Source organism: Moschus berezovskii, chromosome 2, assembly GCF_049115385.1.
Source record: "Moschus berezovskii isolate FMDL1 chromosome 2, NW_MosBer_1.0, whole genome shotgun sequence".
Classification (NCBI taxonomy): domain Eukaryota; kingdom Metazoa; phylum Chordata; class Mammalia; order Artiodactyla; family Moschidae; genus Moschus; species Moschus berezovskii.
In genome coordinates this window covers 6,945,372-7,015,787 of record NC_142461.1, presented here as the reverse complement: position 1 = coordinate 7,015,787, position 70,416 = coordinate 6,945,372, and the positions used below count along the sequence as shown (strand labels likewise).

The 70,416-nt window shown below is 49.7% G+C and overlaps 2 protein-coding genes across 3 annotated transcripts; both read left to right on the top strand.

Moving 5' to 3' along the window:
• The first annotated feature begins 17,405 nt into the window (after positions 1-17,405).
• ID3 (inhibitor of DNA binding 3) lies at positions 17,406-19,008 on the top strand. The gene is made up of 3 exons (XM_088843472.1): positions 17,406-17,744; positions 17,865-17,948; positions 18,509-19,008. Exons 1-2 carry the CDS (start codon positions 17,445-17,447, stop codon positions 17,922-17,924), a joined length of 360 nt encoding a protein of 119 aa, XP_088699598.1. The 5' UTR covers positions 17,406-17,444; the 3' UTR covers positions 17,925-17,948; positions 18,509-19,008.
• Positions 19,009-42,018: 23,010 nt separating this feature from the next.
• Positions 42,019-64,909, top strand: E2F2 (E2F transcription factor 2). 2 transcript variants are annotated; one of them, XR_016039042.1, is made up of 8 exons: positions 42,019-42,682; positions 48,259-48,364; positions 50,165-50,384; positions 51,204-51,363; positions 52,719-52,832; positions 54,671-54,863; positions 61,690-62,038; positions 64,532-64,909. XR_016039042.1 is itself a non-coding variant. In XM_088843470.1 (7 exons), exons 1-7 carry the CDS (start codon positions 42,431-42,433, stop codon positions 61,956-61,958), a joined length of 1,314 nt encoding a protein of 437 aa, XP_088699596.1. In that variant the 5' UTR covers positions 42,019-42,430; the 3' UTR covers positions 61,959-64,909. The 2 variants fall into 2 exon arrangements, 1 of the variants encoding a protein (XP_088699596.1); XM_088843470.1 differs by having other exon boundaries at positions 61,690-64,909.
• The last annotated feature ends 5,507 nt before the right edge of the window (positions 64,910-70,416 follow it).

Below are 70,416 nucleotides of genomic sequence, written 5' to 3'. Positions count from 1 at the left end.
CCAGCTTCAGCTTTGCAAGAAGCTCCCAAACACCAGTCTGCACTTGAGTAGGCACATCTTCAATATCAGTAAAGGACCGGAAAGATACAGAAGGTTCTGAGGAAGCAGAATTCACCCAGTAGAGGCACAGAAAGATGGGGAAAGGAATGTATAGAGGTATCTTGCAGGCATTACTGCCATCTAACCCTTCCCAGATCCTATGAGAGCAATAGTTCTCAACCAGGGTTGACTGTGCCCCAAGGGGATATTTGGCAAGGTCGGGAGACACTGTCATTAGGAAGGGAGATTGCTACTGGCATCTCATGGGTAGAGGCCAGGGAGACAGCTTAATATCCTATGATGGATAGACAGCCCTCACAACAAAGAATTATCTGGATCAGTAGCATCAGAGTTGAGAAACTCTGTTGTTCAGAAGGCATTCTTCTAAACACATCCCAATTTAGCAGTAAGACAGCCAAGGCTCAGAAGGTACAGCTGCTTACTCACTGTGATCCTGGGCAAATTACTGAACCTCTCTGGGCCTCTGTTTCCTCATCTATGAAATAGAGATAATAGTACTTCTGTCAATGGTTGTTATAAAGATTAAATACATTTTTATAAAGTGCTTAGAACAGTGCCTGGCTGTTAATATACCAAGTGTTACATGAGTATATGCTAAAAATAATAAAAAATAAACTTACCCAGAATACACAGGCAAGTAGAAGAATTGTTCAGTTCAGTTGCTCAGTCATGTCCAGTTCTTTGCGACCCCATGGACTGTAGCATGCCAGGCCTCCCTGTCCATCACCAACTCCCAGAGTTTGCTCAAACTCATGTCCATCGAGCTGGTGATGTCATCCAACCATCTCATCCTCTGTCGTCCCCTTTTCTTCCTGCCTTCAACCTTTCCCAGCATCAGGATATTCTCTAATGAGTCAGTTCTTCACATCAGGTGGCCAAAATATTGAAGCTTCAGCTTCAGCACCAGTCCTTCCAATGAAGAATTGTAATGAAAGCCTAAAGATATTTAAAGGTACAGGGACTAGAACATGGGAGCCCTTCTGAGGGTGTAGGGCCCTGAGAGAAAATAAAGCACGTGATCATCCACGTGGCATCCTACATCTCCCTGGCCAGGAGGTTTTCTTTCTCAGACACTGCTACCTGAAATGCAACTTCACCTTTTTATGTTGAAGTGATATGCCCTGTTAAACATGAATGTCTTTGGCAAGTCTGACACAGTAAGCCACTTGCAGTTGTCAGTAATTGCTCAGGATAAATTAGTTTAGCTCCCTCCCAGCAAGGCAGCCTACCACCTGCTCTCAGGACTCCTTAACCATCAGTTATCCTAACCTCAAGCAGGCCTCCAGCCTGGACCAACTCGGTGCCCTGTCCCACCTTGCACCCCACTTCAGGGCCTGCTCCTGCTCCTCCCACCTGCAGCTGTGAAGCTGTGATGGCCCTTTTACCCAGCCAGGGACCTAGCCCTTGTTTTTCTGCTTTGACCCCCTAATTCTATCTTCAGTCAGGGATCAGATCCCTCCACTGGCTGCTGATACCTGCTGACTCTTGGAGTGGTTACCATGTTCTTCCTCCAAGGCCTAGATACTCAGCCCCTCTGTCAGCAAGCACTGGCCTCTGGGAAGCAAACCAGGCAGAGGAGTGTTAGCAGAGCAGATGGAGGAAAAGTCAAAACAAGAATCAATGTCTCTCCTTGGCCTGGGCCCACCTTATAAGCCTATTCCTTCGGACAATAGGTGCCATTTCTTGAGCATCTTTTTTTAAAAGTGAAAGTCACTCAGTCGTGTCCGACTCCTTGCGACCCCACAGACAATACAGTCCATGGAATTCTCCAGGCCGGAATACTAGAGTGGGTAGCCTTTCTGTTCACCAGGGGAATCTTCCCACCCCAGGAATCGAACCCAGGTCTCCTACATTGACGGCTGATTGTTTACCAGCTGAGCCACCAGGGAAGCCCAAGAATACTGGAGTGGGTTACCTATCCCTTCTCTTATTTTTCAGGCTGTGCTGGATCTTAGCTGCAGTGCATAGGCTTCTCTAGTTGCAACACATGGGCTCAATAGTTGCAATGAGCAGACTTATTTGCCCCACAGCTTGTGGCATCATAGTTCCCCCACCAGGGATCGAATCCAAGTTCCCTGCATTGGATTCTTTATTACTGGGGCCACCAAGGAAGCCCCCATTTCTTGAGCATCTTAAGCTAGGTGTCTCCCATCTACAACAGCCCTCACCAGCAGGGCCTCACTCTCCACCATCTCAAGACCTAAAAGACCCCATTTAAAGTGCATTAGTTTTCTGTCATGGCTGTAACAAATTACTGCAAACTTAGTGCCTTCAAATGACACAAAGGTAGTATCTTACAGTTCTGTAGATTACAAGTTTGACAAGGATCTCACTGGGATAAAATCAGGGTGTCTGCAGGGCTGTGTTTCTTTCTGGAGGCTCTAAAGGAAACTTCCTTTCTTTGCTTTTCTGGCTTAATGGCCCCTTGCTCCATTTTCAAAGTAAGCCGTCTGGCACCTCTCTGACCTGCGTCCATTGCCATATCTCTGACTTGCCTCTCCTGTTACCCTCTTCCACTTTTAAGGACCCTTGTGATTAGGTTGTTGTTGTTGTGTTAGCCATTCAGTCATGTCCCACTCTTTGTGACCCTGTGGACTGTAGCCTGCCAGGCTCCTCTGTCCATGGGATTCTCCAGGCAAGAATACTGGAGTGGGTTGCCATTTCCTTCTCAAGGGGATCTTCCTGATTCACAAATTGAACCTGGATCTCCTGCATTGCAGGTGGATTCTTTACTGCCTAAGCTACCAGGGAAGCCCCTGTGATTACACTGGACCCAACAGAAAATCCAGGACAACCTCCGGATTTTAAGATCAGCTGATTAACAACCTTAACTCCACCTGCAACCTTGATTCCCACTTGCCATGTAATGTAACATGTTCACATAACACATTCGCATTCCAGGGATTAAGAAATAGATACCTTCTTCTTTTTTTTTTTTAATTCAAGTATAGTTGATTTACAATGTTGTAGTAATTTCTGTTGTACCGCAAAGTGATTCAGTTATACATATATATTCTTAATATTCTCTTCCACTATGGTTTATCATAGGATACTGAATGTAGTTCTCTGTACTATACAATAAGACCTTGTTGTTTATCCGTTCCTCATATAAAAGCTTACATCTGCTAACCCCAACCTCCCACTCCACCCCTTCTCCCTTCCTCCTCCCCATTGGCAACCACAGGTTGGGTCTCTATGTTGGAAAATCTATTTCTGCTTTGTAGGTTCATTTGTGTTATATTTTAGATTTCACATATAAGTGATATCATATAATATTTGTCTTTCTCTTTCTAACTTCACTTAGTATGATCATCTCTAGCGGCATCCATGTTGCTGCAGATGGCATTATTTCATTCTTTTTTATGGCTGAGTAATATTCCATTGTATACAGATACCACATCTTCTTGATCCAGTCATCTGTCAACAGACATTTAGGTTGTTTCCATGTCTTGGCTAGTGTGAATAGTGTTGCTCTGAACATAGTGGAGCATGTATCTTTTTGGATTAGAGTTTTGTCTGGATATATGCCCAGGAGTGGGATTGCTAGATCATATGGTAATTCTATTTTTAGATTTTTAAGGGACCTCCATACTGTTTTCCACAGAGACTGCACCAACTTACATTCGCACCAACAGTGTAGGAAGTTTCTAGGATGCGGATACCTTCAAAGTGACCATTAATCTGTCGACCCCATTAACTGGCAGGGAGTGGTGAGGACCACGACAATCCAGAGAGAACATATTCTAAATGAGAACATTTTCTCAATGCCCCTTCTGAAGGGGGCATCTGTTACTCAGCCCCAGCTTTCTTCCGGTGAAATTTTCCAATTCTGAAATCACTGAACAGGCCGGAAAGAAAAAAAAATTCTCATGGGCTAGATCTGGCCTGAGGCCACCCAGGTGTGACCTCTGAATTCATCTCCACCCCATCAGTGGTGAGATGGTGAGATGATGAGATGTCCTCTGGCATTTACAGGCTTTCCAGGCTCTGGGGGAGGAGGAACCAGCTGGGCCTGGACGTGGGAGGGAAAGTGGTCAGGAGCAGAGCAGGTCCTTCAGGGGGTGCCTCGGGGGAAAGTTTAGAGGGAGAAGGGACCGACCATTTCCCTAAGGGACCAACTATCACCTGCAGGAAGCAGTGGTGCACCAAAGGGTACAGGAAATGAGGCAGAGGCCAACCTGAAGAAATCAACCAGACTGAGGTAGGCTTTATGCCTCATGGCTTCAGAACAAATCAAGCAGACCCTTTCTAATTTCAAAACGTATCAGTTCTTCTCTTCCCCCTGAAAGCGCTAGCAACGCTGGCAGGGTGTGGAGACCAGCAGGCAGGAGGCTGGCAGGGGTCGGGGTGAGCAGGAGGCTTTTCACTCTCTGCCTTTTCATGCTTTTTGAATTTTGAACCAGGTGGAAGTGCTATCTATTTAAAACATTACATTGAAATACCTTTATTTATTTAAAAATATTTTAAAGATACAATAGTTTACGTTCAAGGTAAAAAACAAAACATGAATACAATGTGTGACCTCATGGCAGGAAGGTTTAGAAATGGTGAAATGTGAATAAATGTTAACAAAGTGGGCCAGTTACTTTGGATCTATCATCTTTGCTGCTTTCCCTTATCCTCACACACCAGGACTTTGATAAACCAAACTGGTGTCTTCAGTTCCACTCTATTCCAATCTGAATGGCAAAAAGCTAAGACTTGAGGGTCAGTCAGCTTGGTGACCTTGAGCCAATGTGCTTAACCTCTTTGAGCCTCAGTTTTCCGGTCTGTAAAATAGAGGTAATAATGATACCAATTTTATGGACTGTTATGAAGATTAATGAGTTAAGGCAAGTAAGGCACTTGAAACAACACAAAATCGGTGTCCAAAAATGGTGACTCTTATTTTTACTGTTCTCAACTTGTTTCTTTTGAGTGGGAGAATTATTAAAACCATAATGACTTAGGACTTCCCTCGTGGTTCAGACAGTAAAGAATCTGCCTGCAATACAGAAGATCTGGGCTCAATCCATGGGTCAGAAAGATCCCCTGGATAAGGAAATGGAAACCCACTCCAGTATTCTTGCCTGGGAAATCCCATGGACAGAGGAGCCTGGTGGGCTACGGTCAATGGGTTCACAAAGAGTTGGACATGACTGAGCGACTAACGCAATAACAACTTAAGACATGCAATGAAAGTGATCAAAACGAAGTGAATTTAACCTCTGGCCCCCCAAATACTTACAACCACACTCTGAAGGGAATATCCATGTCTTCATTTTATAGATAAGGAAACTGAGGCCTGGAGAAGGTAAGCAAGTTCCTCAAGGACATTGAGTTTGGACACAGAGAAGACAGAGGCTTGAACCAGGATTTCAAGATTCCAGATCCCATGACTTTCAATTAAAGTCTGTCTTCCGGTGTGATTACATGGCGTGATCATAAAATAACAGGACTGAGTGGGGCAGTTGGATTTCAGTTTGTTTGGTTTGGAGACAGCCCCTCCCCTGCCATAGTCCCAGATCCAGTAGATTCTAAGGTGGGGGTCAGGTCAGGTCTCTGGCTCACATTCTGGTCTCAGTTTTGGAGCCAACTTCCTCTCTCCCCGGGGAGGGACACAGGATTGGGGAGGGGGTGTCAGTGCATGGGGGGTTGCCATGGGTGACCCTGGCCCAGCTGCTGCCTGAGCTTTCTCACGAGGGAGGTTCTCCCAGCATCCCAGATCCACCCCAGGCCCTCTGCCGCCTCCCCAACCCTCATCATCTAAGGAGGAGTTGTTGCAGCTTGCAAATGTGTCTGGCACCAAACTTGGGAGTTAGATACTCCAGAAAGATGAAGAACGCTGCCCAAGCAAACCTCAGGGAGCAAGAGAGCCCGGTGATCAAGAGCACAGCCTTGTAGGTTTCAAACCTGGCTCCTCTACTTCCCCAGCTGAGTGGCGGTGGGCTTCACCTTTCTGAGGCTTCCACACCTGTGAAATGGGAAGGCCAGCGTATCTATCTCAGATGTTGAGATGCTTTTCTTTTTTTAAAAGCGCTTTATTGAGGTATAATTTACATACCATAAAATTCACCTGCTTTAAGTACACAACTAAGTGATTTTTAGCCTATTTAAAGAATTGTATGATCATCACCACATCCATTTTAGAATATTTTTATTGGGGCTTCTCTGGTAGCTCAGACAGTAAAGAATCTGCCCACAGTGTAGAAGACCCAGGTTTGATCCCTGGGTTGGGAAGATCCCCTGGAGAAGGGAATGGCTACCCACTCCACGGACCAAGGAGCCTGGTGGGCTACAGTCCAAGGGGTCGAAAAGAGTCAGATGTGATCAGTCTCTCCAAAAAAAACTCTCTTGTACTCATTAGCAGTCACTCTCCTTCTTCTTCTTAGCCTTAGGCAACCACTAATCTATATTCTATCTGTATAAATTTACCTTTTCTGGAAACTGAACATAAATGGAATTAAACAATATGTTGGCCTTTGTGCTTTGTTCCTTCCACTTAGGCTAATATTTTTGAGGTCCATCTATAGATTGTATACATCAGTAGTTGTTCCTTTTTTTTTTGGTTACACTCCACAGCTTGTGGGAATCTTAGTTCCTTGACCAGGGATTGAACCCAGGCCCAAGGCAATAAAAGCACCAAGTTCTAACCACTGGAACACCAGGGAATTCCCATGTTTGTTCCTTTTTATTGCTGAGTAATATTCCGTCATATACGACTATACTACATTCTGTTTATGTGTTCATCATTTGATAGACTTTTGGGTTGTTTCCAATTTGGGGTTATAATGAGCAAGGCTGCTATGACTGTTCCCTGTACAAAGTTTTGAACAGACATATGTTTTCATTTATCTTGGGTGAATACCTAGAAGAATGGCTGAAGTCATATGGTCAATTTATATCTAACTTTATAAGAAACTGCTAGTTTTTCAAAGTCTTACATTCCCAGCAATAATGTATGAGCATCTGCTGAGATAATTAACATAAAATGCTTAGCACTGTGCCTGATCATAATGAATCTTCTATAAATGGTAGCTAGTATTAATAGAGGTCTTAACAGAATCTTAATAGAATAGTGCTAGAATCCAAGGTACTGCTGCCTCCTTTCCTGGAAAGAAAGTGAATCTCCAAGAGGCAGTCACTCTACAGTATGAAAGCCCACACACCCTTTATCCTTTAGCCTGGCGTTCAAGACTCTCCACACACCCCATTGCTCCATCTATCCATTCAGTCTTGGCCAGCATTCACCCTGCCCTCTAGCTTCTGCCCAGCCAAGGTGATCAACACCTCTGCTCCCACCATTGTCTGCCGTCTCCCTCTTGTTTTCCTTCAAGTATTAAAATCCTCCTTGGCCTTCAAGACTCAGGTCTAGCGCAGGTGTCCTTTCCTCTCCAAGGTCTATATTGACTTTTTTTTTTTGGTCATGCTGTGCGGTCATGCTGTGCGGATCATAGTTCCCTGACCAGGGGTTGAACCCATGCTTCTTGCATTGGAAGCTTGAAGTCTTCATCACTGGACCACCAGGGAAGTTGCTTGCCTATACTGACTTTCTAACTAACCAGACTAGCGCTGTCTGTGTGCTATTGAGCACCTGAAATGTGGCTGGTCTGAACTGAAATGTGCTGAATTATAATATATACATCAGATTTTGATGATTTAGCATGAAAAAGTAATATGAAATTAATAGGGTTTTTTGGTATTAATTACAGATTCAAATAGTATTGGGGGTATATTTGGGTTAGGCAAAAATACATTACTGAAATTAATTTATTAAAAAATTAAAAATTTTTAAAAATGAGGCTACTAGAAAACCTGAAATTACACATATGGCTCACATCTGTGCCTAAATGCTAGTTCTACTGGGCAGCATTGGTAAAGAGCATCAATATCTTAACAGCTGCTGTTTATTGAGCACCTAATTTCTCACACTGTTGTATCTGTTATCTGACATATCACTCAGTGCAACCCTGTGGGGAGATGTTACGAGTATCTCCTTTTTACAGGTAAGGAAACAGAGGGAGGGTGTGATCTCCCCGAGGTCACACAGCTGGGCACTGGCAAACTCAGGATTCAAACCCAAGTTGTCTGCCGCCAAAGCCCACAGTCTTCCGTTCTGCTGCACGTATCGCTGAAGCATCAAGGGGGGTCCCCTGCGGTGCCCTTGGGTGCAGTCAGAACAGCTCTTCATGGTAATGAATCGCGCTAATCAGAAGCTCTGACTGAATGCTTGCCTTTCATAAGCACGAAAGGAGAAAGCAGATTAATTAATAGAAGCAGTGCATTTGGAATAAATCAGATCTTGGCATTTCTGGGTGTAACAAGATTGAGAACCACAGATCTAAACATGTATCTCATTTGACAGGTGGGGACACTGATGCCCTCAAGGGGAGAAGGTTTGTCCAGGGTTGTCAGCGAGTGGCAGAGCCACATGCACAAGCAGGGTTTCTGGGCTCTCAGGCCGAGTTCCCCTGCATGGACCTCACTGTCTGTACACGGAAGGCCCCTGCCCCCAGCCACCTGGAAGCCTTTTGTCTTGAACCAGCCCCCTTCCTCTCCCTAGCCTATCCCGAGGACTAAAGAGGAGACCCAACCCATCAGGGTCCCAAGGCCACCATCCGGTCCTGGGCCTGGAATTCCTTTCAGAGACTGAATTAAACTGAGCCCGAAAATAATTCCGCACCCTTGGACGCCTCCAGGAGCTGCCTATTCCTACTCTGCCCGGGTCTAGAGGGCCAGGCCTCCCCAGGTCTCCTCTCGGCCATCTCCTGGGCTCCCCCAGATTTCCCCTGCCAACTCCCATCTCCACTCATACGTGTGTTAGGGAGAGGGGATGTTTAAATGTGTAAAGACTGCCCATCATCCCTGTGCCCTCTTCCCAGCGTCTCCAAACAGGCAGGAGAAAGGGCGAGAGAGACGACCTAAACCCGGCATCATCATCGCTGCGAGCCAACGCGGGAGGGCCCGAGGCAGAGGCACAGAGAAGCAACCCAGACGCAGACACAAAGGGGAACCGAGAGTGCGCCCGAGACAGAAGAGCAAGGATGGACGCGTAGATCAAGATCAAGGCACGGAGCGAGAGACAAGAGAAGACGCAGAAGAGAAAGAGGAAGGGGGTGGAGATGAAAAGGGCATTCAGAAAAAGGAAAACGAGAGGAAGGCAGCGCGGGAAGAAGAGAGAAACGAGAACGTGCGGGGGAGACCGCAAGACAAGAGAGGCGCGACGGGGGCGAGGAGGAAGGGGGCGCCCCGGGGGCGGCGCGGGCGATCGGGGGCGCGGGGCCGCGGGGGTCCCGGAGGCGGGGCGCGGGCCCTCCTCCCGGCGCCTCCCCCCGCCGCGGCGGTCGGCGCAGCCACATTCCTCCGGGTTTCCCACACACTCGCCATCAAAGAGTCCCCGAAGCCCCGACTTTTCCCGCGCCCCTCCCCCGCCAGGGCCGGAGAAGCTATTTTTCACCCCCTCCTGGTCTTTAATCTGTTGTGGGGGAAAGAAAGCGGCTTTTGTTGGGCGAGGGGCTGCGCGAGGGGCGGGGCGGGGCGCCGGCGATTGTGTGTCCCCGCAGCTGCGCGCCCAGGGCCGCCCGGGTGGGGCCGCGGGGCGCGGGCGGGGAGGGCCCCCCGAGGTCGGGCCGGGCCGGGGTGGGGCGCAGGGGCGCGGGCGCGGATGGCCGGGGCAGGTCGACCCGGCCCGGGGTGGGGGCCGCGGGGGCGCGGGGTGCGGGCGGGAGGGTCGCAGGGGCCGAGGGAGTGGAGGAAAAGGGCCACCCGGGCGCTCAAGCCCATTGTCCTCTTGGCCCTGTTCTGCAGCTGGCCCCGAGATTGGGGGAAGATGGGCACACGCGGAAAGGGCACGTGGGGAGAAGGCTGCACACCCGGAGGAGGTCGTATACTCAGGCAAGGGGCCACGAGAACTCTGGGAGACGCTCTACACTTTCAAGTAACACTCAGGGAGACACGTGCAAACACACACACATTGTCTCACCAGGGACACAGACACACAAAGTCTCAAGAAGGGTCCTACAGCCAGAGAGGGGCCAACAACACACACTCCAGGAGGAACACACACATTCAAAAGAAGAACCCACTTACACACAGACACTCACATACCACCTGACACCATAAAGGTCTATTCAGCAAGGTAGGTTTCCAACATGAATTTCCTTTTCCTTCCGGTTGGATTCCTGGGTGGGGAAGATCCGCTGGAGAAGGGATAGGCTACCCACTCCAGTGTTCTTGGGCTTCTATGGTGGCTCAGCTGGTAAAGAATCCGCCCGCAATGCGGAAGACCTGGGTTCGATCCCTGGGTTGGGAAGATCCCCTGGAGAAGAGAAAGGCTACCCACTCCAGTATTCTAGCCTGGAGAAGTCCATGGACTGTATCCTCCATGGGGTTGCAAGGAGTCGGACACGACTGAGCGACTTTCACGTCACTTCACTTCTCCTTCCAACCCCCATTTCTCCTTAAGACTGGCCCACATTCTCCAGTATTAGCTTCTAGACCCTCCCTGCAGTTGACAACCTGGCTTATGCTTCGGAGCACAAGCTCTGGACTCAAACAGCTGTGCTCTGCCTCCTAACAGCTGTGTGACCTTGGGTGAGTCGCCTCACCTCTCTGAGCTTCGATGGATATGTGGGTTGTAAGAGACAATATATGTAAGATGCCTGACCCATTGTTGGCACTTGGTAAAACTAATCCCTTATGAGCCTGCTGATGCTGGGGCTGCAGTAACGAAGACACTCAGGGGCAGCTGTGGCCGGCCTCTATTCAGCCTTCCCACACCCCTGCACTTCTACCGCAATGCCCAATTGGGTATGGAATTGACCCCAGCTGGGTCAGCTGTGTCCCCAGGCCGGTTCCGTCCCATCCAAACTTCATACCTACCCTTTGAACTGCTGCTGGGACCTGGGCCAACACAAGACAATATCAGGGCAGGGTGAACATTGCTTTTCCAGGCTCCTTTTTTTTTTTAACCTTCATCTTTTCTTGCCTTGGTTCCATCATCTTTCTAAAGCCCTTCCCGAACCCCAGTAGTGAGAGCCCCAATCCAATTGTCAGCATCCGTCCGTGGTAAAGAACATCCCCTAAGGGGTCTCCCACGAGTGATCACTGGGGTGGAGCTTAATTCAGTACATCCTTACTCACTGCCCATTCTTTGCCAGGCACTGTGAGGGGTACTGAGACCAGGGAGACAATATGACATAATTACAAAGCAGGTGAGCTATAAACCCCACAGGATGGTTAGAAGAGTTCAGTGAAACTATGAAGGAAAGTGCTTTGGAAATAGCAACACCTCTGCAATAATTCCTTTTCCTTTTGCTACTTGTTAAACCAGATTCCCATATAACCTACTGATGCTCTCCAAAGACTAGAAGCTCCAAACCTTTCTTTTTTTCTCCAAACTTCTCTTAACAGGGAAATAAGGTTATCCCTATCTGTCCTCATTAGCCTAGAAATGCTGGAGTGAGGGAACTAGTCCCTGTGTGTCTGGACATTGTGTGCAGTTTGAATGTCTGTCTCCATCAGTGTTTGAGCCACCAGACCTGAGAGTTCAGATTTTGATTGTTGGAATTTTTTTTTCTTCTAGCTCTGTGGACAAGTCTCTTTGACCTTCAGTACCTTTGTCATAATACCTAACCTCAAAAGAGATTATGCAAGACAGAATTTATCAAGCACCAGCACAAGACAGGTTCTCAGAAAATAAATTCCCTTCGTACTTCCCTGTGGTTGTCCACCCACCCACACACCACCCAGATACCAAGCCAGCCCCTGGACGTCCCACGGTCACTGCCTACCTGCTGACATAAGGGCTTAGTTAACTTCAGGGTGGTATGACTGGACCAAGCTAGGCTGGCTTTGGGTTGAAAGAAGGAGAGAGGGAGGAAACTCATCTCCAAAGCTGACTCCTAAATACAGGAGTAGTCAGTTTGCACTTTGTTTAAGAACAAACATCCCTTAAAGCATGGACAAGAAGGTTTTTTTGGGAAAAAAAAAAAATCTTCAGATTTCCAAGAAATTTCCAAAGCTCTCTGAGTCTCTCTCTGCTTAGAAAACATTTTCTAATGCCTTAGTGTCTGTCTTCCAACCTAATGATTGTCCCCCTTGCTTTTCTCTGTTGAGTAGAATAAAACGATCTCAGGAGCAGACTACTTTCCTAGGAGGTCCCTTGAAAGGGCAGAAGGAAAAGCATAAACACAGAAGGATAAAAGCTTTGAAACAGGTATCTGGGTACAAAATTTGGATCTGTAGCTTATTAACCATGTAACCCTGCTGCTGCTGCTGCTGCTGCTAAGTTGCTTCAGTTGTGTCTGACTCTGTGCGACCCCATAGACGGCAGCCCACCAGGCTCCGCCATCCCTGAGATTCTCCAGGCAAGAACCCTGGAGTGGGTTGCCATTTCCTTCTCCAGTGTGTGAAAGTGAAAAGTGAAAGTGAATTTGCTCAGTTGTGTCGGACTAGTAGCGACCCCATGGACTGCAGCCCACCAGGCTCCTCTGCCCATGCGATTTTCTAGGCAATAGTACTGGAGTGGCTTGCCATTGCCTTCTCCAATGTAACCCTAGGCAAGTATATTAACTTCCCTGAGCCTCGGTCTGCTGGAACACAGAATGAATCAATGAGACACTGCATAAGGCAAGCAGGACTTGGCAAATAGTTAAGATTCAGTGAAGGACGACAACAATGATGATGATAATGATGAGACCGAGTACTTCTGAACTGTAGAGGAGCCCATCTTGGAGGCCCCTGATGTCCACATTCCTATAAGGACTCATGCCTGAGATCCAGACGCTCCCCATAGTCCCCTTCTCAGTATTGCCCACGTTCCTGAGAACAGTCTCAGCAGGAACCATTAAGCTTCTTGAAACCACCTATCTCACTCACCAAGGGCTATATCACATCACAGCACATGAAAATAACTAATTGGTTCCTGTGGCACTTGTCCCCTTGATCCTCCCAGCTGTTAAGTGGGTGGGTATTTCTCCCCATTTTACAGAGCAGACAACTGAGGCAGAGTCAAGCTAGGTAGTCCATCCAAGGGTTTGAGCCTGGCTTTGAACCTGCATTCCCTGTGATCTTCTTGTTTCACAAGAGTCTCAAGCTGTAGTTTGAGGTCTAGCCTTGCTAGGGGGAGACAGAGGGGTATGTTCTAAGTGTGTGGCTAGGAAATCCTCCTCACACTCTTACAGGTACTTGGTGAGCAGACAGGTGTGCGTGTGTTAGTCACTCAGTCGTGTCCATTTCTCTGTGACTCCATAGACTGTAGCCTATCAGGCTCCTCTGTCCATGGAATTCTTCAGGCAAGAATACTGGAGTGGGTTGCCATTCCCTTCTCCAGGGGATCTTCGAGACCCAGGGACTGAACCAGGGTCTCCGGCACTGCAGGCAGATTCTTTACTGTCTGAGTCACCAGGGAACTCAAACAGGTACATATTAGGAAATGCAACATCTGAGGATGTCCTGAGACCCCTAATGTATCCCTAATACAGCAGACTACCCTAATTCAAAAGAGATTTAGAGGGCAGAGTGGACAGGGAGCCACATGAAGGGTAGGTCTGGGTCCTGGCTACAGGTCAGCAACAGATATCCAGAGTAACTTTGGGCAAGATTCAGAGGTTCTCTTGATCCTCACTTTCTACATTAAAAGCAAAAAATAGAAAGGTAGATAGAAGCTCAGTTTAGGCAAAAAGACATCTGCAATTCTCATCATCATTACTTTGGCTTTGAAATTGACAGCTCAGAGACCCCCCACCACTTTAAAAAATTTTAAAGACAAAACAGTATAACTTAACAGTTCTGCCAACTCTTAAAAAAAAATCAGAGAGCACAACACTGACTTTTTTTTTTATTTTGGCAAAGGAAGATTCAGTTCCTGGAAATGCTTGCAAAATGATTCCTGACACTGGGGGGAGATAGTTTAAAAAAGAAGAAGACGAAAACTTATTAAACACATGTAGTAAAGGATGAAGGTGGGAAAAAAAGCGAATCAACGAAAGAAAGAAAAGAAAGAACTAAAAGAGATAGAAGGGGGGGAGCCATTAAAGGGCTCCAATTCAAGGAACGTTATCAAGTTCTCAGCATCTGCAGTTCACAAGCCGCTTGTGAGTCGGGGCGGCGCAGACTCCGCCCCTTTCTCGGGTGTCGGACGCTCATTGGTGGGGGCGGCAGTCGCCGGCCGGTGACTGCCCGAGGAAAGGTTGCCTGGGACACGCATCCCTGTGTGAACGCATGACGTCCCACCCTGGCGCCAGGCTGTCTGGGGCTGAGTCTTAGATCAACACAGCTGTGGGACCGGGACCCACAGCTGGGCAAAGGAGCGGATTCCTCAACAAAAAATAGGATTGTGAGAAAAGTTCTGAAACAAAAACAGCGCAGACAAAAGCCTTAATGACATCCTTTCATAAAAATAAAAAATGCAAGAGGGGGGAAAAAGCTGGTAAAAGGAGCAGAACTGGGAACAGAAAGTTCAGAGGCATTTGGAATAAGAGACTGAGGCCCCACCACCGCTAAACAAGTTGCAGAAGGCCTGAGCTAGCCCTTCAGTCCGCTGTTGGGAAAAAGAAGTGTTTTGGGTTCAAACTTTATCCAGTGTTCTCAACCGTAACCCATTTCTTTCAGAATTAGCATCTTACATTGGAGAGTATCCTTAGAGGTCATTTGCTTCTCCCTCCCCCAATTTTACAAAAAATGAAGCCCAGGAAGGAAGGAAATTCTTCCAAGGCCACACTGCAAGTTATTGACATGACCAGGAAAGAATTCTGCTTGCTAATCTTGCTGCATCTCTTTCCTGCCTGTGTCGCCCAGCTTCTGGGCATTTTAGCTTGAAAGCATCTTTAGACATAATGCGAAAGTGCTTTGCAAACTGAGGAGGGAAAAAGAGAGGGGGAATCTATGTGACTGATGCCGAGTCGCTTCAGTCGTGTCCGACTCTGTGCGACCCCATAGACGGCAGCCCACAAGGCTCCCCTGTCTCTGAGATTCTCCAGGCGAGAGTACTGGAGTGGGTTGCCATTGCCTTCTCCCAAATCTATGTGGACCTGTGGACTAAGCACGGACCACTCAACCAGACACATGCACTCAACAGTCACTTGCACTCACATCCACTCAACCAGTCCTCAGGCACCAAGGAAACTAATGGATGTGATGGAGACAGTATGTTATGCGCCTTGCAGAGAAGAGACATTTAATAATTATTTGTGGAAGGAAGGAGACAGATCTAGTTAGCTCCATTTTATAAATTGGAAAATTGAGGCACAGAGAGGTGACTTACCCAAAACTCAGAGGTTTCCTAAAAAAGAATGGAAATTTGAACATAAATCTGCCTAACCCCAAAGGCCATGATTTTTTCCAGAACCTGGGCTTGACTATTTTGCACAAACCATGGAAGCCTGTGTGACAGAAAAAGAAAAGGATTTCTTTTTGGTCATGCAGGAGTCCTCATAGTCACCATTTTCCCTTCCTGAGACCAAATAGCTGACAGGTTCTCCAGTTGATTTCTGTAGCATATATAGACTGATTTGTCCATTCACAGGATATTTTCACCTCTTATACTAAAGAGACTGTCCTTGAAAACATCCGTATTCCAGGAAGAAATCTTTTGAAGACCTTTTACTTGGGACACAGATTCCTGTGGTATGACAGATAAAAAAAAAAAAAAAGCTTCAGGGCTGGCTCTGCCATTACTTGTGGTGTGACCTTGGAAACATCTTATAACTCCTTTTTGGACCCTTTACCATTCCACACCTGCCTGTCCAAATTTCATAAAGCCTCAGACTTCTAGAGTTGGAAAGGATTTTAAATAATCACTTAGCACTATTTCCCCATTTTATTCACAAGGAACCAAGCCCAGGGTACCTGAGCTTGTCCACAATCACAGGACAGATTATTGGCAAGGCTGGGAAGTTGAATCCAGGACTCCTAACTCCCTGTCTAGTGTCCTGTTTTACTATGACTCTTTTGAGATTGTCCTAGCTCTGAGCTCCCATTGTCCCGTTAATCAGTGCCACATAGTATAGAACTCTTAATTGTTTCCGGTGTTAATCTTGTCTTCCCAAATCCTGGGATCCTTGAGAGAAGTCACTGTTTTAAGGAAAGCAACTCCATAAATATTCATCAAGTGATTGATTAGGGAAGCAACCATTGAGGGATTCCACCTGGTCACTCCCCAGACAGAAACCAGCAGCACTTTCCCCAAAACCCTTGGAAATGACAAGAAGACAAGCAAAGAATGCAATGTCGCATTGCAATACGGGGCTTACTTGCCTGTCCTCTGGTCCCTTTCTTGGGGGCTCTCATATACAGCTGGAGCCATTTCAGCAAGGCTAAGAATAATCAAGTCCAGGTGGCCTGCCCTTCCACAGCAGAAAGAGACAGACAATAGAGTGATGAAATTACCAAACTATTGTTTTCTGCATAGAGGTGTGTGGAGAATGTGGTGTTGTGGGGAGGGAGAAGGGAGAGTTAAAAAAAAAAAGATTAACTGACCCAAAGGGAGCTCCTAAAAAGGTTATCTAGAAATCAGCCCGTCTGTATCCCACATTCAAAACCCTGTCCAAAATTCTAATCAAACTCATTTCCAAAACATAACTGGGCATATATTTGGCTCCTTATGGAATGCATAGGGCCAGAGGGTGGGAGCTCTTTTCCTTCCCCAAGCAAAAAACACAATTCAAGCTTTTTTTTTCTTTCTCCCTGTTGCTCAAACAGTGTTCTTTGCTCAAACCCCCTTCCCCTCCTCCTTTTGCAATCTCAGCGCCTAGCCCAAATCTGTTTTCTTCATTGTAACCTCAGCTTCACCGCAATTAATTTTTTCCCCCTCTGGTCACAAGATAATTCCTGACGCCAGTGAGTCTGGAGGTCAGACGAACAGCAAATTGGGGAACAAGGCGGCACTAATTCCTTACAAGTTTCCCTTGAAAAATCTTTTGCTTAAAAAAAAAAAAAAAAAGCTTTACTGCTCAGGGATTTATGACCTCGGAGGACGATGGGTTAGAACAAGTATTGGGCTGTAGGTGGACTGACCAGGGGGCAGGGGAGCTCGAAGATATGGGGTGCTGCCAGGAAAAGGCAAATTCTTAAAAGTTAATGGTTTTAAGTGATTTTTAAAAATCCTTGCTGGCAAAGAGGCCCGCCTCTCCCCAGTATCAGCGCTTCCTCATTCTTTGAATCCGCGGCTCCGCGGTATTCGGCGTCAGACCGGCCAGAGGAAGCCTGTTTGCAATTTACCCGGGTTGTGAACGCCCAGGGTCGACGGAGGCGGGGCCAACGCGGGCTGTTTTGCATAAAAGGGCGTGTCCTCCAGGCCGACTCTATAAGTGCAGACCTTGGAGAGCGTGCGCGCGTTGCGGGCTGCTCTAGAGGGTCTCTGGCATTCTCTTTCCATCCAGCACTTCCCAACCTCATTGCTCAGTATGAAGGCGCTCAGCCCGGTGCGCGGCTGCTACGAGGCGGTGTGCTGCCTGTCGGAACGCAGCCTGGCCATCGCGCGGGGCCGTGGCAAGAGCCCAGCCGCCGAGGAGCCGCTGAGCCTGCTTGACGACATGAACCACTGCTACTCGCGGCTGAGGGAACTGGTACCCGGAGTCCCGCGAGGCACTCAGCTTAGCCAGGTGGAAATCCTGCAGCGCGTCATCGACTACATCCTCGACCTGCAGGTGGTCCTGGCCGAGCCGGCCCCTGGGCCCCCAGACGGCCCGCATCTTCCCATCCAGGTGCGCGCGGGCGTGCTCGGGAGCCGGGGCGGGGCTGAGCTCCGGGGCTGGGATGCTATGGGGACCCCTGGACCTTCCAAACTCCGTGCGTAAACCCTTCCCCACTTTTCCTTCTCTCAGACAGCCGAGCTCGCTCCGGAACTTGTGATCTCCAACGACCAAAGGAGCTTCTGCCACTGACCTGGCCCGTCCTGGCGCCTCCAGGTGAGTATCCAATCCTTCTCTCGGGGGCGGGCAAGGGGGACGGCTGCTGCTTAAACGGCAGATCTTGGAGTTGGTCGGCCTTTTAAAGGATTACCGCGGCCCCCTCGGTTTAGGGAAATTCAGGCCAAAGAGGCGCAAGTGACTTGCCCATGGTCACATCAAATGAATGACGGAACCAATTCCGATCCAGAGTTCGTTTCAACCTTAAGTGCTCGTTGTTACCGTCTTCCCCCATTGGCCAAAGACGCGAAACTATAGACGCGACGCAGGTCCGACTAAATAAAATAACCAGTCTGTTTGTGGCTTGGAGTCGTAAAAGGAGCCGCGTTTTCCTCAGCCCCGCTCCCAGCTAGTGTCACTTCCAAGAGGGAGGGGTGGTGCAAGCTCCGCCTGTGGTCCTTCGGCGCCAAGTGGGTGGGGGCAGTGTGGGGCGCGGAGTTATCAGCTGGAGGTAGAGACCAAGTTTCCTCCCTGGCGCCGGCCAGTCTGCGGACGGCCCCCACTTCGGCGCGCTCGGCGGAAACTGATGGCTCCCTGGTCTTCTTTCCTCCCCCGCCCAGAACGCAGGTGCTGGCGCCCGTCCGGGACTCCGGGGGACCCTCTACGGCCGGAAGCCCGAGGGCATAGATGGGCCTCAACCTTGCCTTGCCCATTTGACTTCCCCAAACCCCTGCCTCGAGGCTGGACTTGCGCCCGGGAGCGAAGGACTGTGAACTTGGGTGGCCTAAAGAGCCAGCGCTAGCTCTGGGCACCAGCTGGGCAACCTCCCCCAGCCCTCACCCTACTCCCAAGTTTTAAAGACTGTCTTTCAGTGTGTGGAGGTGTACGGAGTTGGGGGTGGGGGCTGGCTGTTCTCCAAATTCTGCCTTGGCCAGGGCAGCGGTAGAGCTGGTCTTCTGGTCTCCTTGGAGAAAGACTCTGTTGCCCTGATTATGAACTCTATAATAGAGTATTTAGCTTTTGTACCTTTTTTGCAGGAAGGTGACTTTCTGTAACCATGCGATGTATATTAAACTTTTTATAAAAGTTAACATTTTGCATAATAAACGGTTTTTAAACACTTGTGTTTATAATTTGATTCCTTAAGTGCTAACACTGTTTCTCACAAAGCTGGATTTAGGGAGAATAAATTCATGTCTTTCTTGGAGCTTAGGAAAAAGTAAACTTGCTTATTCCCTTAAAAGGGAGATGGGAGAATGCCCAGCTAAGACTGGGGAAGAGGGGGAAGTAGAAAGGGCTCATGGTGGAGCCCCACACGCATTGGGGGCAGAGAAGAGCCTTGCCCTGTCTCACTTTACAAGTGAGGGACGGCTGGAGAGAGAAAGTGACTGAAACAAGCTCACCCAGCAAGTTGGGGGCCTAGGATAGAAATCTGCTCTCCTGAGTTCCAGTTCTTAGGTAGTTTGAGAGCTATGTTTCTAACTAGCAGATGGCTGTCCTCTTTAATGACATTAATGTTTCTCTAGCAGGGGATGTGAAACAGGACCCTCACCTGTTAGGGATGGTGCTGATAGACCCATTTCAGAGATGAATAAATGGATCATTGGTCTTGGTCTATTTCCTCTTGGGCTTCCAAAAGTTGGGGAAAAGAAGAGAGGGGTCTCTTCCCTCAAATCTGATCAACCACTCCGATCAGAAGGACTTTGGTGCTGGTTGGGAAATAGGGGAATAAATTCTTTACCACAAGGTAGTTGAAGACTGAGCCCAGACTGGGAGTTTGAGGAAGAGGGCACTACAGCCCTCATTTCCGGTATATCCTTCCAATAACATTTCCAATGGGAGTCTCCTCTGTGAGTATCTTCAGCCCTATTTCAGAAATGGAGAAATTGGGGCTCAGTGGATAATGAGCTGGAGCTCAGGCTCACACAGCCCCTCAAGGGGCAGAAACGGGATTTTAAACTTGACTACAGTGACCATGGACAGGGAAGCCTGGTGCGCTGCACTCCATGGGATCACGAACAGCCGCACGCAACTTGGGGACTGAACAACAGTGACCATGACTAGTGGAAAGGAGCAGGATCTGAGACTGGCTGTCCCATGGGGCCACGCCTGAGCCAGGCAGAGGGCAAGACTCCCAAACCATGCCATCTTCCTTTGCTTCCCCTCCACCTCGATCCGGCAGTTCCCCAGGTGGGTTCCACCAGGCGCCTGGTCTTACTAGATTCCAGTTTATGATATGATCTCATTCATGTGTTGGCACCTGGCATTAGTTACTTCAGTATTTCATAACAAACAGGTCACGTCATCACCCACCTTTCACGCCTTAACCCTGGTGAATGTGCAAGGGTGAGCAGGGACATGTGATGGGGAGCACACTTCGTCTTTGTGAACCATCCTCCTGATGGACCAGTGTTCTTAACCTGTTTCCTGTCTCCAATGATCTGGTGGAAGGTATGAATACTCTTCAGAAAATCCACTAGCACACACAATTTTGCCAAAGCTATAGGGCTTCCCAGACGGCTCAGCAGTAAAGAATCTGCCTGCCAGTACAGGAGACACAGATTCAATCCCAGTGTCAGGAAGATTCCCTTGAGAAAGAAATGGCAACCCACTCCAATATTCTTGCTTGGGGAATTCCATGGACAGAGGAGTCTGGCCGGCGACAGTACATGGGGTCACAAAGAGATGGACACGACTGAGCGACTGAGGATGCACGCATAGTCAAGCAGACTTCCAGTGCCCGGGAAAGACCTCAGTCCCCTTGTCAGGAACTTTTGCTTCAAACCCAGTAAGTACAAGACCCAGGCTGGGTCTACCCGGGATCATTCATTAGGTGTCCCGCGCTGGCTCTTAAGTCAGCCACACAAAGGTGCATACAGCATACTAACTGACTGCAAGCTGGGGACTGCTTCTATTGAGCCTCAGTGTCCACACCCGTGTGAGACTGCTGATCTTGATACACTTCTGAGGCACCTGGCCCCCCCTTTAAACCATTAATTGCAGCAAAGCCGGGCACTGAACTCAATGCCCTGTGCCCTTTCCGCCACAGCATGCCACTTTCTGCTCGGAAGTTGCAAGACTGAAAGGCTAGGAAGCGCTGAATGGCTCATCTGCCATGTGACCTTGAGCCAGCCACCTCACCTCTCCAAGCCTCTCTCCTCCCTTGCGCAGCAGCTGGTGCTTCTTGCATTGCTGCCTCCCAGGACAGAAGATAATGGTGGGAAAGTTCTTTGAAATGCATCACACACCTACGAGGTATTATTAAGCTAATTCCAAGGAAATTGCCTGTAAGGTCCTCGGAGACTGAGCTGTTCAGGTGGCGGGGACAAAAGCTGAAACCAGCACACCAATTCATTAGTCATTAGAGAGTGAAAGCAATTTGGCCCTAGGTCAGAAAACTCTGAGAGAGGAGAGCTGTCTTGTGTCATAAACACCTATCAAATGCCTACCAGGTGCCAGGCTCTATTTTATCTTAACATTTTTCTAATCCTCACCACCACCCAGCAACATATCATTATTCCCATTTTACAGAAGAAACAAATTGAGAGAGGCTGAATAACTTGATCCAGGTCACATAGCAAGGAAGGGCCACAGCAAGGCAGCATCCAGCACCACCTAGCTCCAAAGTCCACGCTCAATTTTTTCCCTCTCCATTCCCTTCCCCTGGCACATATTTGGTCCCCAGTAGGTGCTTGCTGAATGAAAGACCTACGCCCACCCCAGGTCTCCCTCTCATTTGTGAAAAGAGGATGATGGTGCCTCCTTTGCAGGTCTGTGCTTCGGATCAAAGATGCATAAAGCATCTACCAGCCTCCCTGAAAATACAAGATTCACCATTAACTGAGTCTTAACAGTTCACTATTGCATCAGCTCCGAAAAACGGACTTTGGGAAGGGATTTTTACTTTGTTAAAAAAAAAAAAAAAACAGGTTCAGAACAGACGAAGTAACTTGCCCGGGGCCACACAGCTCCTAAGTGACAAAGCAAGGATTCAAATTCATGCGTTTCACAAACCAGAGACGGTGCCCTGTCCGAGAAAGCCAGTGACAGCTCTCCTTAGCTGTGGATGTGCCGGACAACCGTCAGTGGCTGGCTTTCGACCTCATCATCTCTCACGGCTGGCTGGCACTCCTCTCCATTCCCGGGGCTACAACCTAAACCCTCGCGTTGCTCTTGCAGAACTGCCTCTGGCGCTGCGCTCCCCGCCAAGGCTTCCGGAGGCCGGGGCGGGGGCGGGGCCTCGGCCCACGTGGCCCGGAGCCCGACTGGGCGGGGCCAAGGTAGCCCCGCCCCCAGCCCGCCCCCGGCCCGGCGACCCGCGCTGCCCCCCCGCGGGCCCTGGGGGCCGGTCGCAGGTGTTCGCTGGCGCCCGGATGTCTGAGCTCTGGCTCCGCTCTGGCTCCGGCTCCCTCCGCAGCCTGCGGGCGGGGCTCCCAGCCCATCCGGAGCCTCGCGGCGCCCCTGCCGCTCTGCCAGCAGCGCAGCCTCCCGGTTCCCAGCCTCCCGGCTTTGGGGGGCGGGGGGCCCGGGCCACCCCCCCGCCCGGGGCACTCCCACCCAGCCGAGCTGCTGACCCGATTGCTCTCCCGCTGCCCCCAGCTGCGCTCGGACCGTGGGGGCCTCGACGCGCCACCACCCCGCTTCCTGCCTCGGCAGTTTTGCCCGGGCCGGGCGGCCGCCCTGGATCACACCCCGTTCCTTCCTTCCTTCATTCTTTTCAGGCAACTTGCATTCCTCGAGCGCCTGCGAGGTGCCCCGCACGAGGCCTCTCCGACCTTCCGAGTGCAGGCCCCGGCCCACCGGGGTCCTCCGGGAAGATTCCGCCCTCCGGCCGATCTCCCTCCCCACTCCGCCCGACTCTCCTATCTCTGATGTCCGGTTTCACTCTGAGTTTAGCATTTAATTGTTCTCTGGTTATTTCTCCTGTTAAGGGTCAGTCAGTGGCAGGGTCAGGGGATCACTTTGTGACCGAAATCAAGGGTCACTCTGAAAGTGGAGTGAGGGGTCAGAGTGTGGCCAGAATTGGGGTTTTAGCCAGACTGTGGCAAGGTTTGGAGATAGTGTGGGTGGAAGTTGGCAGTGGTCAGTCTACGGCCGGGCTTAATAGACAGAGTAGTAGCATCAGTGGCCAAAGTCAGTGAGTCAGACTTGGGCAGGGTCAGTGAACAGTGTGGATCAGGGTACTAGGTCACCCAGACACTAGGATGGTCACTTAGAGACTAGGTCACCCAGAGACCAGAGAAAGGTGGTTGCCTTTGACAAGCCAGATAAGCTCAGTGCGGGGGTGAGGGGTGGGGAGGTGGGGAGGCGTGACCCCTCCACAGCTGGGGGCTGGTCATAGCCTTTCCCTGGCATTACTCAGACTGTGGAGCTGGCCTTCCATCTAGGACACTCCCTGCCCTTCACACCTCCCTGCTCCTACCTTGTGCCAGATGCTGGAGGCAAAAATCCTCAGACCATCAGGCAGACCCGTGGTCAGACTGACGGTAACACTGGCCATGGCAAGGAGGCCTTAGGCTTCTGAGGGATCCCCCCACACTTGGTGTCACCCATGGGAACAGATACCTTGATCTTCCCTGTACCTTCTGCCTTTTGTTCACAAACCTAAAGCGTGTTGAGGATGGAAGGGTTCTTAGAGGTCACCTGCGTGCCCAAGAGGGGAAGAAGCTTGTTCAGGGACACCCAGCAAGTTCGTGGTCAAGACAGGACTCAAGGGAACTCCCTAGTGGTTCTGTGGTTAGGACTCAGCACTTTCACTGCCCTGGCCTGTGTTCAATCCCTGGTGGGGGAACTGAGATCCCATGGCCAAAAAAAAGACAGAAACCCATGCCTTTTGCCTTTCTAGCTAGGGCAGTCTTTGTGATCCTCTGCCTACCCTGAGCAAGGATTGTTATTCTCACTTTAGAGATGGGGCAGCTGAGGCTCTGAGAGGCTTCTGGACTCACCCGGCTCTCACAGAGGGACTGCCAGGGGCGAGTGGACGGCACCCACCTGAGGATCTGGACCTCTGAAGTGGGGAACCGGTCATTCCCTGAAGTGTTGCGTCCTTGTCATTGCCACCCAGCCCCCTCCCTGGCGCCCTCATTAGGAGCGAATGAAACGAGGGTGGCCCGGCGAAGCTGGGGAGAGGAGAGAACACTTTTAAGAACTGCTGGGGAAAAGCTTAGCTGGGTTCTTATGGAAACATATGGAACTCATTACCCTAAGTTGAAGTGGTTGCTGGCCAGCTGGCAGTTGGTCCGTTTGGGGCTAAAAGTGTGTGTGTTGTGTGGTAGTGAGGGTACCTAAGGCAGATTCACCAGAATAACCTGCCCACTCACTGATCCAGGTTCTTCCTGAACCAGGTATTGTTCCCATTTTCAACATTAAAAAAAAAAGTGATTTCAAGACACCGGGTACTAGGCCACTCTAGGTATTGTGGGTAGGATCAGAGACTTAGGGACCATCAAGACAGACAGCACCCCCAGAACCACTCACATCCTGACTCACACATGTCTTTTCACCACCAGGGCCCCTGCAGTGGGTCCAGATCTATGAAGGGATGGTCTCAGCTTCCATCCAGGATTCATCCAGGGGGGCCTTGAGGAGCCTAAATGTTGGTCCTGCATCCTGTCAATCGCATTTCCCTGGGCAGGTTGGACTCCGTATTCAAAGACAGCAGCAAGAAAATGTTTAAAGAGGCCATCTCCTGGTACACAGGATTTTAGTCTATGTGGTTGTAGGATCCTGGGGGCTGCCTCCATTTCACCCCTATGAGGCTCACAGATACGAAGGGACCTGTCAAAGATCACCTTGAAGTAAGCGTCAGAGCCCAGGTCTCCAGCATAGCTTCCACATCCTGTCTTGTTGATGTCTGCTATACTGTGTGCCAAGTCGCTTCAGTGATGTCCAACTCTGCGGCCCCACAGACTGTAGCCCCCGCCCCCCGGCTCCTCTGTCTATAGAATTTCCCAGGCAAGAATACTGGAGTGGGTTACTGTTTCCTTCTCCAGGGGATCTTCCCGAGAGAGGGATCGAACCCACGTCTCCTACTTTGGCAGGCGGATTCTTTACCATTGAGCCAACGCAGCTCTTCTAAAACTTTCTACTAACCAGTGGTCATACAGAATTGGCCTCACTCAACCCCCACAGCCCTCCTGTACTTTCTGTGAGTTTGGGAATCAGACAGGTACTGGTCGAAACTCTAGCTTTGTCATGTGTCAGCTATGCCATCAGAAAAGTGAAAAGTGAAAGTTGCTCAGTTGTGTCTGACTCTTTGGAACCCCATGGACTGTACAGACCATGGAATTCTTCAGGCCAGAATACTGGAGTAGGTAGCTGTTTCCTTCTCCAGGGGGGTCTTCCCAACCTTGGGATTGAACCCAGGTCTCCCGCGTTGCAGGCGGATTCTTTCCCAGCTGAGCCACAGGAGAGCCCAAGAATACTGGAGTGGGCAGCCTGTCCCTTCTCCAGCCATTAGAGGTGGGTTATTTACCCTCTCAGAGCCTCATGTTTGCTGTGATGATTAAAGCACACGACATGTAAGGCACCTGGCACTTGGTGGGCCCTGGGTGACCCCAGCCACAGAGCTTGTTGGGCATGGTTGTCAGACTCCTCACATAATTCCTCCCTCACCTTTCCAGGTGGCAGTGTTGTTGGCACAATCCATCCACGGCAGCTCAGCACTGCCTGTCCAGCAGGTGTGCTCTTCAGAGGCCTTTCACACACACGCACAGGAGTATGGGATCAACAGGACGCTCGGTGCCTTGAGGAGTAGTTCAAGGACTTAAAAAAGCAGGGCTGCAATTCAGCATCGCCACTCCCAGGCTGTGCCACCGTGGACAAGCTCCTTAACCTCTCTGCACCTCAGAAAACCAGCCTGGAGCCACTGCAGAGTCGTGCTGAGGATTTAGTGAGGAACTAAAGATAGAACAGTGTTCTTGCCTGGAGAATCCCAGGGACGGCGGAGCCTGGTGGGCTGCTGTCTATGGGGTTGCAGAGAGTCGGACACGACTGAAGCGACTTAGCAGCAGCAGCAGCAAAGATAGAACACAGAGAGGCCCGCCAGCACATGGAGGCACTCAGTAAGTTACAGTTGGAGTTAGAAATAATCCTAGTTCACAGATGGAGAGGCTGAGTCCCAGAGGGCATAAGTGACGCACCCAGTGTCATGTGAAAAGACCCCCTCACAGACCTAGGGACTAAAAACCAGATCTTCACGCTCCCAGTCTTTGCCCATCTGCTGCTGCTGCTGCTAAGTAGCTCAGTCCTGTCCAACTCTGTGCAACCCCATGGACTGCAGCCTACCAGGTTTCTCCATCCACGGGGTTTTCCAGGCAAGAATACTGGAGTGGGTTGCCATTGCCTTCTACCTTGGTCCAGCTACTACTTTCTCATTGCTGGGATTTGTAATCATTTCATGACAAAGGTGTTTTCAACTGTGGAAAGTCAGAACTTTGAACCCAGGCTCCGCCTGATACAGAAGCAGCTCACTGGTGAGCGCACCCCTCTGTAGAAGAGAACAGGGGTCAGGGTTGGGGTAGGATGGACGTGACTCAGAGGCCAGAGAATCTGGGGGCCAAACGTAGTGAAATCGGGGGAGCAGGAGCTTTGTGATCAGACAAACCTGTCTCTGCCACTTCTTAGCTGTGTGATCAGCTAAAGGATATACCTCTCTCAGCCTCAATTTCTCCTCTACGGCTCCCAGCAGTACCTGTTTCATAGAGCTATTTTAGGAACTAAGTAAGACAACAGAGTACCTGGCACAGATGAACTGCTTGAAATTGGCAGTCCCTATAATTTTATCTAGATGAAGTAGGGCAGGAGCCACCTGTGTCTTTGTCATCACCCTCATTGTGAATCTTTTTGTAAACTTCCAATTGAACAAACAATATTTGGCTTCTGATATGCCTATGTGTCCAGTCCCCCACTTACGGTGTGAACTTGGACAAACTACTTCAGTTCTTTCATCTTCAGAGTCTGCACCTATAAAATGGGGATAATGAAAGCCCCTACTACAGACAGTTGGGAATTTTTTTTTTTTTTTTTTACTTTTCTTTTTTGGACATACCATGAAGCTTGTGGAATCTTAGTTCCCCAACCAGGGGTCGAACCCAGGCCCCCAGCAGTGAAAGCACCGAGTGCTAATCCCTGAGCTGCCGAGGAGTTCCCAGGTGCGAGGATTAGATCAGTCACCACGGGTATGCGCGGTCTAAGGCTTGGCGCGTAGCAGGAGCCCCCAGATGCTCCCTGTCGCTCATCACCTTAGCATGCTCTGTGAGGTTGTGTTCTCGTACATTCTACAGCCGTCTGCATTTTTATACAAAATCTTCATGCCTCAATTTTTTAAAAAATTGGCATTTCAAGAAGATGTGCAGATTCTTATCACATGGTTTTGTGAGATCTCGCGCCTAACAAACTCCACGCACAGCCACACTTGTGCATGTGCACACATGTGCTTTGACCTCTCAGCAGGAGAATTCCTTGGCAAAACTAACCTGGCCCTGGAGGAGGGCATGGCAACCCACTCCAGTATTCTTGCTTGGAGAATTCCATGGACAGAGGAACCTGGTGAACTGCAGTCCATGGGGTCACAGAGTTGAACACGACTGAAGTGACTTAGCACGCATGCATGATAAACCATAATAGAAAAGAATATAAAAAAGAATGTGTATATATGTATAACTGAATCACTTTGCTGTAGAGCAATAATGAACAAAACATTGTAAGTCAACTATAAGTCAATCAAAATAAAAACAACAGTAAGACAAAAAGCCAAGACGTCACGTGGGGCCAGACCACCTGGGATATGACAGCCTTCCCTGGCGGCAGATCTATTCAGTTCTGTCTTTCTGGGGAGCACCAGGCTTTCCACCCTAAGCCCGAGTCTTGACTCTTTCTGTCAATCAGAACGAAAGCTGCTATAAGGCACAGGAAGCTCAGCCCGGCACTCTGTGGTGACCTAGGTGGATGGGATAGAGGTGGGGTGGGAGGGAAGCTTAAGAAGCAGGGGATATATGTATGCATATGACTGATTCACTTTGTTGTACAGCAGAAATTAACACATTGTAAAGCAATTATATTCCAATAAATAAATAAAAGTAATTAACACAAAAAAGAAAAAACAAAAAACAAAAAACTGACCTGGGAGGAAGCCCTGGCTCCCACTCTTAACCTGAGTATCAGAGCCCAGGCCTCAGTCCTGATGTTCTCCCCTCCTTGCTGTGCAACCCTGGGCACCTCACTTCACCTCTCTGAGCTTTGACTTCCCATCTGTGAAAGGGAGCGGACCTTTCAAGGTCGTTGTGAGGATTAGAGAAGTGAACTAAAAGTGCCTGGCACATAGTCATTGCTCCATATATGAGAGCATATATGGAGCATGTTGGTTTTTTAACTCAGTAAGCGCTATCTTTTTATATTCTTTAATAAAACAGGGTTATGATCTGGGTGCCTTATGTAATTAATACCCTTTATTGATTTTTAAACGCATCTGTTAATCCAATAAAGGTGGTTTTCCTCCTAAAATTATTTCCTTTCCTATTTTATTCATATTTTACAATATCTGGGCAAGTCATTGGACCTCACTGAGCCTCAGTTTCCTTATGTCTAACATGGGAAAAATGCCTTCCTCATGAGGTTGTTTGGAGAATTCAGTTGAGATGGTGTATGTAAAAGTGCTTTGTAAACTGTCAAGTCCAATACGTGTAAGAGATTATTTTTTGCACCCTCCTTCCCTCTCAGTAGGCTGAATTCCTCAAAGACAAGAAGGAGTTTTATTTACCTTTGTATCTCCTGCATTGAATGTGTAGTAATAAATTTAATAGCAGCATTTATGGTGATAAGAACTTTCATTTCCTGGACACTTGTATTGTGCAAGACTCTGGGCTGAGTGCATCTTAATGGAAGGATTTGAGTGATAGACACTTAAAAGTTTTGATTCCCTCTGCTGGGAATTGTTTTAGTTTTCTCTTGAGCAAGTTCTGTCTTCCATCCTGCAGACAAATTATTTTTATTCTTGGGCCTTATATGTTGTTTGGCCAATCCAGTTGAATAACCATAATAGCATTGTTTAGTTTCCTTATCTATAAAATGAGGCTAATGATCAACTTAACCTCATATAAAAGTGTCTCATAAATGACAGTAACTTTCCCTTACTCCTTCTTTTCCTCCCCACCTAGACACACCCTTTCCTTGGAGAGGAAGGTGATGACAGAACAAGGTGATTAAACTGGGTGGCAGAGAGCTGAGTCCCTTCATTTCTCTGTGGGTTTTTTTTTTAATTTTTATTTTTTTGCCCATGCTCCTTGGCTTGTGGGGGGTTCTTAATTTTCCCACCGGTGATTGAACTCTGACCCTTGGCAGTGAATGTGCAGTCTTAACCATTGGGCCATTAGGGAATTCCCTCTCTGTGCTTTTGTTTCTTTTTTTGATCAGGGTGGCAGATCTTCCTGGAATAATTCCAATTCTGAGACTCTCCATGTCCAGAATCCTAAATAATCTCCCCTTTCTGCCATAGCACCAAAGATTCAACTCATCCGGATGTCAGGTGCCCACTGTGATCATGTGTTGTGTATTCCAAATGCCTTTAAGTCCTGGAAGACAGAGTGGTGCGTTAGGGTTTGACTTCTATTTTTCTAAGCATTTTCTTATCATCTCATCTCATCCTTTATAAACCTTTCAAAGTCCTCAAGCCACACATGGGGCAGTTGAGGCCCTGAGAGGGGAAGGGCCTTGGCTGAGGCCACAGACTGAGTGGCAAGAGCCAGTCCTAGGACCCGAGGCATGCTCCGAGTCCCTCGGAACTTAGGAACTCTGTGAGCCTCTTGATCCCAGGCTTTGTACTTGATGCTGCCTCACAGGAATTTTATGAAGTCAGTGCTCCCCCCCACTTTCCAGATGAGAAAACTGAGACTCGGGCAGGTAAAAAGTTATTTCGCAAGTTGGAATCATGATGTAATCAGGGCTGATTCTAAACTGTGTGCTTTTTATCCAGTACCCCGAGACCTCCGCCACTTTGTGGTTTAGGGGCCCCAAAGATGGCCACTCCCAAGTCTCTAGCAATAGTGTTGGACCCTAAAGCAGGGAGTGATTGCCAAGGCTGACCCCTACACCCTGCTCTCTTAGCCCCAGCAGCCCCGGGGTCAAGGGATTCACAGAGCAGGGCCCAGGAGGGCCCTCCTGCAGCAGTGATCTGCATGGCATGCCCCCCACAATCCCTAAAGCCTATTGTCTTCCCAGGAGACAATACAGATAAAGGAGCCAGCCTAGTGGGCTGCCTGCATCAATCTGTAACCATGGAAACCCGTAGGGAGACAATTCCAAAGCCCTCCTGTCACCCTCCACCCTGCAGCTGTGGCTCCAGGAGCCCAACCTCCAGCAGAAGGGGCATTGCTAGTAATCACTGCCCCCCACCATGGCCACCCCCAAATGGGACACAGCTAGGCTCCCCCAGCATACATCTTCCCAGAACTGGTGTTGGCAAAGGGGCCTTGGATGTGTTTAAGATCTATACCTCACTTCATCTGCAGGAAGGTTAGTTCTACTAGGTTCTGCATGGGCAAGATGTCACTGATCACAGGGTTGGGGCCCAGGGAAAAGAAGGTCTCAATAGAATTCTTAACCATCTAGCGGTCAACGAGGACCGGGGAAGGTATTAGGTCTTCAGCACATGACTTCCCCCTTGTGGTCAGTTGCTGCAATTGTCAGTTTCGACTTGAGGAGCCAAATTTGTTACCTCTTTTTCGTTGGGATCTAGTGTGTTCTAGACGCTCACATACATTTGATCTAATCCTCACAGCCACTCTGTGATGTGGGTGTTCTTACCCTCCTTACACATGCTGAAGACAAGGCTTTCAGATGGTATGCAGAAGGAAGCAAAAATAGCAGAGTGGTTGAGAGGGTGAATTCAGACTGCCCTGGCTCAAAACCAGGCATCACCAGCCTGATGATCTTGGGAAAAGTACCTGAGCTCTGAGTCTGTTTCGTATTTGTAAAGTGGGAGTGATAACAACACATACTTCATAGTGATGTTATGAGGATTATATAAAATAAGATTTATAAGACTTCAGAACAGTGATTGGCATATAATAAATAAAATCCTGTGCCCTGACACTTCTTAAGCTGTGTGCCTTCAGGTGTATCATTGCGCTTCTGGCCTCATTTCTTTCACCTGGGCATGTATGTGTGCTCAGTCACTGCAGTTCTGTCTGACTCTTTGTGACCCCAAAAAGGTCCTCTGTCCATGGGATTCTCCAGGCAAGAATAACGGAGTGGATTGCCATGCCATCCTCCAGGGGATCTTCCCGATGCAAGGACTGACCTATGCCTCCTGCGTCTCCTGCATTAGCAGACAGATTCTTTTACCCACTGAGCCACCCGGGAAGCCCCTCTTTCACCTGTACAGTGGGGCTAATCATGGCTTCCTCTTAGGACTATCATGGTAACTAAAGTGGATTTGAGGTATGAATGTACTTGCTTTGCTACTATTAGCATCATTTTTTAAAAAAATCTGCCTTTTAGGGGAGGGCTGATCATGGGGGCAGAGGGATGGGCAGAGAGATGCTACTCTGTCAACAAGCCAGGAGGACATACCTGAGAATTCTGGTCCCTGCAGTCTCTTTGGTTTGCAGAGTCACAGAGCCTCTGACAGTGGCCAGAGACCTTTCTGGGAAGAGACTGGGAGTGGCCTCTCAACTATTCCAAAAATCTTCCACTGAGTTCTTTTCAATCAGCGGTTCTTGGGCTTCTACTCTGCAATGAACACTGGGATGAATATGGGGGTGCGACAATGAAGAAGACAAGGAGTGACTTAAATCTGGGGGGAGGGACAGAACAGAATCACAGTGTGAAATGATGACAGACTGAGATCCCCTACAGGAAGTCTGGAGCAGGGGTCAGAGTCAGCATCTGAGAAATGGGTGCTCTAAGCTGCCACCACTCACACTCATAGTGTGGCCAATACCACTCAGACTTCAAAGACTGAATGTCTGTTTATTTCAAAATAGTTCTGAGTCTTATTTTTCATGTTAGCAGTTGATCTGGATTTTTGATATTGCTGTCCCAGGTTTCAATTCTATTCAGCTGAAGGGTTAAAACACACCCATTTAAAAAAAAATTAATTTTATATTGGAGGATAGTTGATTAACAAAGTTGTGTTAGTTTCAGGTGTACAACAAAGTGATTCATTTATATATACACATGTATCTATTCTTTTTCAAATTATTTTCCCATTTAGGTTATTATGGAATATTGAGGAGAAATCCTTGCGCTATACAGTAGGTCTTTGTGGGTTATTTATTTTATTTTTATCTTTTTTTTAATTTTATTTTTTGGGTTCCCTGCACAGCATGTGGGATCTTGGTTCCCAGGCCAGGGATCGAACCCACGCTCCCTGCAGTAGAATCACAGAGCCTCAACCATTGGACTGCCAGAGATCCAGGCAAGTCCCTGGCTGTCTATTTTAAGTATTATGTACCAGTGTGTACATGTCAGTCCCAAAATCCCAATCAATCCCTCCCCCAGTTAACCCACTTCCCCGACTATAACCATACATTCATTCTCTAAGTCGGTGAGTCTGTGTCTGTTTTGTAAATAGTTCATCTGTATCTATTTTTTTAGATTCTGCATAAGTGAAGTCATGTTTGTCTTTCTCTGTCTGACTTACTCCACTTAGTATGATAATCTCAAAAAGTCCATCCAGATTGCAAGTGGCATCATTTCATTCTTTTTAAAGACTGAGTAATATTCCATTGTATACATGTACCACATCCCCTTTAACCATCCATCTGTAGATGGAAAATACACCCATTTTATTGAGTGTAGTTTGAGATCACATATTCTCTATGACTTGTGTATCTGAGAAACTTGTGTCTAAGAGAAGACCTTTTTTTTTTTTTCTGGTGTGAGAGGTGGAGAGAAGCCCAAGCAGAGAGAATAATGTGGGCTAGCAGGGAGAGCAGGGAGGTCAGAGGGAGTGTCAAGAGAAGAGTGTTTTATCAAAGCCTAAGGTTGTTGTGTGAAGGAGGTTGGAGATCTGAGGGACTTGCAGGGGGTGGGCTGGCCAGGCCATGCAGGGGAGCTATTTGCAAGATCATAAGCTAGAGAGTGACAAGACCAGATGTGTGTTTTAAAGAGTTCCTTTGGGAAAGGAGGGAATAAACTGATAATCACAGGATTCGTAGGTTGTGTTTCCCCAGACTCCTCTGGGCACCTCTACTGGGACCTGAATCCGATTGCCCTCCTCCAATGAGACCACAAGACCTAACATCTGTGAAAAACATCTTCAGGGCCTGGAAACATCTGGAAAGAATTTGGCCAACCTGGTAGCCCTGGGCTTCCCAGCGGGCTGCATCTTTCACATTCTTTTTCTCCTCCCCAAGTCTGTAGGGGGTTGGTTCATTGGTTCATAGGTATTACATAGCTTTGCAGGCTTCTGGCAGGTACCAGAGTTCACCTCTAGGTGGCAGCCTTACCCCTTTTAACCCCACCAGCTTCCACCCGGAAAGGACAGAGAGAAGGGACATGGTCTAATTTGAAGGTGGGCAACCACCCTCTCAGGTGCCCATCATTACCTCCATATTTCAGTTGAGAAAACTAAGGCTCTGAGAGGTGAATCCACCAGTCTAAAGTCACCAGATAGGTGGGCATAGCGGAACTCAGTTTCTCTGAGCCTCAGTTTCCTCATCTGTAAGATGAAACCAACCCATCCCTGGCAACACTAATCAACTTTCTGTCCCTGTGAAAAGGTGAAAGTGTTAGTCGCTCAGTTGTGTCTGACTTTTTGAGACCCCGTGGACTGTCCGTGGAATTCTCCAGGCAAGAATACTGGAAAGGGTTGCTGTTCCCTTCTCCAGGGGATCTTCCCAACCCAGGGATCAAACCCGGGTCTCCTGCATTGCAGGCAGATTCTTTTTACCATCCCAGCCACCTGGGAAGCCCTACCCATGTGTGGGGGTCGCAAACAGCATCCTCTTATGGCCGTCTCCACTGGAGAAGCGTGGCACTAACATCCTTGTGTCGGAATGGTTTCTGTCCCTATAGATTTGCCTATTCCAGACATTTTACCCAAATATAATAATGCAGTGTATAACCTTTTGTGTCTGGTTTCTTTCACTTATCATAATGTTTTCAAGACTCATGCATGTGGTAGCAGATATCAGTACCTCACTTCTTTTTGACTGAATGGTGTTCCTTTGGATGGATATACATTTGTGTATCCATTCATCAGCTGATGGACATTTGGGTTTTTTCCATGTTTTGCTCATTATAAATACTGCTGCTGTGAACATCCATGTGTATGTTTTTGTATGAACATGGGTATATATTTAGGAGTGGAATCCTTGGGTCATATCATAACTCTATCCTGAATATTCATTGGAAGGACTGATGCTGACGCTGAAGCTCCAACACTTTGGCCACCTGATGTGAAGAGCCAACTCATTGGAAAAGACCCTGATGCTGAGAAAGATTAAAGGCAAAAGCAAGGGGTGGTTAAGGATGAGATGGTTGGATGGCATCACTGACTCAATGGACATGAATATGAGAAAACTCCAGGAGATAGCGAAGGACCAGGAAGCCTGGCTTGCTGCAGTCCATGGAATCACAGAGTCAGACCCAACTTGGCAACTGAACAACAATAATGGTAGCTGTGTATAACTTTTTGAGGAACTGCCAAACTGTTTTCCAACATGGCTACACCAATTTACATTCCCACCAGCAATATATGAGGGTTTTAACTTCTTCATATCCTGGCCAAAACTTGTTACTAACATTCTTTTTGATTACAGCCATTCTAGAGGGTGTGAATCTTGTGGTTTGGATTTTCATTTCCTTAACTGTGGTGTTGGAGAAGACTCTTGAGAGTCCGTTGTACCGCAAGGAGATCTAACCAGTCCATTCTAAGGGAGATCGATCCTGGGTGTTCATTGGAAGGACTGATGCTGAGGCTGAAACTGCAATACTTTGGCCACCTCATGAGAATAGTTGACTCACTGGAAAAGACTCTGATGCTGGGAAAGGTTGGGGGCAGGAGGAGAAAGGGGACGACCAAGAATGAGATGGCTGGATGGCATCACCGACTCTGTGGACATGAGTTTGAGTGTACTCCGGGAGTTGGTGATGGACAGGGAGGCCTGGCGTGCTGTGATTCATGGGGTCGCGGAGAGTCGGACACGACTGAGCGACTGAACTGAACTGAACTGAACTGAACTGAATGATTAATGATACAGGGCACCATTTCATATGCTTACTGGCCTCTGTATATCTTCTCTGGAGAACTGTTCATTCAAATCTTTTACCTTCTCAATTCACTTTGGTAATATTATGCCCAACACACACACACACACACACACACAACACATTCATGTACCATCCTGGATTTTCTTCAACTATCATAGTAACTATAGGAGGAATCCATGATTTGTCCCATTTCTCAGGTGAAGAAACGAGGCCCAGAGAAGTGGCATGATATGCCCAAGAGGCCACAGTTTACAGAATGTCAGGGCCCAGAGTTTTATTTACTTGACAAATACTCATATAATATTTACTATGTGCCAATCCAGAGAACCCCTGAACCTCACACTCCAACAATTTTCCAGTGAAAATATCATGATTAATAGAACTTCTCTGCTTCCCTGAAGCAGCAACTTATTGCTTTTCTTTAAAAAATAACTTATTTTTTAGTCGTTAAGTCATGTCCAACTCTTTTGCAAACCCATGGACTGTAGCTCACCAGACTCCTCCTTCCTTGGAATTTCTCAGGCAAGAATACTGGAGTGGTTGCCATTTCTTTCTCTGGAGGATTTTCTCCACCAGGGATCGAACCCATGTCTCCTTGGCAGGCAGATTCTTTACCTCTGCATCACCAGGAAAGTCTCCCACCTTTTTTTTTTTTTTTTTAAAAGTTTTCTCTCCAGTTACCAAAGTGTGAAAGTGTGAGTTGCTCAGTCATGTCCAACTCTTTGTGACCCCATGTGCTATACAGTCCATGGAATTCTCCAGGCCAGAATACTGTAGTGGGTAGCTGTTCCCTTCTCCAGGAGATCCTCCCAATCCAGGAATCAAACTGGGGTCTCCTTCATTGCAGGCAGATTCTTTACTGGCTGAGTAATACATGCTTATTTTAGAATAGTTGAAAACGACTGTACAGAAAAGTACAAATACGACAGAGCAGAGGTTCCCCCCCCTTCCTTTGTACAGCTCCAACTTGGCTTCTGTCTGATTTTGGATTTTTGTGAACAGATAACACACTGGCTTAAAGCTCAACATTTAGAAAACTAAGATCATGGCATCTGGTCCCATCACTTCATGGCAAATAGATGGGGAAACAGTGGACACAGTGTCAGACTTTATTTTTCTGGGCTCCAAAATCACTGCAGATGGTGATTGCAGCCATGAAATTAAAAGACACTTGCTCCTTGGAAGGAAAGTTATGACCAACCTAGACAGCAGATTAAAAAGCAGAGACATTACTTTGCCAACCAAGGTCCATCTAGTCAAGGCTATGGTTTTTCCAGTGGTCATGTATGGATGTGAGAATTGGACTGTGAAGAAAGCTGATCGCCAAAGAATTGATGCTTTTGAACTGTGGTGCTGGAGAAGACTCTTGAGAGTCCCTTGGACTGCAAGGAGATCCAACCAGTCCATTCTAAAGGAGATCAATCCTGGGTGTTCATTGGAAGGACTGATGTTGAAGCTGAAACTCCAATACTTTGGCCACCTGATGAGAAGAGCTGACTCATTTGAAAAGACCCTGATGCTGGGAAAGATTGAGGGCAGGAGGAGAAGGGGACGACAGAGGATGAGATGGTTGGATGGCATCACCGAGTTGATGGACATGGGTTTGGGTGGACTCCGGGGGTTGGTGATGGACAGGGAGGCCTGGCGTGCTGCGGTTCATGGGGTTGCAAAGAATCGGACACGACTGAGCAACTCAACTGAACTGAACTGAACACACTGGGAGCCCCAGAACAGGAGGTCTGTGCCTTTGGGAAGTTTCTACCAAGCATTTTATATTTTGATAAGTAGGGTTTTGAGAAGAGGGAATCAGAGGCATTTTTCATAAGAAAATTCACCAGGGATGAGGTGCAACAGCGGAAATGAAAATTTGCTTTGTTTTGGGGACTCTTCCAGGGCTTTTGGTTCTGGCTAGAACATGGCTGACTCCCTTACCAGCTGTGTAGCCTCTCTTAACATTCCCTGTGACTCAGCTTCCTCATCTGGAAAATGGGACTAAACATCGGTAACTATAAAGTAATTGATAGTTGTGGGCACACTCTTCCCACCCATAGCAATGTGTGCAGCACTGGAACCTACCTATGCAGAACATACCCTCCTTCAGTGGGGTTGGTTCTAGCATTAGGTTCTTCATTCAAAATAATAGCTCAGTGTCTTGGGAGACAGAGATCTGAGTTCAGATCCTGGTTTCCCCTTTAACCACTGGACTTCCCTTGTGGCTCAGATAGTAAAGAATCTGCCTGCAATGCAGGAGACCTGGGTTCAATCCCTCTGTCAGGAAGATGCCCTGGAGAGGGGAATGGCAACCCACTCCAGTATTCTTGCCTAAAGAGTTCCATGCTCAAAGGAGCCTGGTGGGCTATAGTCCATGGGATCACAGAGTTGGGCATGACTGAGCAACTAACACTTTCACTTTCCTCTACCCAGCCCTAGCTCAAATTCCTTACATATTTGAGCCTCTGTCCGTCCCTGGGTCAGGACGATACCCTAGAGGAGGGCATGGCAACCCACCCTAGTATTCCTGCCTGGAGAATCCGTGGACAAAAGAGCCTGGTAGAGTACAGTCCATAGGATTGCAGAGTCAGACATGACCAAAGCGACTTAGCACACAGGCACACATGCCCTTATTGTACAGTGTTATAGTGTAGTTGGGAAGTTTCGATATAATGATACATGTAGGACTTCCCTGGTGGTTCAGTGGCTAAGAATCCACCTGCCAATGCAGGGGACACAGGTTCAGTCTCTGGTCCAGGAAGATCCCACAAGCTGCAGGGAGCTACGCCCATGCACCACAACTACTGAGCCCGCCCTCTAGAGGCCATGAGCTGCAACTACAGAAGCCTGAGTATCTAGAGCCAGTGCTCCTCTACAAGAGAAACCACTATGAGAAGACTAAGCATCTCACCTAAGAGTAACTCCTGCTCCCCGCAACTAGAGAAAGCCCGCACACAGCAATGAAGACCCAGCACAGTTCAGTTCAGTTCAGTCGCTCAGTCGTGTCTGACTCTTTGGGACCCCGTGGACTGCAGCACGCCAGGCCTCCTTGTCCATCACCAACCCCCACAACAGTCAAAACTAAATAAATATTAAAAATTAATAATGCATATAAAGTGCCTGGTTGGTGCTTTACACTGAGGAAGTGTTCAGGAGACGTGAACTCTTAACACCATCATCACTTACTGCTGGCCTACCATGTGCCTGGCACGCTCAGGGAGAGGGCATGAAGTTGAAAACACAGCAAGGGTCTGTGGAAGTTTTATTCAGACTCTGTTCCTGCCACTCCACCGTTTGAACTAGGCCTTGAAGGATGGGTCAGATCTGTCATGTGGGGATGGCAGGCAGGAGGTGCCTTTTGGATATGGAGCCATGGAAGTCAAGGCTGGAAAACAGGAGAGTATAGGGCAAGAATGGAAAACTGCAAGTATTTTAGTTTAGTTCCTTGTGAAGGTGTCTCTGGTTCACTCACACAAAACTCAGCGAAAATATATTAAATACCTGCTGTGCATCCCTTATATCCAACACCTCATTGAATTTTGAATTGGAAAGGTCACTTTTGCCATACCCATTTCAAGGATGAATAAATTGAGGCTTGGAGAGATCCAACAGCCTGACTAAGAGCCGTGCACTAGGAATAGAAGAGGCAGGAATTCAAGTTCAGGGCAACAGACTGCAGATTGGCATCCCACACCTCTGGCAGGAATTAGTTCCCAGGCAGTGAAACTCTAAAGGCAGCCCCAGCTGCCCGAAACTCAGCCGCAGAGAGCTGGCTCATGGCCCCCTTGCTGGCTCCCTTCTTTCATCCCAGCCCCACCCTACCACCCCCATTTTCCTTCCTGGCCCTGGGGCCCTGTTCCTTCCCCAAACCTGCTCTTCCACAATTCCTTCCAGATTCTCTCATCTGTAAAATGGGGATAATAACAGTGCTTGTCTCAGAGGGGTGTCACAAGGATCAGAAGAGAGGCCCAAGTGCTTGGAGCCCAGCACACAGTAGGTTCCATAAATATTAGCAATCATCAATACCAATAATATCATCAGCCAACAATATCCCTGGAGTGTAGTGACACCAGCCAACTGAAAGCGTTATTGGTATTTGATGGTTGAGCAAACTGTCATGGAGAGGTGGAGCCGCAGCCTCTCTGAGAGCTCTCAGCTGGGAGGTTGGAGAGTGGGACTTGAAGCTGGGCTTGCCGAGCCTCTGATTTCAGATCTCATTAACTTCTGCCAGTCTTTGCTGGGAAGATGAGTGAATCATTTAATCAATATTTATTACCCATCTTCTGCATGCCAAGCCAGGCTCTAGATGCTGAGGGACATTCAGAGAGGGATACCAACTGGTCCCTTGAGGAAGCTTAGAACCTAACAGATAAACAAAGCATGGAAACAAAGCCTTGTTTGTGGAGGCAGAACACACAAAGGGTCCAGAAAAGGGCGAGAAGCACTCTGGGGAGGCAGGCAGGGAAGACTTCCTGGAGGAGGCGATATTTAAACTAGGGCATGAAACGTTTCCCCATGTGATTGCTGAGGAAAGAAGTCACCAGGGGCACCATCAGCTGTGTGGGCAGGGCAGCAGCACCTGGAGGCCAGTTACCAGACTCTTCGAGGGGAAACAGAGCCTATGAGTCGAAGGTGAGTGAAGGTTGCCATGACAAATGTTTTCCAAAAATCTGTGGTAGGGGATGGCTGTGAGAAAACCACGAAGAACATAAATGCATGTATTAATAATAAGCATATAAGTATTTGCAGACGAATGTTCAAGTCCTTAGCTGTGGTGTTTAAAAAACTCTTCATTGCCTGAAAGGTGTAGCATAAAATATATGAGAAGGAAAGAAAAGAATTGGTCAAGAAGACAAGAATGGAAGCAAATGATGAAAATTCATATTGCAGTGAACACTGATCATCTCACAATAAGTTATATAGAAAAATACATGTTCAAATGGTTTTAATCCCTAGGGATTAAAGTCTATTTTCATTCAAATAACATAACACAATAATAATAAAATTTTAAAAAATAAACTGAGCCACGAAAGACCAGTGAAATGTGTAGACTGGAGTAAAGGGATCTGGGCACTGGAGATAAGGTCAGAGATGTAACCACAGCTGCTATTTCTTGTTTATTCCTTATAAACTCTCATGAGATTTCCCCACAGTCTTATGAAGTGAGTGATAAGGGACAAGAAAACCCAAGTTCAGAGAGTTTACAAAACTTGCCTGGGCTCACAGCTAGTAAAGTGACCAAGTCTGGGTTTGAAAGCAGGGCTATCTGCTTCAAAGTCTGGGTTCGTCACCCCCATGCATTATTACCATCTCATCTTCGAGATCTGAGGATCAAGTATGAAGCTGGGAACTGACTCTGAACAAGTGCTTTGAATGCCAGGTTCAGACTTGCATAAAAATCACACAGAAGCAGGCAGGAGGCAGCAGACCTGGAATCTAGCAGCACCTTTTAGTGGCTCTGCCGCTCACTAGCCAAGGTTACTTCTCTGAGCCTTGGCCTCTCCAGACTGGAGAGATGAGGACTGTAAATGGATTACTGGCCATGAAGGAAGGAAGACCTGTGACGAAAGGCTGTTGAGGAGAACCCTGGAGATGTTCAAGTATTTACTGAGTGCTGGGCTCTGGGAATACAACTGTGGACAAGTCAGAGCTCTGCACTCTGGACTCCCACCCAAGCCTGCAAGGGCCTGGGCTCAGCTTGGGAGAGTGTGGGAGGATCCTTTTCTTGGAACAAACAAGGGCTCAGGAGCTGGCCTGTTCCAGACCGAACTGTCAGATCACAAATCAGCCAGTCTCTCCGTGTGACCTTGAGCAAGTGACCAACCTCTCAGACGGTCCATCTTTACCAGGAAGATCATCACTCCTCTTTTGGCAATTGTTGGATTCAGTTAAATAAAATAAGATAAAGCAATCATCTAGCAGGGTGCTAGGCATGCTGTGGTCATCGATAGATGTTCAGTTCAGTCGCTCAGTCGTGTCCGACTCTTTGCGACCCCATGGACTGCAGCACGCCAGGCCTCCCTGTCCATCACCAATTGAGTCGGTGATGCCATCCAACCATCTCATCCGATAGATGTTGCTGCTGCTGCTGCTAAGTCGCTTCAGTCGTGTCAGACTCTGTGCGACCCCATTGACAGCAGCCCACCAGGCTCCGCCGTCCCTGGGATTCTCCAGGCAAGAACACTGGAGTGGGTTGCCATTTCCTTCTCCAATGCATGAAAGTGAAAAGTGAAAGTGAAGTCGCTCAGTCATGTCCGACCCTTCGCGACCCCATAGAATGCAGCCCACCAGGCTCCTCCGTCCATGGGATTTTCCAGGCAAGAGTACTGGAGTGGGTTGCCCTTGCCTTCTCCGCCAATAGATCCCCCTGTGAAGAGGTATAAACCTTAGTCTCCGCCCCTCGCCCTCTCCCCACCCCCACCCCGCCCCGTGCCAAGAAAGAGTAGACTTTTCTGGCTTTCATTTCAGCGGGGAAAAGGATATAAATACCTTTACGTTAGCGTTAGCTGAGCTATAATGCAAACTAACAAAAGGCCTCCAGCTCGGGCAACGTACCACTGGGTTTGGGCTCAGGCCAAAGACCACTCGAAAAGATCCCCTCCACCCCTACGGTATTCGGACCCAGTCCTCAGGGCGTGGTTGTCTCTGCAGTCTGGGAACCACCCTCCGGGTTTGTTTCTCGGGCTGCCAGAGCGGGAGGGCACCGGGCGACAGCAGGTACGGCGGCCCCTTTAAGCATCAAGCTTGTGTTGCAATCGCCACCTCGGGGCACTGGTCCTTCCGGGGGGTGGAGCCTGTGCCTGTTGCAGCGACCAATCGGAGCCCGGCATTTTCCGCGGGAGATCCGAATTTCGCGGCACGCAGTTTCGCGCTAAAAAAAAAAAAAAAAAAAAGCGGGGGGGGGGAAGCAGCAGAGAAAGACTCAGGGACCTCAGACCGAGGCGAGCGGGAGTCGGTGCGGTGCGTCCCCCTCCCCCATCTGAGTGCGTCGCTGTTTCTGCCGAGCCCGTGGGCATCCCAGAGACCCCCTCCCCGGAGCGCGCGGGACCCCAGGGGCCGAAGCCTCGGGGGGCGCGGGGCCCTCGCAGGTCGCGGGCGCCCCAGGGGCGGGGCAGCCCCTGGCCCTGCCGCCGCCGCCGCCGCCGCCGGCGCCGGGCGATCTCCAAGCGGCGATCTCCAAGCGCTGCCCGGCTCGGCTGCGGGCCAGGAGAGGAGGGTCCGGCCCTGCCTGGCCTCCGCGCCATGCCGCGGGCGGTGTGAGCTGCCGCGGGCTCCGAAGCCCGCAGGTGCCGGCGGGCGCGCCAGGCCTGGCTGGGAAGGGGGGCGCTGCGCTCGCCATGCTGCGGGGGCCTCGGGCCCTGGCTCCGGCAGCCGGGCCACCCCCAAAGGGACTGCCCGCGATGAGCCCCACGGAGCTGTGGTCGCCGGGCCTCAGCAGCCCCCAACTCTGCCCGGCCACCACCACCTACTACACCCAGCTGTACCCGCAGACTGTGCCTCCCGCTGCGGCGCCCGGCACCTGCCTCGACGCCACCCCCCACGGACCGGAGGGTCAAGCTGTGCGATGCGTGCCGGCTGGCCGGCTGCCGGTAATGCTGGGGACCCCCAACCACCGCTTCCCTCTCTGCTTTTACGGGTGTGGGAAAGGCGGGAGGGGCGCCTGGGACCTAGTCTAAGTGAGGCAGATCGAGTCTGGGGATGTAGAAGGGTTGCTTTCAGCTTCCAGAACAACCCATTGCCCCAATATCTAAGGAGAAGAGCCTTTCCTTTTCAGACTTGGGATGAAGTGAGCTCATCCACTGGAGTGGAATAGAAAGAACACTGGATCAGGAGTGTGGGGACCCAATCCACGACCCCCAGTGCACGCTGTGACCTTGGGGAAATCTATGGAATCAGTTTGTGGTCATTCATTCTTTCATTGTTTGGTTCAGAAACCGGTACTTGGCACCTGCTATTGTCCAAGCACAGAGCTGAGCCTGGGGATACCGTGGGGGCTTTAAAACAGGAGGCGGTCTCTCAGATCCAGCTGGGCTGAGACTCTTCAATTTAGCATCCAACCAACTCTTTCCCAATTATCTGCACTAGGTACCACCCCCAACCCCCACCCCCAGGCCCAGTCTTCTGTCCCAGACAGCCAGTAGCAGGTGCAAGGTTGGGGCAGCCCTCTGAGGTTCCTTTGCAGATGGAGTGTTCCTTTCTCAAACCCCCAGGCCTGTTGCCAGGGAGGGCCCAAAGTGTGGTGGCACCAGGCACAGGGTGTGTTTTGTGGGAGTGGAATTCCAGGAGCCCATGAAAAATGAAACAACTCTAGGGTGGGGATGGAGTGGGACGAGCCCTGGGGAGTGGGGGCGGTAGTTGGGGAGCCTGGTTTCTCATCCTGATTGCCACTAATTCGCTGTGTGTCCTTGAACAAGTCTTAGCCCGAGTCTGGGCTTCATTTTCCTTGTCTTGAAAATCTGTGTGTGTGGGGGGTAGCTGTGGGACTAATTCACCTCAGTTCTCTCCCAGCTCAAGGTCCAGGGTTTTGGAAGCAGGATCGGGGAGGGAAGATGGTGGTGGTGTAGGTTGCTTTGTTATGAGAGGTGAATCAAGTTCAAGTACAGAAACTGATAACCCCCTCTTCCCCAGTGCCTCTGATCTAGAGGCACTGATCAGACCTGTGTCAGTCAGCAGGCTTAGGCTCCCAGGCTGCAGGCAGAGCCCCCACTTCCTTGTCCTGGAATCCTGCTTTGCTCATGATCAAGGCTTTAAACTTTCAGAGCCCCTTCCTGTACATTCTTTCCAATTAGAAGGAAGGAGGCAGGAGTGCTATTCCTATTTTTACAGGTCAAGCGCCCAAGGATAACCAGGAGTTTTGCATCTATCTCTTGATCAGTACTTTACAATCTAAAACAGTTTTGTACCCTAGGAAGTAGATGGTGTTAGCAGCTCCATGTTGCAGGGGGAAACTGAGGCTTGGAAAGGGGATGTAACCTGTCTGAAGGTATGTAGGGAGATACAGTCTCTTCTCTGCTTGACTCTCTCCAGTACCGCCTGATTTAGGAGCTGGGTGCCCCCAGGGAGGGGGCTCAGTGGTGGGCCCAGTCTCTCCTCTGGCCAGCTGCTTTCAGGCGACCCGGCAGAGTTTTAGTAACAGCTGTGGTTTTGAACCACTTGCCTCCCAGAGGAGCCGAATGCATCTGTCTGTACCTCCCTCCCGGAGGGGCTCAGTGATCACAGCAAGAATGGCTCTTTTACTGAATGCCTCTCATGTGCCAGGCACTGCTTGGCACTCTTCACATTCGTTATCTTGGTCAAGATGCTTGGGATGAGGTATCTCACAGATGAGGAAACTAAGCCGAGTTGTGAAGTCACTTGTCCAGGTCCTAAGCCAAGACGTGGGAGCATCTCTTTGCCTCAGGTCACCCTAAAGGCCTCTGGGGCCCAGAGCCCCATCTCCTGTCATTCCCCGGCTGCCCAGTGTCCCGAAGCCTTGCGGGCAGGCCTTGGCCCCGTTTACCCATTTTCACAGGGTGTGACCAGGAGCAGCTCCAACCCCAGCCCTGGGTGTGGCCACTTGCTTTGTGGCCAGGCTGCAAAGTGCAGGGTGAGGCAGGATTTGTTGGGGAGCTGCTGTTTAAAGGGACCTTAGGCACTGCTCAGGGATGGCAAAACAAGATCAGTGGCAGAAAGAAGGTGGGCACCTGGGTCTCCTCGCTCCCTGGCTAGAGCTCTTTCCACCACCTATGGGGTCATCCGGCTCCAGCCAGGCACATGGCCTCACTCGGGGTGACGCTGCCAGAGCCTGGGGAAAGGGTGGGATCCTGCAGACTTCTCCTTTGCTTTTCATTTGTCTGTATTTTCCAAATTTCCTCTGAGAATCAGGAAAGAAAACGAGCATTTTAAGGAGCACCCTACAAGGTGGGTCAGATGAGGAAATGTAGGCAGAGGGAGGCTGGGGTCGGATCTGGAAGCGAAGCTCTCAGCTCCTCACCACCAGCTCCTACCCGCACCGTCTAACTTACGACTTGGGACTCGAGGGACGCGGCTCCACGCCCCGTGTGATTTTGGGCAAGTCACCTCCCCTCCTCTGAGCCTGGATTACCTCACGGGTTTGGGGTGGTGTCTGGCATCACTGGCCCTCTCACCTCAAGGGCTGCCTGAGCAAGGACCTTCGTTCTTCTCCTGTGGGGTTGCCAGTGTGGACTGGAATCTTAACCAGGCCTTCAGGTTAAGTCAGAGGGGCTGCCTAAGAGGGTCAGGTTGGAGCCCCACTGGCCTTTGCTCTGAGGCACATCCCCGATGCTTTTGGGCTCACCTCTGAGTCCTGCCCTCACTGTTGCCCCTGGTTAGCGATCACAGCTCCACGGCATGAGCAAGCCCTTTGCTGCCCTCTCACAGGATCCTCGATGGCGGGGGATGAGCAGACATCCCCATTCTGCCAGTGGAGCTCAGGAGGTCCACCCGGATGGGGACCCAGGTGGCTCTGGCTCCAAGGCCTGCGCTCAGCCTCTCCTCGGTCCTCATCCTCCTGGGCTTGTCCTCTGCCGCTTCTGTTCTCCTGGCTCAGGCGCATCCGTGCTGACTTTTCTCTGGGCAGTGCTCAAAGGTGTCAGTGAGACGTACTCACAGTTTGCTGCTTATGGACCCTGGGAGTGCAGGATAAGGGTGAAGGGGAGGAAGAAAAGGGAAGGGACCGGTGTGTGTGTGTGTTTGTGTGCGTGTGTGTGTGTGAAGTAGTGATGGGGGCAGATGAACACAGCCAGGTCTTGACTTGAATTTCAGCAGGTTCTTGGGCAATGTGTATGGGATGGAGCTGAGCAGTCTGGTCCATGGCTTTGGAGTCAGACAGACCTGGGTTCAACCTGCTGTCCTCTCTGTGTGGCCTTGGACACATGGCTTAACTTCTCTGAGTCTCCACTTCTTCTGGAAGAGAGATTGCCATAACGACTTAGGGCTGGTGAGCATGCAATAGGCCACGCACAGGTACTCCATTCAAGGCCCTCCCCTCCTTGCTCTGCAGGTCGCATGGTTCTTCCTGGTGTGTTCTGTGAACCCAGCAGAGGCTGCTTTTCTTTGGGTGGGGGAGGCGAGTGGGGTGGGGAGACTCTGGGCGCCATTTCTGTCTCAGGTAGAACTCAACCTGACTTCCCTTCCTCTCCTTGCCCTGGACTCCCCAGGTCTCAGTTTCTTCAGCTGTAAAATGGGGATTCGCGTTATGGAAAAGATTCAGCGAGGTGATGGATGTTGGGACTTGGTCTAAGGCAGGTAGAAGGTCTCAGTGAATGATTAGGACTTTTTCTATAGACAAAATGGGACTAGAGCAGGTCACTTTCCCTAGAATCTTGCATCTCCCCAGCTGGGAGGTTAGAAAAGGAATATTCCAGAGAGACTTCAACAAGAGATTCGAATAAGCAGAGAGGTGTGGTGTTTGGATCATGTCCAGGTCTGGGTGGGGGTGGAGGAGAGGAGAATCATATCCAGGCTCCTCAAACCGAGGAACAGGGCTCCTCAGATCAGTCCAGGAAGGCTTCCTGGAGGAGGCATGAGAAGGGGAAAGGGAGCTGACAGCAGCAAGAGCCATCATCACCTCGCACACCTGTCAGCCCAGCTGTGCTCAGCAGCAGTTAGAAGTCTCAGCCCTGTTGAGCATAACCTCACCACCAAAGGTTAAAATAGGCCTCTCTGTCTTTGCTAGGGTAGGGGTGTCTAGGTGACTGGGGGAAAGGGGAGAGGAAGGAAATGGGTTCAGTGACCCCCAGAATAGCTTGTCAAAGAAGAAGCTGAGATTAGCCTGAACTTCTACTGAGTGCTGAGTGCTTTACAAAGGTTATCTACCTCCTAGAAGCTTTAGGATAGCCCCCGGTGGTAGGTATCAGCTACCTCATTTTACAGAGGAGGAAACAGGGGCTCCTAAGTGTGGACCGTTTCCCGAGCCACACAGTGAGCCTGTGAAGGAGTGGGGAGACACAAGCCCGTATCTCTGACCTGTGCCCCAGTGCCCCAGTGCCCCAAGCCTGCCTCTGCCCAGCCCTCGCGAGGAGAGAGGCCCCTTCCGGGCCAGCACCGCTTCTGGGCGTAATTGAGGCCGGGCGGCAGTGGGGTGGAGAGGAGCAGATGGGTCTGTGGTTTGATTTCCCCAGCAGGTGTTTCCCAAGCTTGGCGGGAACAGGGAGGGGGGAGCAGGGGGACCTCAGCTGCTTGTCCTTAAGACACAGGGGAAGGATTCATTGTCTGCCCCTCTCGGCAAAGAAAGAATGGCAAATAGAGTCTATTCAGGAGGCTCCCGGGGCCCTTGAGCTGGAGCCCAAACATGGGGGTGGGGGGATGTTTGCACTTCTTCCCCATGTGGGCACCTCCCTGGGGTGTGGCACTGAGCCAGGAAGTCCCCTGAGCCTGGGCGGATGCCCAGCCCCACCCTGATAAAGGGCCAGCTGTGTGGCTGTGATGGGCACTCGGTCTGGCTGGGCCAGCTGCTTCTGCAAGGGGGGAGGGGGCTCTCCCCAGCCTGATGTGGTGTGGGCCCCGCCCATTCCTTCCTCCCTGTATCATCCCGGGAGGGGGTGGAGAGTCCGATGCAGAAGTGACCTTGGGGCTTCTTATTAAGGAACCCTGCATTAAAACCCAGACTGGCTTTGGTAGCCTTGAGGGCCTGGGCCTCGGAAGATGGGAGTGTGGTGGGCCCCTCAGCAATAGGACTTCCTTGCCCTGAAAGCTTACTGTTCAAGTCACTGATATTTCCTTACCAGGTACAGTGATTTTTTTTCACCCAGGTTTGGTGGTAAACTGAGGCAGGAGGCCTTAGGCTGTTGGTGGCCTTAGGGCTTTGGCCCCAGGTAGGGGAAAGCCTCGGAGAAGGCAATGGCAAGCCACTCCAGTACTCTTGCCTAGAAAATCCCATGGATGGAGGAGCCTGGTAGGCTGCAGTCCATGGGGTTGCTAAGGGTCGGACATGACTGAGCGACTTCACTTTCACTTTTCACTTTCACACATTGGAGTGGGAGATGGCAACCCACTCCGGTGTTCTTGCCTGGAGAATCCCAGGGACGGGGGAGCCTGGTGGGCTTCCGTCTATGGGGTCACACAGAGTCGGACACGACTGAAGTGACTTAGCAGCAGCAGCAGAGGAAAAGCTAAAGCAAGAATGCTTCTCAAACTCTGCCTCTCTCTCCTCTCTCTCCCCAAGGCCAAAAGGAAGCTGGACCTGGAAGGGATCGGGAGGCCCACAGTCCCTGAATTCCGGACTCCCAAGGGGAAGTGCATTAGAGTGGATGGCCTCCCCAGCCCCAAAAGTAAGATACCCATGCCGATGGGGTATTATCTAAGGGCAGGCTCGGAGACAAGGTGAAGTGGGGAGGGCCAGAAGGCAGCAGCCCGGGCCAAGTCACTAGGAGTGATATGCACAGCGCACTTTCTGGTTTACAAAGCAGTGTCCTGTACCTTCTTACTGGATCCTGCCAGGCAGGTTGATTATCCTGCTTTTACTGATGAGGCAGCTGGAGACTCAGAGCTTCAGTGACTTACCCAAGGTCAGACTGCTAGTCAGTGGTGTCAGGGCCAGAAGCCAGTTTCTGCCTCTTGATATTTTCAGTCAGTATTCTGGTTTGAGGGGTTTCCAAGGGTGTCTCAGCAGTAAAGAATCCACCTGCAATACAGGAGACGTGGGTTCAATCCCTGGGTCAGGAAGATCTCCTGGAGGAGGGCATGGCAACCTACTCCAGTATTCTTGCCTGGAGAATTCCATGGACTGAGGAGCCTGATGGGTTACGGTCCTTAGGGTTGCAAAGAGTCAGACACGACTGAGTGACTGAGCACCATCCTGGTTTGAGAGGGAATTTAAGCAATTGTATTAACACTAATTTGAGGGAACTGAGGCCTAATAAATAATGTATGTGACTGGGTTGGAAGTTGGAGGGTCTGGAACTTACAGGTCTGGGCAGGGCTCTGACATGAGTGGTCACTCCTTAGCCGTGTCATTTGTAAAACAAGGCACAGCTAGATCAGGGATACCAAGAAAGTTTCCTCTCAGTTGACTGGTAGAGGCTTCCCAGAGCTCTTCACTGAAGGATCCCAGTCAATTAGTAATGTCTGTCTTGGATGCAAAAATTGACAAAGCTGTCTGTGTGCCAAATACTTGCTATCCATATATTAAGGGGTTCTAAAGTTCCCTTCTAGAGGAATCTGAGACTCTCTAAAACTCATTTCCCAGAACCAGTTTAGCCACTGACTTGCTATATGACTTGCAAGTCACTAGATTGCAAAAGTCTTCTTGTGGTTTAAGATGCTGCAGCTGAGGTGTGGTCTTGTGACATCGACCTCATTAAGAAAGGGACCTTTTTCATGAACCTGCTGCATGTGACGTAACAGGACTGATTCCTCTCAGATAATCACTGGATGACACATAGAAAGAAAGGCAAGTCTACACTTATTCAGTGCTGGATGTCAATTATATCTCAATAAAACTGAAAGAAAGAAAAAAGCAAGTCTATAAACATTTTCTTGTCATTTCCTTCCTACCCTAATTCCAAATTCCTGACATAACTGGTAGGATTGGGTAGTGGTTAGGAAGGGAGACTTCTGGAGCCAGGCTGCCTGGATTTAAGTGCCAACTCGGCCACTTTCTAGTTGAGGGAGTTGAGCAAATTACTTAGTCTGTCTGTGCCTCAGTATTCTCATCTGTGAAATGGGGATGCTTCCATACCAAACCTATAGGGTGTTGTAAGGATTAAATTTGTTGTATATGGGAAGTGCCTAGAACAGTGACCTACACACAGTAAGCATTTGTTGTTGGTGTTGGTGGTGGTATGGCTGCCCTGAGCTTTGGTGGAAAGGTGTGAACCAAGAGTTAGAATATTTGGTTTCCAGGCCTGATAACGCCTCCACGATTGTGAAATCTGAAGCAAGTCACTTTGCCTCTCCAGTTTATCAGATTCCCTGTTCGAACAATGGTGGTGAATGACCACCCTCCCAGTACTCTGTAAACGGGGAAATGGGTGCTCATGTGAAGGGTGGGACTTAGTGGCTTCAGGTCAATGGAGGAAGGTCCCCAGGGGCCCCTCTCTGAGCAGTAACTGAGCCCCTTTCCTCCTCAGCCCCCAAGTCCCCCGGGGAGAAGACTCGCTATGACACATCGCTGGGGCTGCTCACCAAGAAATTCATTTACCTCCTGAGTGAGTCTGAGGATGGGGTTCTGGACCTGAACTGGGCTGCTGAGGTGCTGGACGTGCAGAAGCGACGCATTTACGACATCACCAACGTGCTGGAGGGCATCCAGCTCATCCGCAAGAAGGCCAAGAACAACATCCAGTGGGTGTGAGTGCCTGGGCCTGGGGCAGGTGGCACCAAGGAGTGCAGGTGCAGTGGGCGGGGCCGGGGCAATAGCCGCAGGTTGCGATGAGGGAGGTGGGCCTGAGAGCGACATCCAATGGGCACACGTGCTGTCTGGGGAACTCGAGGGCGACATCCAATGAGCTTACACGCTGGGGGTGGAGCCAATGTAAGAAGGGGCTGGGAGAGCAGGTGTACATGCTAGAACAAAATGAGGAGAGCATGGCAGGGGCGGAGAGTGATATCCAGGGCGCCTAGAGGCTGAGAGCACCCCAGGTCTTTTTTAGCCAGGTGTCCCTATATTGCCTTCTTCTAACTTAGGACAGCCCTCTGGGATGCTGAGCAGTAGTAACCTAAACTCCTTTCAGCTAAGGACTCCATCCCTCACTTCTACAAGGTCTTACAGAACAGACCTGTAACCCCTGGCATGAGCTCTTAAGAGAAGGCAGGCAGAGGCGTCAGGAGTGAGGTCACTGCAGCTCCCTGCCATTTGGAGGAGCCTGAAGCATGGGGTGGGTAATGTTGAAAGCCTCCACCCCCCAAAAGTGGAGTCAGGCCTTGACTTGTTTCTTTTCCCTAGCCCAACCCCCAAAACTCAAGTTTCAATCCCTGGCAGTTCCCTGGGAGCTAGGCAGGACCACTGATCTTTACAAGCCAAGGGCACCTTCATAGACGCTGTGAACAGCCTCTTCCTGGAGTTTCGCCTGCACCGCCTGTGCAGCTTTGCACAGCAGCCCTGGGGTGGGGGTCCTGGATGGAGACTGAGACTGACACTGTTGGGTGGGGTGGCTGTTCTGTCCCCAGAGGCAGGGGACTGTTTGAAGACCCCACGCGGCCTGGGAAGCAGCAGCAGCTGGGGCAGGAGCTGAAGGAGCTGATGAGCATGGAGCAGGCCCTGGACCAGCTCATCCACAGCTGCTCTCTGAACTTCAAGCACCTGACGGAGGACAAGGCCAACAAGAGATATCCTGCTTGGTTGGGAAGAAGGGGTCTGGGGGCAGGGGGCCTGTGGCATGCTCGTAACCACCCAGAGCCGATGCAGAACCTCTCTGGAGGGGCTGACCCATCCCAGGGGTCTGGCATATCACCGAAGAAAGACTTCCTTGGTGGTTTTTCCTCTTGGGTCTGTTGAAGTTACTTTCTCATGATAAAAAGACAAGTACGTTTCCTTAAATCTGGAAAATGGAGAAAACATATGGAGAAAAATAAGTACATTGTGTACCTACTGTACACAGCATTTTAATACATCCTACTGTTCTCCACTTGGCTTCCCTGGTGGCTCAGACGGTAGAGCATCTGTCTGCAGTGCAGGAGACCTGGGTTCAATCCCTGGGTCAGGAAGATCCCCTGGAGAAGGAAATGGCAACCCACTCCGGTACTCTTGCCTAGAAAATCCCATGGACAGAGGAGCCTGGTGGGCTGCAGCCCATGGGGCCGCAAAGAGTCGGACACGACTGAGCGGCTTCACTCTCACTTTTTTTCTCCACTTAACATAGGTGGGTTTTATGTTGTTTTACGTCCTTCCTAATTATTTTGGTTGATTCACTTGAAATTGGTATTGGACCATTTTTTAAGCTATAAAAAAACAGCAGTTTCATATGGTTTAACCTCATATTTTAAATGGTTTGAGAATGTCCTACTCAGCCCACTGTGGTTTGTTGACAAGGCCTAGAACGGGCATTGAGATCAGTTCTAGACTTCTGCGTCTATAAAGCGACATTGTGATGAATATCTTTACAGATAGAACCTTTTCCTGAGTTTTTTTACTTATTTCCCTGGGTTAGATTCCTAGGATTGAATCAATGAGGTCAAAGAGCGTAAATTTTGCAATGGCTTTACATACACTTTCCCCAAATAGTTTGACCATCTAATTGGCATTTGGATCTGACCTCATATTTTTGGAAGGATGGGAGGCATTGTGAGAAATATAAAGAAATAAGACAGAGCTTATAATCTAGCTTAACAGTTGAAGCTTTTATGTAAAAAGCTGATATAAGGCAGCATTATTTATTTTTTTTGGTCACGCCCCGTGTCAAGTGGGATCTTAGTTTCCTGACCAGGGATCGAACCCACACCCTCTGCATGTGAAGTGCAATCTTAACCACTGGACTGCCAGGAAAATCCCTAAGGCAGATTTTTTAAAAATGATTTATACCCCTATTTCTCAAGGGGTTCGATGTAGCTTATGATATTAAAAGAACAGGTTATAGTTTGGGGATGGTTAGAGGTTTTGAGAGGTGGGTTTAGATCCCTTCTGGGCAGGCTGGGAATTTGAAATTTGACCCAACAGTCACTTCTCTTGACTCCCCTGCCCCTACACTGGCCTACGTGACGTACCAGGACATCCGTGCTGTGGGCAACTTTAAGGAGCAGACGGTGATTGCGGTCAAGGCCCCTCCGCAGACAAGACTGGAGGTGCCTGACAGGAGTGAGGTGAGAGGGGAAGCGTTTGGTGGAGGGCACGGCCAGGGACATTCCAGGCAGCCCTGCGGGTTCTGTCCCCGGCACTGCCCAGACCCAAGTTTCCCAGGTCCCTGCTAGTGGCCATGGCAAGACTGATGGTCTCTGAGCTGGGGCAGACGAGGAAGAAGCTGGCAAGGGTATCAGGCACCGGCCTGAGAAATCTCTCTGTTCCCGGTTTCTCTCCGCCTCCCACCAACCCTGAGTTCCTGTGTGCACACACACACACGTGCACCCATACACAGCACTGTCGGTACTCACAGTAATCCTTCCATGTTAACCGTGCTCTCCTTGGTTAAAGACCAGCATTCTTTATACACCTTACGAGACCGTCTGAGCTCTGACCCCTCCAACCTCCTCTCCGTGCTGCTCCTGTCCTGTCTTTACTTCAGCCACACGGACCTGCCTGCGGTTCCCACACCACGCTAAGCTCAACCCCAGTACAAGACCTTCTGACATGCTGTTCCCTCCAGCCGAAATGCTCTTCCCTCTCTCGGCCTCATTATTTCTATTTGTTTATTTATCCATTTATTTATTTGGCTGCATTGGGTTTCAGTTGCAGCACACGGGCTCTCTAGTTGTGGCGCCGACCCCAGAGCATGTGGGCTTGGTAGTTGCAGCATGTGAGCTCTAGGGCACGTGGGCTTAGTTGCCCCGTGGCACGCGGGCTCTTAGTTCCCCAACCAAATTCTTTGAACCCTCGTTTCCGGCACTGGAAAGCAGATTCTTAACCACTGGACCACCAGGAAAGTCCCTCTCTGTCTGGTTTACTGCTGTTCATCCTACAGGTCGAAATGTGAACGTCACCTCCTCAGGAAACCTTCCTTGATTACTTCCCAGCTTCATAACCACCTGTCCTTCTCCATCACATTTAACCGCCGTTGGCCAGGATGTAGCGGCAATCACATAATTATGTGCTGCTTCCTCTATTAGAGGGTAACCTCCACAAAACCATGTTCGACCCGTGTTGTACTCCCAACCCAGAGTCTAATAAGGGCTCAGGACATAATCTGTTTAGCAGAAAAGCATTAAGATAAATAAGGGCCCTTCCCTCGCTTTGAAGAATCTCAGGATTTAGTGGGAAAAAGAGCCAGCCAAGCAAGCTGTCATTTGCTTTGAGGGCCTGGAGGAAGGACCCACAGGTGATGACAGGTAAACTGAGTCCAAAAGAATGAATAGGGTCTTTGCCAGGAGAAGTAGGGGCAGGCAGAGGGGCTGCCTGAGTCCAGGCACGGACACCTGGATGCCATCGGGAGCAGCACCTGTGTTATCGGTCGTGGCTTACGTTGGTTGAGGCAGGCAGGAGGCAAGGGCGGGAAGGCCAAGTATCAGTCTCTCAGTTACAAATAACAGAAAACCACGTCCAACCTGCTTCAGTGAGGGGCACCCCGGGGGGAACCAAGTGACGGGTCCAGGGGAAGATTTGGGGATTGCAGGCAAGGCTGGACTCAGGCGCTCAAACTGGGACTTCAAGTTGGCCTCACTTTCTCCGTCTCTCACTGCCATACTCGGGGCCAGCTCTCCACTTGCAGCGGCAAAGACAGCTTTTATGATACCAGCTCAGGCCTGAGAGCAGGGGAGAAGTGGTTTCTCTAAGGAAAATCAAAGCTTTCTCCCTAAAAGAAGGGGTGGGGGAGGTCTTGGGCCCAGACAAATATCTGCCACAGGCCACACAGGGCAGGCCCAGCGCCCAGCTCAGGGACTGCGAGCTCGCATGGATGTTGAGAGCCTTGTGTGTCCATCCACACACCCTGAGCCATGAGTAAGTGCCCTGGTGCCCAGACCCATGACCTGGCTTCTCCCTTCTCCAGGAGAACCTGCAGATATATCTGAAGAGCACACAGGGGCCCATCGAGGTATACCTGTGCCCAGAAGAGGCACAGGAGCCCCACAGTCCTGCCGAGGAGCCTGTCCCCTCCACTTCCGCCCTCAGCCCCAGCCCTGACTGCACCCAGCCCTGCAGCAACAGCGACCCTGGGATCACGGAACCCACAGCATCCTCAGGTAAGATGAGGGACCGGAGATGGGGAGGGGCACTGGCCTTTGAGCCTTCCTCTTCCGTGTCAGCGTCTGTGGGATGCCTGCCTTCTACCCTGCAGCAGGGGAGAGTCCTCCCCCACGTGTGTGCATTGCACGTTCCCCTTCAAAAGCACGTGCACGTTCCTTGTCTCAATGGGAAGACATGCTGCTCTGGGCAGAGGAGGGCCTGTGTTCGAATCCCAGCTCTTCCACTTACCAGCCATATGATCGTGGACAAGTTACTTAACCTTTCTTTGTCTTAATCTCCTCATCTGTAACTTGGGCATAGTAATTAATAGGATCTACTTCACAGGTTGTGAAAATTGAATGCGTTAATAACTATAAGGAAGGTGGGGACTTTCCTGGTGGTCCAGTGGTTAAGACATCAAGCTTCCAATGCAGGGGACACAGGTTTGAATCCTGGTTGGGGGACTTGAGATCCTGCATACCACAAGGCGCAGCCAAAAAATATGTATATACACCGACTCTGTGGACATGAGTTTGAGTGAGCTCCGGGAGTTGGGGATGGACAGGGAGGCCTGGCGTGCTGTGATTCATGGGGTCGCGGAGAGTTGGACACGACTGAGCGGCTGAACTGAACTGAAAGCATTTAGAACAACGCCTGGCGATAACTGGCAATGTTATTAATAGGAATAATAATTACCTGTTATTATTATGGTGGGCTCTGCCATGAGTCCTGCTACTTCTGTAACAACCAATAGCAGAGCTTCTTGACACTCAGTCAGCCCTTAGTCAATGGAAACTGTAGGTTTTCTAAGGAAGGCTCGAGAGTGGGCTCAGTTGCTGTGGTGCAAGGGATTAGCTGCTCTGTGGCACGGAGGATCTTCCCGGACCGGGGATTGAACTCTCCTGCATGGGCAGGTGGATTCTTAACCTCTGGACCCCCAGGGAGGTAATCGAAGGATTTTTGAACCGCAGCTATGTACCAAGGACGTGCATTATCACGTAACTTCTCACATCAGTTCTTGAGGTGGTTTTTATTGGTCTCAGTTTAGAGATAAATAAACTGAAACAGAGCTGCCCCAGGCCTCCCAGCTGGAAGGCAGTGGAGCTGTATCTTGAACCTTGGTCTCCACGCTCATAGCCCAGGAATCTCTCCACCAGGCACAGAACAAATCAAGGAAGGTCGGTGGCTGGGAGGTGGGTGGTACAGCTAAAAGCTGTCTGTGCCCGGCAGGAGGTAGAGTGAGGCTGTGGCCAAGAAGTAAGGAAGTGGGAGAGTCCCTGAGGGCTTCCTGGGGAGACTGGGAGTCGGGCAGGAGTAGAAATGGGAGCCTCTGCAAGGCCCGTCCCTCCAAATGGTTTTTGCCCTTTTTGTTTTCTTAGCAGCAGAATTCCCCTAAATAGAACCCTGGTGTTTAAACAAATGCAGAGCTAGAACTGGTCTGGTGGAAAAGGCTTTTTTTGTGTGTGTGGCCATGTGGCTTGTGAGATCTTAGTTCCCGACCAGGGATTGAACCCAGGCTGTGACAGTGAAAGTTCTGAGTCCTAACCACTTAACTGGCAGGGAATTCCCTGGAAGAGGCTTTTTGTGTGTGTGGTGGATGGGAGCAGGTATCTACAGAACACAGATTGGATTCCATTTCTTTAACTCAAGGGTTAACAAAACTATTGCCTGCAGACCAAATCTGACCTGTTTTTATATGACCCATAAGCTGAGAATGGTTTTCATAGTTTTTAGTGGAGGGTTCGGGGTAGGGCAAGTGATTTGTATGTGGCAGAGACCATACATGTCCTGCAAAGCCTAAAATACTATTTGGCCCCTTTACAGAAGTTTGTTGACCCCTGTTTTAACTCAACGCTTCATCTTATACACAAATAAGCTGAAGCCCAGAGAGGGCAAGTGACTTTCCTGCAGTCACACAGCAAGATAGCGGCAGGGCTTAGACAAGAGCCCAGACTTCCAGTTCTTCTCTAGTGATCTCTCCTGTGTCCTGGCCTGGTCCGGGGACCAAGGCTCTCCCTACATCAGCCATCTGTCCCTCTGGGCACCTCCCAGTGCCTATCTCCCAGTCCAGACCTGTACCCCACCCTGTTTTCCCTCCTCCGATGCTCTGCTTTTTCACTCCACTGTCAACATGTGCATGGCTCTCCAGAGGGAGAACCTTCAGTTTTCATCTGAGACCTTGGGCAGAGGTGGTGGACCTGAATGCAGAAACCGGGGTGAGGTTTTTACCTCACTTGTGCAAGTCAAGAGCCTGAGGCCCCAGAGGACTAGAGGTTTACAGAAGAGCCGATGGAGGGGCCAGCTCTGTGCCAGGGCCCGTGTCCTTGCCGCCCCCTCCACCCTTGTCACGTGGCCTCTTAGTGATGTCCCTGCTGAGAAGAGAAGGTTTCCAGAAGGTACACACACAGACACACACACACACACACACACACACACACACACACATTCTCTCTCTCTCTCTCTCTCTCTCTCTCCATGTTCTGGCTTGAAGCAGGGTCATCCTGAGGTCCAAGGGCCAGGTCCAAAGAGGAAGTCAGTGCAGTCTTGGGACCCAGGCTCCATCCTGGACGGGGATGGTTTCCCAGTTCTGGAACCACCAGGGGCGTCACTAACACTTTGGGACCTTGTTTCCTTCATCTGTAATGGGAGGGTTGGAGCCTGGGTCGTGGAGCACCCCTCCAGGCTGTTATATTCTGGCTTAAACCTACGCGTGGCTGAGGGTGCCCGAGCTGAAGTTGGGAGGCTTGGGTTTGAGTCTGCGCTTCCCCTTCTATGACAGGGTGACTGTGGGGGAGCTGTTTTAACTCCTTTGAGCCTCTGTTTCCACGTTTCTAAAAGAGAGACACTAAAACTCCCTCATGATGTTTGGGTGCATTTCAGGCGAGGATACAGCGTGAATGTGACTTTTTAAAAGTTTATGTGAACTAAACACCTACTGTATATGGGTTTGGAGATATTTAAGTGGATGCGAGCCATTCAGGATGCAGTGGAGGCAATGATGTTACAAAGAGCAGTGCTCTTCTGGATGTAAGAAACAGCGAGAGAGGGGAAATGGTGGATGGACGGGTGGGTGGATGGACGAGAGGAGTCTGACCTGGGGTTGAGCCTCATGTGGCAGCTCAGCTACTGCTTCCACAACTCAGGGAGGTGGGTCTTTATTTTTCCGGGTGGGAAAACCGAGAGCCAGGTCCTGTAACCGGTGAGAGGGGCTAGAGTCTGAGCCTCCAGTCTTTCCCTCGCTCCTAAGCCAGGCCTCTTAACACCTGCAGGCCTCTGCAGTGTGCTAAACAAGCTCATTTTTTTTTCATGCAAATATTACATTTGATTGGCTTCTTTGAGCTTCAGCTTCCTCATCTGTAAATAGACATCCTAACAGTGTCTCCCTTGAGGCTGCTTGAGTGTCTGAGGAGGGGCAACAGGCCTCCCCTTGAGAGGAGAGCTGGGTCTGGTAAGCCCTTGGTGGTGGTTGTTTAGTCACTAAGTCATGTGCAACTCTTTGGGACCCCGTGGACTGTAGCCCGCCAGTCTCCTCTGTCCATGGAATTCTCCAGGTAAGAATACTGGAGTGGATTGCCATTTCCTCCCCCTGGGGATCTTCCTGACCCAGGGATTGAACCTGCATCTCCTGCATTGGCAGGTGGATTCTTTTAGCCACCTGGGAAGCAAGCCCTCGGTCATCGGGATCTATTTTTATTTTTCAGAAGGGCAGGCTGCAGACCAGCTGTTTTTTAGCTTCACTTATCATTTAAGCCTCTCAACAACCAGAGGCAGGCATCATCATTCCCATTTTAGGGGTGAGGAAATGGAGGCCTGTGGATGCTGTTATTTGCCCACACAATTGTATAGCTAGCTTGAGGTTTGTGTGTGTGTGTTGTTTGTTTTTTGTAATTCTAGGGATTTTTCATGAATTTTATTTTATTTTCCTTCCACCCATTTTTAAAAATATTTATTTTGCTGCCTCAGGCCTTAGTTGAGACATGCAGGATCTTTGTTGCATCATACGAGGTCTTTCATTGCAGCGTGCAGGCTCTGTAGTCACTGTGTGCGGGCTTAATTGCCCCACAGCATATGGGATCTTTGTTCCCCAACCAGGGATCAAACCTGCATCCCCTGCCTTGCAAGGCAGAATTTTAACCTCTGGGCCACCTGGGAAGTCACCTAGCTCGGAGGTTGATCAGGCAGTCTGGCACACAAGCATGGTTGTATTTTCAAAGCAATGCTTGGTTGGTAAGGACCGATTCAGGTGGTGAGATTCAGGGTGTCAGGGTAAATTTGGCAGGGGATTTCCAGTGCCCTGCTCCACATTGCCTGTGTAGGGTATCGCCTCCTTACATCTAAGTGGAAATGAGCTGGGTATGCTGAAGAGGAGGTGATGGCCGGTGTGTCTGGAGAGGTGGGCATGAGCTGTGGGAGGTAGGCCGGAGAGAGAACAGAAAGGGAGGCAGGGACCAGATCGTACAGAGCCTACTCAGTCCTGGTGGGAACTTGGATTTTATTCTAAGTCTTTTTTTTTTTTTTAACTTTTTGGTGGTACCACACAGGATATGGGATCTTAGTTCCCTAACCAGGGACTGCACCCAAACCTCTTGCTTTGGAAGTGCAGAGTCTTAACCACTGGACCACCAGGGAAGTCCGTCTAAGCCATTTTTGAGTCAGAGCATAGACTGAGGGCCAAGAGTTGAAGCAAGAAGACTGGTGAGGTGGCTCCAGCAGGGGCCTGAGTGAGAGAGAAGGGGCGAGCCCCAGACCACAGCAGCGGGACTGAAGAGCCAGTGGGCAGCTTGGAGGGTTGACTTGGTTGTGGAGATGACCAGAGTTGCTGCTGGGTTAGATTCGGAGGAAATGGCAGGATTTCAGATGATTCTTGGGCCTTTTGGCTTAAGCCCAACTAAGTAGCTGAAAGTAAAAGTCGCTCAGTTGTGTCTGACTCTTTGCAACCCCATGGACTATACAGTCCACGGAATTCTCCAAGCCAGAATACCGGAATGGGTAGCCTTTTCTCTTCTCCAGGGGATCTTCCAAACCAAGGGATCAAACCCCTGTCTCCTGCATTGCAGGCGGATTTTTTACCAGCTGAGCCACCAGGGAAGCCCAAGAATACTGGAGTGGGTAGCCTATCCCTTCTCCAGTGGATCTTCCTGACCCAGGGATAGAACCAGGGTCTCCTGCACTGCAGGCGGATTCTTTACCAACTGAGCTATCAGGGAAGCCCAACTAAGTGGGTGGGGGTTCATTGAATATGATGGGGGAAGACCCAGGTTTGGGGAGTTGGACTAAAAAGAAAGCTGAGTGCCAAAGAACTGATGCCTTTGAACTGTGGTGTTGAAGACTCATGAGAGTTCCTTGACTGCAAGGAGATTCAACCACTCTATCCTAAAGTAAATCAGTCCTGAATATTCATTGGAATGACTGAAGATGAAGCTAAAACTCCAATACTTCAGCCACCTGATGTGAAGAACTGACTCACTGGAAAAGACCCTGATGCTGGGAAAGATTGAAGACGGGAGGAGAAAGGGACGACAGAGGATGAGATGGCTGGATGGCATCACCGACTCAATGGACATGAGTTTGAATAAACTCTGGGAGTTGGTGATGGACAGGGAGGCCTGGCGTGCTGCAGTCCACGGGGTCGCAAAAAGTCAGACACGACTGAGCGATTGAACTGAACTGAACCGGGAGTATGGTTTTGATGTGCTGAGCTCTGATGTCGCGTAGACACCAAGTAGAGATGAATCAGGAGCCCAGAGCCTGGCAGTGGGGGCCAGCCTGGAGGCGTCCACTTGGAAGCAGTAGGTCTGGAGACAGATATAAAGCCATGGGCTGGCTGAGATTACCTGGGGAGAAGTGAAACCAAAGAGAGAAGAATCAGAGGATGGAGCCTCTGGGCTTCAGGGTTTAGAAGTTGGGAAGAGGAAAGGAGATCAAGGAGAAGCAGCCCAAGCGGTAGGAAGAAAAGCAGGAGAATCTAGTACCTCTGAAGCCAAGGAAGAACATGTTTCCAGAAGGTTGTGAACGACTGCGTGCGATTCTGCTGGAAGGTCAAATAGGATGAGGTCAGAGAACCGACCACTGGATTTAGCAGCACGGAGGGCACTGGCTCAGTGGCGTGGTGGGGACAGACCCCAGCTTGGAGTGAGCTGAAGCATGAACAGTGGTGGGGAAGTAGGGAGTGAACACGAACACGGGAAACTTTTTTTTTTGGCCGCACCAGGTCTGAGTTATGGCATGCGAGATCTTTAGTTACAACATGTAAACTCTTAGTTGCGGCATGTAAGATCTAGTTCCCTGACCGGGGATTGAACCCCAGCACCCCGCACCGGGAGCACAGCGTCTTAGCCACTGGACCACCAGGAAAGTCCTGTGGGTAACTCTTGAGAAACTTCACTGCAAAAGGGAGCAATATAATGGGCTGGTAATTGGAGAGAGTCATGAGGTCAGAGGAGGAATGCTCTTTAAAGATAAGAGTTATTAAAGGATGTCTGTGCGTTGACAGGAAAGACCTAGGAGAGTGAGAGGGGTTGATGATGCAGAAAAAAAGAGAACAGTGAATGACCTCCGGGGCGGGGGCCTTGATGGTGAAAGTGGAGAGGGTTGGGGGCAGAAGCTGGGGGGTGTGTGGAGACAGGAGAGGGGATGGGAGAGAGTGCAGGTGAAGGGGGGTGCTGCTGGAGCTGGGGTGGGAAAGGGAGGTGTCCTGTGCCGTCGAGCGAGGGCCAGGATAGGAGAGATGTGCAGGATGCACAGCCGTCCAGGGAACTGGAGGCAGTTCTTGTTCCCAGAGGTCTGACTGGCAGCTTTGGGGGGACCGGGCATAACCCTGTCTGTCTGTCTGTCTGTCTGCAGAGCCAGCACTGACGTCCCCTCAGGTCCCGCCGCCGCCCCCGCCGCCCCTTGTCCCCCTGGAGGCCACGGAAAACATGCTGGAGCTGCCGCACCCGCTGCTGCAGCAGACGGAGGACCAGTTCCTGTCCCCGACGCTGCCCTGCAGCTCCCCTCTGATCAGCTTCTCCCCGCCCTTAGACCAGGATGACTACCTGTGGGGCCTGGACGGCGGGGAGGGCATCAGCGACCTCTTCGACACCTACGACCTCGGGGACCTGCTGATTAACTGAATCGGCGCTGCCTGCACCCCCCGACCCCACCCGGGGCAGCCCGGCCCGTTTCTACCTCCTCACAGGACGTGAGACATGAGGTGCTGCCCTCAGGTGGAAGGGTTCCCCCCGCCCCTTTCCTTTCCTACCCACCTGCCAGTCGATGCTGTCCTGGGGGAGGTGGAGGATACGGGGTGGGAGCCCAGCAGGGGTGGGGCCCTGTCCTTCCTCGTGGAAGCCGGGCCTGGGAAGGCCTAGTGAGTCTCCTGATCTCTGACCTCCAGCCTGAAGGGCTCTAGAGGAGGGAACTGGGTCCAAGGAGAGGCCTGGCGACTGCCTTTTTGAGGGGCCAGTAGGACCTTCAGTTTATCAAGAAGCACTTAATGCCTTTGTATTTATTGCAGGTTGAGTTTTGTTTGTCTGCCCTCCCTGAGTTTTAGCAGGGAGGTGGTTCTAGTTTCTAGTAAGACTGCTCCTCAGACAGGCCCAGTGCCGTCTGCTGTCCAAGGGCAGGCTGGGGCTTCCAGGGGCCCAGGCCAAATCCCCAACTGCCACCAACACGGCGGGCTGGGCCCTCGGGCCCGTCCAGTCTTCTGGAATGCCAATTGCACTTCGGCCTCTTCACTCCAGCGAGAGGGAGCCGCTGGATTCCCGTTCTGTGTCCCAGAGCTGGGGTTCCCAAGGGCTTAAGCCCAGAAGAGCTCCTGGGGAAACAGGGGCAGGAACACGGAAGTGGGGGATGTTGCTGTAGGCACCTTTGCTCTGTGGTTGCCTCTCGCTGGGACGGGAGCTGTTTAACACTGAAGACCTGGGAGGCAGAGGCAGCCTCACTGTAGACAAGGGTGAGATTAAAGGAAGAAACTGCCAGAAAGTACCTCTTGCTGTAGCTGCTGGTATAGCAGCTGCTGGTATGGGCCTCCCTGTCCCAGGAAGCTTTTTTTTTTTTGCCTCATTGTTGAAGGGGGTGATTCTTTAAGGACCTCCTTTTGCCCCCAGCTCTCACACAGACCCCCCCTAGGGACAGAAGTGACCGTGGCTTGATGGCACATTGGTTCCTTTTGTCACAGGATGTTGAAAGGGTGACAGGGAAGGGTCTTCATTGCAGACCAGACATTGGCAGCTAACAAACGGGGAGATGTGCTCAGATAACCTCTTCGGGCTTGGGGTCCTATTAATAAGCTGGTCTTTTGACCACCTCCCCATCCCCCGGAGGCTGGACCATCCCTTGTTGTCCATATAGCCCAGCTGGGTAGCAAGGAATCAGCTCTCCTCCCCACCCAACTTGGGCTGGGGGTGCTCTGGGCCGAAGCCAGGCTGTGCCTTCTGGGGAGAGGCAGCCTGGGCCTCGGGCAGCGAGGTTTCCTCAGGGGCTCAGCAGGGCAGCACTTTTTTTGTTGTTTTTTAAGTTTGTAGCATTAATTGGTTTCAAATATGAAGTTGGCTCTGTGGGGTTGCTCCCGAGCTGACCTACTGGCATCTGAAGTTTGGAAGGTGGGCTTCTTTGGGGGTGGGGTCCGATGTGACGTAACGCGCAGCTGGGGATGTTCAGGCCTTGTCCTCGGCTCAGCTTCCTGATCCTCAAGTCAGCACCCTCTCAGGAATGGCCCCAGCTGCCCCAGTCTATAACAGGGCTAATTGTTTGCCTTTTACAGAGGTGCGTTTTGTCTCCCCTCTCCTGATACTCACGGGGGTCTCAGCAAAAGGAAGTTTGGAAGCCCAACATGCCCACGGCCAAGGGACGGCCCCTGGGCCCTTGGGTGGAGGGAAGGGGGTGATTCCTGGGACCTGGTTTGGGGCGTGTGGGGCTGGAGATGGCATGGCTGTTGTGAGGTGGTTTAGCCACGTGCCATCTCTGAGGATGAAGACCTTTGCCTTCCACGCCTCGAGCGCTGGCTGGAGCTTTCTCCTGGAATTAAATCAGAGAAAAAAGGAGAAGAGGCTGGCAGGACCCACTGGGAATGAATCTTACGGGGAAGGCCAGCCAGAATTGAAGCTCATTCCCCAAAAGCCCAGCCACAGGGCCAGACAGAGAGGCTGCCCCTTGGGCCCATGGCCTGTATCCAGAGCAGCTGCCCCCGACCCCTCCCATCCCGACCTCTCCACACCCGGCCTGGCCCAGGGCCTGGACCACCTGGGCCAAGCCTCGGGTTCCATGCAGGAAACAAGTTCATGCCTCTTTCTTACCAGTGACGCCTGAAACCTCCCAAGTTCCATCAAGTGCTTTAAAAAGCATTTTGAGTGGAATTCCCTTTAGGGGCCCAATAAACTTTAAAACCAGGGTAGAAGAAAAGCCAGTTTCTTTTCGGAGGTACTTTATTTCTGCCAGGAAATTTCCCAGTCCCTCTGGCAGTGCCCCCCCATCACTTGTGCCCCCAGGGGCATCTAAGGCGCAGGGGCTGCCGGGAACCCAGTAGCATTAAGTCGTCTGGTAGAGTTGTTTGGAGATTCGAAGACATTTCTTAAGACCAGCGTAGCCTCCCTTCTTCATGGCCACACTGTGGTCTGAGCAGCACGGCCACAGGGAAGAAGAGGAGGAAGGTGCAGCGCATTAAAACTGGCTGTCGTGTGGTTTTGACTTCGTTTCTCCTTTCCAGGTGTTCAGTCGCAGTTCCGTGCCGTGTTTAGTTTTTAATGAAAGAGTTTGGGTGTTCCTGTGTCCGAGCATTGTGTGGCTTAAAGCATTTGAAGTGAAAGCCTTTTGGGGTTGTTTGCAAGCAGCTTTCTGGTTCTCGTCACTGTGTCCTGAAGTCCCCGCCTCATCCTTGGGGCCCTCGATGAGCAGAAACCCGGCCAGCCTGCTGGCTCCTGGGTGGAGCCTTGGATGTGACACCAGTGTCCAGATGGAACCTGGTCCCTGTGTGGGGATTCCATGCGGGTCACTTACCTCCAGCCTGGTTTCTGGTCCTGTCTTGACGAGCACCATGTAAAGCCTCCTCATGTTGTGATGATTGGGCATTAAATGACAAACCTGGGCCCCTTGTCTCTTGTGCTTTCTGCAGGTCATTACCAAGGGTGGGTCTGGTCCTTCCAGGTCGGGGGTGAGGACTTTTCTGACCAACTGGCTGATCCAGCCCCCAAAAACAGCCTCCCTTTTGTCCACTGGCTTATTACCATGCCTGAAATGTCACCACTAAGACACTAAAGTCTGCTGCACCCAGATCTAAAATGTGAACCCCTGCCCTGTGTTGCCTCCACCGCCTCTCACCTGAGCTATTTCAGCAGCTTCCTTCATATTGTCACTGCCACCCGTTCTTCTCCATCCCATCCTCTGTATCAGCGGTTCTCAAAGTGTGGCCCTCAAACCAGCATTCCCTGGGGACTTGTAAGAAATGTATATTCTCAGGCCCCACCTTAGACTTTCTGAATAAGAAGAAACTCAGAGAGTGGGACTTTGAGTCTGTCTTAATGAGCCCTCTAGGTGATTCTAATGCAGGCAAAGTTTGACAAACTAGGCCCCTCCACTAATCCAGAGAAGTCCTTCTAAATTTTTTTATTTTTATCTGTTTATTTTTTGGCTGCCCCGTATAGCATGCTGCTGCTGCTAAGTCACTTCAGTCGTGTCCAACTCTGTGTGACCCCATAGACGGAAGCCCACCAGGCTCCCCCTTCCCTGGGATTCTCCAGGCAAGAACACTGGAGTGGGTTGCCATTTCCTTCTCCAATGTGTGAAAGTGAAAAGTGAAAGTAAAGTCGCTCAGTCGTGTCTGACCCTTAGCGACCCCACGGACTGCAGCCTACCAGGCTCCTCCATCCATGGGATTTTCTAGGCAAGAGTACTGGAGTGGCCCCGTATAGCATATGGGATCTTAATTCCCCGATCAGAGACTGAACTCTTGCCCCCTTCATTGGAAGGCAGAGTCTTAACCACTGGACCATCAGGGGGAACCCCAGAGAAATCTGTCTAAAACACAGCCCTCATCATGTCACTCCCTGCTTAATGGGTGGCTCCTCTGCCCTCAGGATGAAAAGCCCCTTTACTTGGTGTGAATGTCCATTTCCAACCTTCCAACTGGCTTACTCTACTTTTCCAGCCTTACTGACCACTCCTCCCCACAACCTGTAGCCACACTGGACTTCTTTGTCAATTCCTGTAAACAGCAAGTTATCCCCTTTCTGTGCATTTCACTTGGGCAGGCTCTTGCTTATTCAAGACCCAGTGCAGTTTTTTGTAGAGGTTTTCCTTGACACTGGTACATAGTCATTAATACTTTGTACAATTGATACGGTCTTTTATGAGTTATTGAAGATCTACTAGGCACTGGGGAGCTAGAAATGAATGAGAGTAGTCCCTATCCTCAGGATGCTCACAAGACACAGACATATAATTAGGGACTTATATCTAGAATATGGGCTTCCCTTGTAGCTCAGTAAAGAATCTGCCTGCAATGCAGGAGACCTGGGTTCAGTTCCTACGTTAGGAAGATCCACTGGAGAAGGAAATGGCAACCCACTCCAGTATTCTTGCCTGGAGAATCCCCATGGACAGAGGAGCCTGGCAGGCTACAGTCCATGGGGTTGCAAGAGTTGGACACAACTTAGCGACTAAACCACACCACACCACATCTAGAATATACAAGGAACTCGTGTGTGTGCTAAGTTACCTTAGTCATGTCTGACTCTTTGGGACCCTCTGGACTGTAGCCTGCCAGGCTTCTCTGTCCATGGGATTCTCCAGGCAAGAATACTGGAGTGGGTTGCCATTTCTCCTCCAGGGGATCTTCCTGACACAGGGATTGAACCCAGGTCTCATGTCTCCTGCATTGACAGGCGGGTTCTTTACCACTAGCACCACTTAGGAAGCCCAGAATGAACTCTTAAAACTTTAATTAATATATATAACCCAACTAAAAAAATGTGCAAAGGATATGAATGGGCTTTTCTCTGAAGAAATACAAATGGCCATTAAGTACATGAAAAGATTCACAACCTTATTAGCCATCCACCAGGGAACCTTGGAAGGAAAGTTATGACCAACCTAGATGGCATATTAAAAAGCAGAGACATTACTTTGCCAACAAAGGTCTGTCTAGTCAAGGCTATGGTTTTTCCCGTGGTCATGTATGGATGTGAGAGTTGGACTGTGAAGAAAGCTGAGCGCCGAAGAATTGATGCTTTTGAACTGTGGTGCTGGAGAAGACTTGAGAGTCCCTTGGACTACAAGGAGATCCAACCAGTCCATTCTAAAGGAGATCAATCCTGGGTGTTCATTGGAAGGACTGATGCTAAAGCTGAAACTGCAATACTTTGGCCACCTCATGCGACGAGCTGACTCACTGGAAAAGACTGATGCTGAGAAGGATTAGGGGCAGGAGGAGACGAGGACGACAGAGAATGAGATGGCTGGATGGCATCACGGACTCGATGGACATGAGTTTGAGTGAACTCTGGGATTTGGTGATGGACAGGGAGGCCTGGCGTGCTGTGATTCATGGGGTCGCAAAGAGTCGGACACGACTGAGCGACTGAACTGAACTGAACTGAGGGAAGTGTGAATCAAAACTACAAGATGCCACCTCATATCTACTAGGATGGCAACAATCAAAAAGATAATATTTAATAACAAAGCTGAGGCCTTAGAGAAACTGTGACCCTTGTACACTGCTAGTCAGAATGTAAAATAGTACAACTACTGAACGGAGAAGTCTGGCAGGTCCTCAAAACTTTAAACATAAACCCACCATGCAACCCAAGTAATTCTACCCCTAGGTATACACCCAAGAGAATTGAAAACATTCACACAAAAACTTGTACACAAATGTTCATGGAAGAATTATTCATAATAGTCCAAGAATGGAACAACTCCAATGTCTATCAGTTGATGAATGGATAAATATATTCATATAGTAGTGGAATGCATGTGTGCAAAGTTGCGTCAGTCATGTCTGACTCTTTGGGACCCCATGGACTCTAGCCCGCCAGGCTCCTCAGTCCATGGGATTTCCCAGGAAAGAATACTGGAGTGGGTTGCCGTTTCCTTCTCCAGGGGATCTTTCTGACCCCAGGGATCAAACCCAGGTCTCCTGCATTGCAGGTGGATTCTTTACCATCTGAGCCACCAGGGAAGCCCATAGCAATGGAGTATTATTTAGCAAATAAAAAGACATAACTTACTGGCTTATACTATAATACAGATGAACCTTGAAAACCTGCTACATGAAAGAAGCCAGACACAAATGGTAACAGGATATTATTTCATTTATATGAAATGTCTGGAATAGGCCTATCTAGGGATTGGAAGCAGATTAGTAGCTGCTTAAGGCTTTGAAGGAAGGGAAAAGAGGAGTGACTGCTAATGGGAACAGGGCTTTATTGAGAGGGGGCCATGGAAATATTCTAAAATTGGTGTGGTAATGGTTGTACAGCTCCATGAATATCCTAAAGCCCATTGAATTGTATACTTCAAGTAGTTGAATTGTGTGGTATATGAATTATATCTCGACAAAGCTATTGCTTTACAAATGGAAATAGGGTGAATGCAAATTTATGGTAATAGTTATAGATACTTGATACAATTTCTAGAAATCAATGCATTGTACACTTGAAATAGGTGAAATTTAGATTATGTAAAAGTAGCTTCAATAAAGTTGTTAATTTAAAAATAAAAAAGTTCCCAGGTAATGCAGCCAATGAGAGGCAACGCTGAAAATGTATATGAAAGGAACAGTTTTCTAGAAAATAATATATTTACCCAAATTGGCTCAAGAGGAAATATAAATTGTTAACTAGCTTGAATTGGCATTCAGGAGTTTCTGACTCCAAATGATGCCAGAGCCAGAAGGAGTTTACAAGTTTTATTAAATCTTAATCTTGAACTTACACATTTTTCAGAGAATCAGAAACAAAATCATCCGATGTGTTTTATGAGGCTAGGATAACCTTGATCCCCAAACCAAACAAGGACCAATGCAAGAAAAGAAAATTCCAGAAGAATTCTCTCAAATGTAGAGACACAAATCCTAAATATATGCTGCTGCTGCTGCAAAGTCGCTTCAGTCGTGTCCGACTCTGTGCGACCCTATGGACAGCAGCCCACCAGGCTCCTCCATCCACAGGACTCTCCAGGCAAGAATACTGGAGTGGGTTGCCATTTCCTTTTCCACCTAAATATATAGTAGCCAATTAAATATACCCTTGCAAAATAAAAATGAATCACAGCCAGCTTGGACTGATCCAGGCACACAAACACATTGTCAGCACGTTTGCTGCAAAACTCCAAGCTTTTCTTTTGTGCACAATGTGAGCTAGAAATGCAACTTTTGAGGAAGTTTTCCTAGGAATCTGTTCCTCATTTATTTACTCAGCAGATATATTTAGGTGCCTGTGAATTAATTGTTGGGTGCCGTTCTGACACCGCACATGACACAAACTTCTGCCATCAAAATTGGAAAGAAAGCAATTTATGCAATCCCCACATTAACAAATGAAAGGCAAACCCATGTGATCATCTCCATAGATAGAGGAAAAATGCAGGAAAAAATCAACACTCATTTATGATTTTTAGAAACCTGATAGGTAAATCAGAATATACAGGAATTACTATTCTACAGCAAATATGTGTGCATGCCTGCTAAGTCGCTTCAGTTGTGTCCAACTCTTTGCAACCCTATGGGCTGTACCCCACTAGGCTCCTCTGTCCAAGAGATTCTCCAGGCAAGAATACTGGAGTGAGTTGCTATGCTCTCCTCCAGGGGATCTTCCCGATCCAGGGATCGAATCGTCTCTTTTGTCTCCTGCATTAGCAGGCAGGCTCTTCACCACTAGTGCCACCTGAAGCCCACAGCAAATATCATACTTAATAGTAAAACCTCAGAAACAAGACAAGGACACCTACGATTACTCCTACAACTCAACATCATCTTGGCAATCCGGGACAAAGCAATAGGACAAGAAGGAGAAAAAAAGAAAAACAATTTGATGGCTCAAAATCCATGCAATTAACTCTGCTCCCCAGGGGGTTGTTTACTTTTCAGACATTTATTGCGCATCCACCTTGTGCAAGGATGGGGTCATAACTACTACTCCTTCCTTGTTAGAAGTGTTGACCTGTTTTAAGAGCAGGCTTCCTCATTTCATGGATGGACAAGGCCCAGCAGGCGTGCGGCTGTGGCAGAACTCCTAAGCTGCCTGAAGTGACTTAGCAGCAGCAGTAGCAGAAGTCCAGACCTCTCTGGGGAATTTCTGATGGCAATACTATTCGATTATGTATATTCATATATTTCATTTGCCTCTTGATCCTTCCATCCATCCCGGGAGAGAGGACAAATAAAACTGAAATTTGGAAGGTTTAAAATAATTAAAAAACAGAAGAACTGGATTTTAACTCATTTATTTTACAGACATTTTAGAGCACCTACTGTGTGCCTGCATCTGCTAGGTGCTAGGGAAAACATGGCTCCTGCTGCCTTCACAGAACTTATCAGTTCAGTTCAGTTCAGTTCAGTTCAATCGCTCAGTCGTGTCCGACTCTCCGCGACCCTAT

What these genes read in the sequence shown, in the direction of transcription:
- ID3 (XM_088843472.1), top strand. Translation starts at nt 17,445, where the DNA reads ATGAAGGCGCTCAGCCCGGTGCGCGGCTGCTACGAGGCGGTGTGCTGC. An exon ending in GCCCGCATCTTCCCATCCAG is followed by an intron (nt 17,745 to 17,864) that starts GTGCGCGCGGGC and finishes TCCTTCTCTCAG; the next exon opens with ACAGCCGAGCTCGCTCCGGA.
- E2F2 (XM_088843470.1), top strand. Translation starts at nt 42,431, where the DNA reads ATGCTGCGGGGGCCTCGGGCCCTGGCTCCGGCAGCCGGGCCACCCCCA. An exon ending in TGGCCTCCCCAGCCCCAAAA is followed by an intron (nt 48,365 to 50,164) that starts GTAAGATACCCA and finishes TTTCCTCCTCAG; the next exon opens with CCCCCAAGTCCCCCGGGGAG. An exon ending in AGGACAAGGCCAACAAGAGA is followed by an intron (nt 51,364 to 52,718) that starts TATCCTGCTTGG and finishes CCTGCCCCTACA; the next exon opens with CTGGCCTACGTGACGTACCA.